Here is a 72,089-nt window from a genome sequence, read left to right as displayed (position 1 = left end):
AGTGTTTAGCTGCTGAACTAATGTTTGAGGTAAGCTCGTGACTATTTTTAGATCCGCATATTCACAATTTATAATTTAAGATTATTAGTTGGCCCAAAGTCCCAATATTGATTGGCCTCTTCTCTCACGCCGTCTGTTTTAACCTTTCCCTTGTTCATATTCTAAAAATTGTTCTTTACAGATTGTAAAAAGAAAAAAATTTAAAAAAAAAGAAAAGCTCTAAATATTAACAATTGATAATTTTATTATATCATGATTTAATGATTAATGACGTATGTACATAATATAATTATATATTATTATTACGTATTAGTCTGTAATTTGTATCATTTAACGCATTGATATATTTTATAAATTTCTATAGGAACTTACTATAACAATATTTTGTGTTGTACCATGATGACAAATTATTATTTTGTTTTTAACATTTTCGTAGACTGTAGTGGTTTACATTTTAAAATTACCAAATAATTATTAATTTATTATAATACACATATTATTATGGACATTTGAACAATTTAATTAATACTTATTTTAATAGTTTTGCAATAATTAAATTAAATTATTTTAAGTTTAATTAATATGTTTGCGCATGTTTTTGTTAACAATTAATTAATTTAACAATTTATTTTTATTACTATATTTACAATAGGTATATTTTTTGACACTAATAAGTAATAAATTATTTTTCTATTGTCTATAATCTAAATTTATAAATATCTTAAAAATTACTACTTGTTGGTTGAAAAAAACCCATGGCAATGGTCATTGAACAATAATATAAATAATATTTTGTATCGCATATTTTGCGAGTTAATAACAATGGAATCGTCGTTTGATAATTAAATCAATCGTTCAATGCCGAAATGCTTGTGTATTGGCGAAATGTCAAGAACAGTGTCAGTGAGTCAGTTATATTATGTGTGTTTATACCTTACAGTGTGATTTTAAGTTATTCGGTAGAGAATTATCAATTTTTATTGCGTTATAGAAATACAATATAGTAAAAGTTCATCACGAATTTACTACAATCAATTCGCTATTGCTCGACAAATTACAATTCAAAATTAAACTTATATCATGTTGATATCATGGCTGAAATTGTGATCTGTGATCCATACTATTACTTAAGTCTGATAAGTAGATTTTCAGATTCGATCTTCCTACTTGCAAATTAATGATATTCTGTAATCAGATGCATACCCAAAAATACTGTTAGTTCAGGTTATTGAGTTTTTAAAATTACGATAATAATAATAACTCAGCACACGTGCTCATAAATTGGTATTATCACGCAGGCTTATATGTATTTAATTTTATTTAAATTTTCAAACAAAAACTTACTCTAAAATATTAATAAAATTTAATTATATAGTTTCAAACAAAATAAGGAATATACTTTTAGCTTTTTTAACCCCCGTAGTTTGTTAATTTCTAAAGGTGGTTCACATATGCATTTTGTTTTGAATAATGAAAATTGAATAATTTTTTGTTTAAATATTGTTACAGAAATAATTTTATTGAAGTGTATAACAAAAAGCAATATATTCATTTTTGGAGCTTATATAGGTTCAAAAATTATTCGAAAGATATTTACTTAAGTTTCAGAGATTGTTCATTAAGATCTCAGAAAATTTTAGAGTGTAGTTTTCACCACACGTTCAAAAATATACTAAATGCTAATTGTTATATCCAATCTGCTACGGGCAGATTATCTATCTCGGTTGAATTAGTTCACAAAACAAGGTACATCGATATCAATTTTCTCACAAACTGAGGAATTTACAGTAAAATACATTTATATAGCGTGGTATTTTATGTTTTTAGTTGATTTTTTTTCATGCAAAGCCGGGTTATACAGCTATAGCCTATAGCGTGTGTAAATACATAATAATATGTTATAATATTTTACTAACGTCAATTATCATTATCACTGTGGTCATATTTTTCGGTTTGCAGACCGACAAAGTGAGCATGCTCATTATGATGCCGGACGACGTTAACGGTTCCGAGTTGATGATCGAGCGGCTGTCCAAAGATAACTTCTTGGACATTCTGGACTCACTGGGCTACCAGAACACAGAGGTTCTATTGCCACAGCTAGCTGCATTCACAAATGGTCTGGATTTGGAATCGTTCTTCAAGAAGCTTGGCGTCAAGGCAGCTTTCAACCAGACGATGGGTGGCGGCGCCGACAACAAAACTTCATCGATGAGTCGCGGTCACGAGTCCAAGTCTCCCGTAGTCACTTTGGTATCGATGAAACAAAACGCGTACTTTTCAATGTCGTTTATCACAATCAATTCAGTTGGCTCGGTTGGCACAAAGTTAGGTGGGTAACAAGTATCTAATACCAGTATCTTATGTATATCCAGTGGTGTATTGGATGGAGTTGATGGGGACAAATTCTCTCCTCCCCTTGGCCCAATTAATTAGTTCTTGTGTAGAAATATATACTATATAATAGTTTTATGGCCCCCTTAAAACTAAGTAAAATATGCTATTGTATATATTTATCGTAATTTTATCAATAAAAGTAATCATTACACAATTTGATATAATTATTATTTTACAATAACTAAATAAAATGCTGTAAATTTATGAAATTGATCTATTCACAAAAGTCATTTTAGCCATTAGCTGTGATGTGAGTTGGAGTTCATAATAATAAATACAACATTATAATAAAATTAACAGTATTACTAAAAATAGGAGGGATACATTTAAAGTATATTTTAAAATGAAAAATTATAAAAATACGTAGTATTAATACATTTTATTTATAATTTTAAGTCATAAAGAATGTAAAATATTAATGTAATTTTATATAACATAATGTCATAAGGTACCTATTGAAAGAAGAAAAATTAATTTTTAATAAAACTCACATTTTGCAAAATACAAATAATATAAGTATATAAAACTGATTAAAATTATTTCTCATTTTAGGAATAACAAGTATCTATTATTGTATTATCCATGTCATAATATTTCCATGTCATAATTTTTTTAAATTTAAATATAAACAAACATACATTTTTATAATAATATGATGAATTTTAACTATCTATTTAGTCCATAGTGTTAGTAGCGTGTAGATGTAAATATTATAGTATAAATTATGTAAACATCTAGATATTTTACATAGTTCACTTAATTAATCACAAATTTATCGGTATTGCTAATAATGCTTGACATACCTACTATTAATTATTACTATTTTATATCTCAAATAATCTAATATTAAATTTTTAATGATAAAATGTATTTTTGTTTAATTTATTGTATCCTACGTAATAACTAGTCACTTGTCAGTTGTCGGTATATCGTTTTCATCTATTGCGATATTATTGGTATTTCTGACTATAACTCGTTATTTTAATGTCGTATAACATCGGATTTTATAATGTAATTTAAAATTCCTACATTCTATTACAGTCCTTGAAAAAAATATTAATTTATACATAATAGATCTAATCGTAGCAGCCTAACTTAGCAAATTTTTGAAAGCATAACAAATATTGGATAACTAAACGCGCTATGTGTTGATTACACGCAAACCGCCTCAGCTATCTGCTTCATGGAAACCGTTTTTAATGAGTTTCATTATAATGATTCTTGATCACTGATCAATAATTGTTGTAGATAAATTTGATACAAACCTAACCTAACCGAAAGCCACCTCGTACCTCACTTTTTGTCATAGTACATAACCTAGGAATTAATTTTATTTATTTATTTATTTATATGAAGGCTGTAGATTATAGGTATATTGAATATATTAGCTCTCAGCATCTCATTTATACCATTGTGCATGCATACATGTTTAAAGGTTGTTGTTTATTTTTATGCGTTGAATGTAGGTATGCTGTACGATATATTTATGTATATGTACATAGGTATATACATAAATTTTAATAATTAATTTAAAATTAAAATTACGTATACAAGTTAAGTTATATTCGATTTCGTTAAAAATACCTTCCTAAATACTCAAATAAATAAATACGATTAATCCTTAAGTTATATGATGATTAATATTCAGGGCAACTGAGTGAGGAGGCTGTGGAATCATAAAATATATATAGTATTACAGGACTACGGACTACCTATGAATAAAAAAATCACCTAAAAAATGAACAATATTTTTAACGAGCATTGCTTTTGTTGAAAAGAATGCTGATAAAGCTTGAATAAATATAAGTAATTTTATTGAAACCTTGCTACGGCGACATGTAATACTTTTTGCGGTGACTGTTACCTTACCTAGAATAGAATATTTTAAATCCTAGATTTATATCAGATAATTATAAATCTTTTCATATGTATTTTCACATAGATGTATTTATTTTTGTATATTAAATTAACATATATCATAAAAAGAAAAATATTTATTTTAAAGTTTAAGTGTTAAATTATATAAATAATATGCTTGTATTACTTACATGGAATACACTTAAATTTATCTAGTTTTATTTTAATTTGTTTCAGGTATCCGTCCGTCTGCTTCGAGACAAAGACGAGGCATTGCTACTAAAGCAGTATTTGACAGACCGTTTGTATTTTTTGTTTATAACAAATTAACTGGACTAATTATGTTGGCAGGTAAAATAACAAATCCTACACAAGTGCCTACCACAAGTTAGCAATTCACAAATAATAGTAATTATTCTTCTATGTTTAATAATAAGTGGGTATTTATAATTTATATAATTATTATTTATTACCTAGTTATAAATTATACATACTAATTTAAATTTAATTTAGAATTAAAATGTTTTAATTTAAATTGTATATGAAACATTTATTTGTAAATAAATCTTTATTTTTGTATAATTGTATGTATACTTTAATTTTGTTTTGTTTTTTAAATTTTTATATGACCAGGTATACGGTTTAATGATGGATATAGCCATGTATAGATATGTTATAAAGACTAGTTGTATAATAATATTTAATCCATATGTTATATGTACTATGGAAGTATTAATTTAAAAAATATTTAAGTACCCACTACTTCATTCATTCATTCAATCATCACTATTTAGTGTTCAAATAATTTAGTGCTATTTCGTGTTTTTGTACACATATAAGTATATAACCATTGATTATAAATATTAGTATTTATAATCAATTATATAACTAATATCACACTTTAAAATAATATATACACATTAACACTTCCACCTAAATATTAATATGATGATGGATATTTAAAAATACCATTAAATTAATTATATCTATTAAATGTAGGACACATTTTATTAGAATTTCAAAATATTATAAATAAGATATGTACGAGTATTATACGTGTACATAATTCAATTTTTAATTTATATCAGTATCACGTATTTCTACTTGTATGTGCTTAAAATGTTTAAGGAAATTTAAAGACTAACAATAGGATTTTAATTAATACTAATAATAAGTATACTATTTGTTAAGTTATTGCGTCCCGATGACAACGCCGATTCATATATCAACGCAGAAATTAAAATACTTGATATATTTAATATAAAGTAAATCTTTATTTGATTTAGACATAGACATAAAAATACATTATTGTAAGTTCAAGACGTTGGTGAGCGGTGTTACGACCTGACTCCAAAAATACTGCTAAACAAGATTGTGAGTGGTGTTACAACCAGCCTCTGAGCGTCTTGGATATCCTAACCGTCTGCCGAGCTTTTGCCCAGGTCTTCCTTATAAATGGTTGATTTACAAAGAATTGATTGTGGTGGTGACGACTTCCGATGATACGAGAGTTCTTGCATTTCAGCATTTGATCATTATTCTCGTCAACTCTTGCACTCTGAGAGTTTGGACTTTTCTAAGAAGTGAGCGACGTGTGATTATATCTAAATTGTCTTAATTAAATAATGCAATGCTCACACTATCCGCCCTGATCTTATACATTAGTAATATTGTCTTGTCTTATTAAATAATTGGAATATATGCTACCACACCGTACAATATACATGTTTTAAAATAAATTAAATATTATATGGTTCGTAACAAATTACTACATTTTAGATATTTTAGTATTTAGTATATATAATTATATAAATGTGTGTCTAAAATAGGTAGACAAGTAAGTATTAAAATATTAATAAACTGGAACCCAATTTTATTGAAATAGTTTTAGTTTAATTAACGAAAATAAAAGAGGAAAAATATATAATATAATTAGTCATTACTGGTTAATATCTTATTTTTACTTTCTTATAGCGATTAACAAAATATAATGTATTGCTATAAGTTGAAATGGCACCAATTATATCAATACATTTATAATCAATAAACTTACATATGTTTGTTTGAAAATGAGTGTTATATCACTAAATGTTAACATGCGTAATTAAATGACATACAAATATAATCTCGATTATCGATTGAATAAATTAGATTTCATTTTAACAATCTTAGGATCAAAATAAACAAAATTCAAGTCCGTTAAAGATTTTTCACTTGTAAAACTTTAATATAAATAAAAATAATTTAATCCAACACTTAACTGTAAGCTAATTTAAAAGATATTAGTAAAAACATCTAAAAAAATTCATGCATATGCAATACATTATAAAAAATGTTTCACAGTCTGATGTTCAATTTATAATTTAAGACATTAAACAAAACCTTTACTAACTAAATTTTGCAGGGCCCCCGAGCATAATTTTAATAAAATCACTTTATTATATAGTTATAAGATTCACCATTCAATAGAACAGATTATTAAAAATGAAATATGCTTAAAATTTATAATTTAAGTACATTTAAGGTTTAGCATGACTCTTGGTTGCAATATTATGGCTTGTAAATCAAATGCTTATAATTTATAATAATTATTAAAATGTAATATTTACAAATTTAATATTTATTATTTATATATAATATGCATGATATGAATTTTCAATATACAATAAATGAAGATTATTGAATTTGGAGGTAGTTTCGTTTAATCTATAATAGATTAAATAGGAATTGGCATTTTTAAGTTAAAAAAAAATATATTAAAAAACTGATTAAATCAAGTTTAAACTTTTTAAGGTTTAGGTATCTACTTAGCGTGGGTACGATAATTGATTAACTTAATCTGGTTAAACCTTACCAAAAACAGAAAAAAATATTTTTTATAAGATAGCTAATCTAATATTGTTAAGCTTGATTTATACATATCTGTAGAAAAGAAATAGAATATATAGCCTATCTCTGAAAATAATAATTTAAATATTATAGTTTTATTGAAAGTCAAAGTAATAATGGCGTTTGACAACTTTGTCAGGCTGAGTTTACTTAGTTATTAGATCTTACTAATAAGTTATTTTTTTTTTTTAATAAAAAATGACCTGTCTTATCATCATTTTAGTTTTGATTGATGTTTTACCGTTTGTGATTCATAAAAATGACTGTAATTTAAATATTCAAATATATATATATAACTAGTTTGAGTACAAAAAACACAATGGTGTATGCAGTGTTTTTCAATGAAGGAGGGGGGGGGTTGAAAATAAATAATTACTCAGTTGTCACAGGATTATAGGCTTGAAAAATAAAGTAGGCACTTTTATTTTTCTTATTTATATGAAGCATAAAATATAGAAATTAATATGTGAAAATAACTAACAAAAATAATGGGCAATAAAATACATTTTTATTTTGTCTAGTCTAATAACTGTAATTGTTTTTATGATGTTTTTAAAAATTGTTGTTGAACTTCCAACTTGGTCAAATCTTATTTTTGTTTATATTAGCTACAGCTAATTCATTAAGACTTTTCTTTATCATCATTGTTCTTAAGTACGATTTTAAACATTTCAATGTTGAAAAGGTTCTTTCTGGTGTAGCTGGGGTAATCGGCAATATGAAAAACAGTCTTATCATCACTTGAAATAAATTTGTACATTGAGGTAGTGTATCAATGATTGATTGTGGCTTGTTATTCTTATTATACTACTGACATCTCAACATATGTAGTTCAGCTCTAAGACATGAACTATCACTATATGACGTAAGATCTTTATTTTTTGACATAAATCATAGCTGTCTTAAAAATCAAGTCGTATTTGTAAGAACTAAAATTTGAGAGAATTAGTCCTTTCAGTGGCATAAACTCAGATACTCTGTCATTGAATCGCATTTGCAAAGTTTGTATTATATAATTAAGAAATGACAAATACACAAACATTTTAAAATATGTTTTTTGATCTGTAACATTTATGTTGATTCGATGAGTTTGTCGTTCACAAATTCGTGGCATACTTATTTCAAAATCAACTGAATAATAATAATAATATTTATTTACCTTTATAAATGGACAGAGCCCTCTAGGTATACAAACATTTAATACATATTAAAATTGCAATAATGGTAGTAATTATAACTATTAGAAATCTAAATTTATTTATCTTAATGAGTAGAGTGCTCTTGTTAATTAATTTTATAGTACGGTTTATTTGGTTAAATTAATTATATCTATCATGATTAGTAGGATAAAAGATATTAGAGTTAATAAGAGTTGCTTATTATTTATTCTATATAATAGTATAATAGTATACTATTTCAGTTGATCACTATAATACTCGTACGTTAAATTATTGAACAATGTATTTTTGTGGAATGAAAAAATTGGTTTCAGTTTTTTTTTTTTTAATTCTTACGTTCAAAACCTCATTTTGATTAGATAACGATGTATTAAATACATATTAATTTTTATTACAAAGGTTTAACATTAAATTTTAATGAAGTATGAATAATAAAAAAAAGATTATAAACATAATGTTATTTCATTTTTATTTATAATTAAAATATCACCTTAGATTGAATGTATGTATTCTAAGTTGTTTTACGAGTATTTAATTTATATTTACCAAACCAAAATAAATACTGCCATATTATTATCGATAGGGGGTTTCAAATCTGTCATGATGGAGAGTATCAGAACATTTCGAATGAAATTCCACCTGTACTCAGAAGAGAAAAATTACTTTTGTTATATTAATAGTAAGTGTAAGTGTGTAATAAACATATGTATATGTACAAGAAGCCGAGAAAAAAAAATAAAAACCGTATATAAAACATTATTATTACTATACTTTATTGATTTTTCTTCTTAATATTATACTTTATTGAGTTAATTAACAAATTAGAATCAAATATATCATATTATTATTATAATATTTAATGTGGGTGATACTATCATATTGTGTAATAGCACTGATAAAAAAAATTATAACACTTTGATGCCGTAATTGACTGTATTTATAACGACCCCATCTTAATAATTTAATATAAAAATGCAAAAAAATTTTTTATAAAAATACATTTTTAAATTATTTTATACGTCCAAAATAAATAAATTACTATACCTAAGTTCGATAATGGATAAAAAAAGAATTATTAAATATTGGAAATAAAATATTTTTCTTAATTTTAAACATGAACCAATAAAAATAGTATAAATGTTTGATCAATAAACGAGACAAATAATAAATAATTAATTTTCTAAAACAAAAATTATTATGAAATTTAATTTTACCTTTAAAAAACAGTGAGTATTTTAAATATTAAAAGAGTTGAATTGAAAAGAGTTCTACTTGTAATTTATTAGCATAGCAACAACATTTAAAAAAATTTTGATATCATATCACTATTGCACTATTAATAAAGTAAATCTTCAAGTTCAGACATTTATAAATTTTAAATATTTTTGAATTCGTTAGATTTAAAATAATATTTAGCTCACTTACAAAAATTTTGTTTGTAATAAACTTTACATAACTATTTTATTTGCTTATGCTTAAATCGTCATAGTAATAAATCGTTATTTTACTTTGTAGATTATCTTTCTCATTTCTTACATAATTTATTTAACTAAAAGTTTATAACTTTATATAATATAATACATGAGTTTTTTTATAAGTTGATATCATAACATTTTGTTTTTTTATTTTTTGAAGTAAACATTTAAAAGTTACGTAATTGTAATGGGAAGATATGGAGGGAGTGTGTTTTGTGGTTGGTATGACGCCTAAGCTGTAATGGTAATTATAAAAATTTATTGATATTATTATTTAGTTATTATGTGACACATAATGAAGTCAATATTCATTTGTTTAATACTAGATGAGAGATTTTACATAACAAATTAAGATCTGTTATCCTTAATGTAATACTATATGTATACTATATTATATGAATTGTTATTATTTTTAAAAATACGATAAGCATTATTTAGTGTTATAATAATTTACGAAGAAAAAAATAATGTAATATATTTGAATGTAAATAAATACTTTTACGATAACTCGGATCAGAGATTTATATCATAACTACATAATCTAAGAGTTAATGAGATCTGAACCAGTATTACCAATTCGTCCTATTTTATAGTTTAAAAAACGATTAGGCGGTTTCGGAAGCGCTGATTGATTTTATTATGTATATTTATTTTAATCGAACGCATATAAGGTAGTATTTAAAAATGTGTTATTATAACTTATAGACTGTTGTATAAGTTAATATATATACATAAATTATGCAATAGCTATTACCATATGTATTACATACTAGTATACTAGATGTATGAAATATGTATTTAATTATTATACAATCTCTAAATAAGTTGAAATTTTTGTCAAATTCATCGTTAACATTTAAATATATTACATATTATTTTTATTATAGTTTTAATATTTTAGAACAATAATTTAATATATTATTATATAACTATAATAAATATTATTGGTTTTTTTTTCAGGTGTAGAAGAAGTTATTTCGGCAGGAAATATGCTTATCAATGTTGTTATAAATTTGATGTCTCTCATATTTCTGTTTTGAAAAGGGTCCAAGATACTCCGAGTGTTATTCTAAAATAAATAGATCAGACAAGCATTCCAGTGTACTTATATGACATGGTAACTGAACGAGTAGCATCACGGAAGTTTAAACGGTTTTAACAAGTCCGAGACCACGAAAAAAAAATTGCGAAGATTGTGTATATAACGGACTGTATTATTAATTGTTATAATTTTCGTTATTATTACGATTAATGTAGTTTTTATGGTTTTATTTATCGGAGTATACGCGAGGAAAATATAAATTATCATAGTATGTTCGTTTGTTGCAGGTCAAAGCTTGGAGGTGCAGCTTCGACTAACTCTACCTTACATGCCAAAAGGGGATTGGTCACTGCGATCACATAAAAAAATAACCCATGTTACGCAGGGGGTTCAGATGTTCAGAATGTAAATTCCCAACACACGAGTCTTTAAAAATGACTATAAATAGAATTCTACTGTATTGAGACTACATATCATTGTCGCTTAAATCAAAAAAGGAAAATAGCAATAATAATATTTTAATAGCAACTCGTGGAAATAACCTCAGGGACATAATTAAGTATTTAGACAGTGAGTGTGGCAATATTATTTTTGTCGATCTTGACTATTCGATCAAGTGAATGATTTTTTCATTCTCGCGATGATTTATATGTCATAATTAGTATTATGTGTTAATACCAATATTATGTACATTGTCTGATATTTTTTACTATGCATTTTTTGACTACAGTAGAAACTCGTTTAACCGTCACTTGATTTACCGTCACTCTCTGTTATCCGTCATCGGTCACCGTCGAAAAACGGTCTTAAAACTGCCAACTAGCCACTCAGGAGTAGAAGCAATGTTATCAAAATGTATTTATTGGTTTAAAGCGCAAGAGAAGACAAATGCAACTCAGGTCTTACTTCGTAAAACACGATACGTCATGTCAGCTCAAAAAGTTAAAAAAAATTACATGTTATATATTATTACTATTTATTATTTATTGCATATTATTTTTGTCTACGATTCACATTGCAAAATATATACGTTTATTGAAAAATGTTTGTTAACCGTCTATTCGATTAACAGCCATTGTTCCGAACACGACACTGATGGTTAAACGAGTTTCTACTGTACTTTAAATCTTAAATTTATTTTTTTCATTTTTAAGGAACATTAAAATCTGGTTTTTAATTTTAACATTTTTGAATAAAAAATTAACTTTGTAATAATTTTTCGTAGGGATTCATACGACATAAACATCTAGATTCTAGATCATGGTATACTAAATGAGAATAATTATTTTTCAGATTAAAAGTCCATGTAAAAAACCTGAAATGATGCATTCCGACAAACTTTTTTTTTATTTTAATAAAAATATTTTTAGTCAAAATTTATTTAAAATAAAAAAATATTTGGAATTTTAAGCCCATTATTTTGAACTTTGAAAACATAAAAGCAATTTTTTGGAGTTGTTATTTAGTGCAATACTTCCAGCCCTATCTATTATTAAAAATATTGATATTTTTTAAATTATTTAAATTATTTTATAAATATATTTATATATTTATCTTTAGAATTCAGGCTGGCTACTTATACCAACTATAGACTACATTTTTTTCTATTCCAATAGGTTACTTCCGAAAACTAAAAACATAATTTTAGATTATTAACGAATAATAGAACTCATGTAGAAGCATAAATAAGTAATTAAGAAATGCGTTATATTATTTTTCAAACATTAGGAACGAAAGAATTATGGGATTGAACTTACTAACATAATACCATTCGAATATACACTAGACAAGAATTTAAAACCCCGGGTTGTCGTATTATCTGTATTTAAGTAAACGTACGCTATATATTTTAACTTTGTAGCTAAAAATATGTTATACAGCGCTTTGAATTTTTATTTTAAAATGTAGGATAAAAAATTTAATACAAACATAAAAAACTTTCTAATAAGTTTCTCTTAGTGAAGTAAAAAAATAAAAATAGTCACATAATTATTTAATTTTTTTTTTTATCAAAAATTGTAACCCTATCATATCTTATATTGGTACAATTGTAGAAACGAATAAATAATGTAATATTATAATAATTGAATTATATACCTGTAGAATAGCTATTCAAGGGTAGAAACTAACCAAATTTACCAATTTCTTTTCGCATAAAACAATTCTTTATTATATTAAATAAAATGTATTTTGTGGCGAAGATACAATATAGGTTATATTATAATGTGTAAAACATAATATTTGACTAATATAATAATCACTAACAAAATATAAAATAATAAAAACTATCATTAAAGGTTTCGATGATGTTTTTCCAAATTGTTTAGATTTGTATAACTCTATATATTATACAATACAATTGATATATTAAACTGTATTGTCTATTTCGATCTGGATATGCAATTAATGGAAGACTTGACGGCATATTCAACTTTAATCTGGTAACACTAATTTAGTGGGCGCTACCTGTAACAGTAACTGTATAATGATTGTCCACCGATCTATATAAAATAAAAAAAATATATATTAAATTAATGAGGAAGCGAATATGGAAATTATAACTGATGTGTCTGAGCTACCACTGCCAGTGCACATTAAGTATAAAGCTCACCGATTATACGGAATTTATATCCCAGACGAACGAATGGCACGTAAAATATCATCCCAGCTATCATGAATATCACCGAATATAGATATTCGATCTGAGGTTTATCTATTATAGGCGCTACTACCAAATAAAGGGAAATAACAAATATGATTAACGGAATGATTATGGGGACCTGAAAAAGTAAAACATATGCTCAGTGTTTTGTTCATATTATGTAATATTATACTTTTTACTCAATGGTACATTTTTTAATTTTATGTGGTTAACTATTTTACAGCAACGGGGAAGTAGGATTTTATTAAAAAAAATAGTTAATTAATCCGAAAAAAATTATAATTTATCACTCATAAATCATAATGCTAGCCATTTGGATCCATTGTTATTCGTTTTGAAATCCGTATTTAAACATATTTATTGAAAATATATAAAAAAACATAGATACAAAGAATATACGTATTATTATTAAAGAGGTGACTGAGAATATCTTTTGTTTGATTTTTATGAAGCGTCTTATGTTTTTAGAAGTCATTTGATGTCCATTGGTAAATTATTGTATAATATTTATTATTTATACAGAGTAAAATACCTATTAAATATTAATTTGTAACCTTTTTTTGTTGATATAATAACTATTATTTTTTCATTCTTTTTCAGTTTTTCAGATATGGTAAGCAGACAATATCGTTGCGTTGTTACTATAGACAACACGTTATCATGCATATATTATATTAAGCAAATTCTATTGTGTTACAGTCAGTAAGTAGTTTTTTATTTTCATTATTATAATAATTAAATACTATGTGCGCTCACTTTATATGGTCTTGGTACATCGGGTCTCGTATAGCGCATCACTAGTAACGCTAACATGGCACTTCCATAAAATATCCACGCCGTGAAACTAAAGAAGTCGATTAAGGAGTTAATCGTACCTGAGGCCACCATGACAATAGTTATGATCGACTGAAATCAAATAATGGACAGCATTGCAGTTGGTAGCTCGATGCCGAGTAAGGGAATAGTAAGATAAATAGTATAAAATTATAAAGCCAAAAGGACAAAATGCAATATAGGTACGAACGAGCAATGTTAATTTAATATTACATGCAATCTCGGATTTATTCGAAGAAAGCCTTGGGAATTTTGACGGAAAGAGTGAATAAGAAAATAAGTCGACTGTCGCAAACGTGATTTATGCACATGGTATTAGTGCAAATGTCGTTTGAGATTCGGCGCGTTCTACTTTTGGTGATGCACACTTTATTTTTACGCAGATACTTAGTTACTATAGTAACTAGTGAAGGTTAACAATTTAATTTCAAATATTGTTAAATTCTCACCAAATCATTATAATAATTTAAAAAATGTTTTTCTCATATTCTATAATAAAGAATGATATCAAAATAAATACGATATTGTTAGTTATCACAATAAATATTACTTTAGTAAGTTGCGCAACAATAATATCAAAAACGGCCTCCTCGCAAAATTGGATGCGTGCAGATCCAAAAATCTGCGCCATCATTCACTCACTCACTCACGTGAAATATGATGCTTGGCATGGGCGTGAGCTTTTTTATGTGAATATACGACAGAACGTGCATCAAGTGTCCTTCGCGACTGGCGGCGAAACACAGTCTTCCAGCGGCGAACAGTGTGCCGTTGGCCGACCCGAATGTGGATATCGTGATTGACAGCGGTATCACCCAGGCAATGGACCCCAGCGCTCGGATTCCAAAAGTCTAATAATAAGACAACACATTTTGATGTGTTACAATATTAAATAATTATAAATGTATGGCAAACAGAAGGCAGCTGTTCAACTAAAATAGGCATCAATAGTAATGATATAATAAGGTAGGTATATCGAGTATTTTTTACATCAATCAAGTAAACGCTTGATATGTCTGTACGTATAAATAAACGTGTACAATTTATTATTTTTAAAAATTGTCCTGTAAAATATGGAAAAAGTGTCTTTCAAACAAATGTTCTAAAAATATTTATTATGTAATGTCAGTTTCTGATTATAAAACTAACGCATCGCTTGAGTAGTAAATATTCTCAGTGTTGGTGATATTTTTTTTACTTTAGCTACTTTTTTCATAGACTTTAAAGATAAAGTTGTTTAATAAACGGTACGAATTAAAACAACGCAAACACTTTCTTATTTCACACAAATAGTTTTCATCATAATATTGTACTATGTACGAGTGTCTATGTATGTTTATATTATACTGACCACGGCAACAGCTTCGTTTCGCACTATTTCGTCTGGCGACATGATAGTAAGGTACGCCACATTCACCAACAGGTAACACATCGTCACCAACGGTATGCTAATGTATATCGCTTTTGGAATGTTCCTTTAAAATTACAAAATGGATGAAGTAAATATGTTATATAGTACGCGTTTACAATTAACATAGTGATTATAAGTTTATCGAACTCAAGAACTTCCAAAATAAACATTTATTATAACATAAAATTAATCGACAACAATAATGAAATCGTTACTGCGGCCATTTTCCCCAAACTGCATAAAATGTGAGTCTGATCATTATAATGATAACTAATAAAATATGCTAAACGTTAAATTGGTCAAAATAAAATAGCCTATCTATAAATATGTATTACAACTATTAACTATACATTCAAATCGCTACTCATAGACGTTCAGAAGAGTATTTAGTGGATATCGATATTAATTGTTATTCAAAATCATAAAAGTATAGTTCAGTTACATAAAATAATGTATTATCATTATAATATATGTATTTATAATTTCTAGATCTCAATGTTTTAAGTTTAATTAATATTTAACTATAATTTATTACGCATTTCACTGAAATAAATTGTAATTTAATTAACCCTCTACCTATTATTTTTGTTTATTACACGACCATACATACTCGTAGACTTATAAAAACTTAAAATTTAACGTTGCTTAATCTATAAGTTATTTATCAAGTATCAAAATCTTACTTAAAAAAATACGAAAAAACATATTTTATATTATATGTTATTAATAGCGTCTATTTTTTGTTTCAACAAAAATATTTATAACATCAACTTCATGAACGTAAAATTGTATCTACCTGTAGATATGGTTATATTTATCAACTTTTTTATTTATTATATTGAACCTCTCAGATCATCTGGTCCACTCATACTACATATAGGTACCTACTATTAAAATTATTAACTAATAACTATTTTTATGTAACTATGTTGGTTTATATGTTATATTATATTATGATAGTATAATACGATGTTTATATAATATGTAGAGCATACGGAAATTATGTTATTTTATTTGACCGGTATCAACATGTAAAGGTTAGAAATAATCTTAAACCAATAACCTTTATTGTTAAAAATATTATTATTACTTCGAAGGGTTTTTTATTTCTTCAGTGACGTAATTGAGATTGTTCCAACCATCGTACGCCCACAGTCCCGAGTAAAACGCCGTTGCCACGTCACCTATACTTGTGGTCGTGTTTTCAAAATAATTCCGAAAGTGTTCGGTTCGTCCCTGAATAATCTTGTATACACCTCCGGCGACTACCACGAAAACGGCTACCAGTTTCGCAGCTGTAAACGCATTTTGTACTCCAGTGGCCAAGTTTACGCTGTAGCAATTTATGTACGTAATGATTACTGCACAAAAAAAAAAAATAATAATAATATGAATAGTTTTTTTTTTATTTGTATGACAAGTTTTTTATTTTGTTCTTTTTAAAACATAATATTATAGGATAAGGAAAGTTAACGTTTAAATGATACGCCTCGAAATCAATGAATAATATTTTGAAACATCGTAGGACGATATAATACGTACATCATTAACCATACGTACCTATGTCATCACGCTAAGCACCAAAACTTGAACAGTACCTAATCACCTACAGAATTGTATTATAGATTATTTTAATCAATTATCAAGAGTGTATAATTATTTATAGAAGTTAAACTAGAGTATAATTTCCGAAATGGAAACTTAAAATATATATAACTATAGTATTAACATTATACCATAATAATTTGTAAAATACCATTGGTAAAAACGGCAATATTATATTGTAGAACTTTAAAACTTTTATATAGATATGGTTAGAAAAAATTCAAAAACTTTGATAAGTGGTATTAATAATGCACAGAAATTTTTTTAAATTGCGAAGTAATTTAAATTTATTAAGAATCTAAAATTCTAAAATATAAAGTTAGGAATGTTACGAATTTAATGTAATTCTTTGTACTCGTGTATTTTTCTATATTGTCCTAAATGCGTATCATGCTGTTTTATTTAAAAATAGGCTCGTGAAAAATAATAATGTAATTGTGGACGAAAGACTTGTGTCGAAAAAGTCTAATATATTTCCATAGAAACAAACTAATTAGTAAAAAAACGAGGATAGATTACATTTGGCTTGAACTCACAAATAGACAGTACTGCGACGATTTTCACTATATATTCAGAAGAACCGCATTCGTCGACAAATGCTTCGACAGCATATTTGGCGAAACTCAGACATATTATAGCCACCTGTGACGGTTTGAGTATTAATGTGGATATCCAAGAAAACAGAAACGCAGGCATTGGTCCAAAGGCATCCATCAGGTAGGCGTATTCAGCCCCAGAACTTGGATTCATCGTACCAAGTTCTGCATACGCTAAAGCTCCTGTAAGTGAATAAAATTCAAAAAATAATAAAAACATAATATAATAAATTTAAATTATTTAGTTTTATCGTGGACACTAAAAGTTAAAACAATCGTATTCTTTGGCATCGATCGCATACCTTCAGTTTCAATTATTGTAGGTCTAATTATTATTATATTGCCGAAAATAGTGTTACGAATGACGAACGTGTTCGGGTAAAAATACTTGTTGAAATATTTAGTTTTAAAAATAGATAATAAGTGACATTTTTTTTTTTTTTTTGTTACTCAGGCAGGGAAACTTATTTTAGATAATATAAACGTACCCAACAGTGACATGACACCACATGTTGCCCATATGACAAAACTCAGGCCTATTGACCCAGTTCTGATCAGCAGTCCAGTAGGTGAAACGAATATTCCTGAACCTGTGTATTAATGACAACATATTGATAGTAAATACTAAATATTATGTTGGGTTAAACATAATCGAGACCTAATAATAATAAAAACCGTTGTTTATTATTTTGAGATATTCTCATACATTTACATTTGTTTAATTTAACTATAGTTTGTTAACTTTTTGTAAGTACACAGTACATACTATATACATCAATACACGAAAAATATATTTTATAAATGGATCAAAAAATAATTATATTTATTATTTATAAATTTGTAATAAAAAAAATGTTTTGTATTTCTAAGATAGCATAGAACAAAATTATTGTGTATAGTATATACTATATAATATGTATTAATTACAGTTATATTATACACGTAGAAAATAAATTTATAAGTATTAAAAAGTTTTTAATGAAATTACTTGAGATTGTCTATATGATAAATTATAATATGTTTACTCATTTCCTGCTGTATACTCGTATTTTAATTTTTCATTCGATAATGTTTTACGAGATTTGACTCGTATTATTTTGCTGTTTAATAATCTAATTAATTCCAGGAAGTGTTCCAGGAAAACGGATTCAAGAGATTTTCTTTCTACTTCTTAATTATATTATTTGTCTATATATATAAATAATATACATAATAATTATATTACGAATATTATTATTTATTCGGTAAAATATTTTCGTACAAAATTAATAATACATTAAGTGCAAAAGGGGTATATAAAATCAATTAAAATACTATTAATACTTAAACTAACAGCCAATTTTGGTTGATTGTTAACACAATAACATGTGTGTAGTCAATGTAACCTGTAAGTAATTAAAAACTTATAATAGACATGTCAGCTAAAGCCACATAGAATTTCAATTTAAAACTTAAAGTGATTATTAAATTGTATATAATTATTATGTAGGTAATCAAAAATCAGAAGCTCTTGTAATAGTATAATCTATACATCACACTTCATACCTAGTCTATGTCATGGCATCAAATTTATTTCACGGTATAATAATGTGCAGTACTACAGCACGGCGTATAAAAAATACTTATAAATTTTAACTGTCTGAACAAAATGAAATTTAATTTTCTAGTAAATTTTATAATTGAATCAATGATTGCAAAAATTATATGAGTCACATTTTTTGTGAAACATCACGAGTCAGAAAACTTTGAAAGTCAATAATAAAAAAAACATCATATTATTTATATACACAAATTATGTATAATCAGTGCATAATATATTTCTATAAGTATTCATTTTTAAATAAGAATTTTTTTCAGAATTATTTAAATTATACACGTTTTATCAATTATCCAAAAGTTTTAAAAAATTGACTCATATCGTTTTTGCAATCATCGATTCAATTATGTCTGGTTTAATCTATTACTTACACAATAGGTATACATATTAAATTCATAAATTGATTTATACGCCTTCAATACCACACATAATGTTATATTAAATCCAGAAAAAAATATTATCAACATTGGAATCGTCTATTGCAATACTAATTATATACGTTTGACTATTAAGTACTTATAATTATAGTATATATGTATTATTATTGTAGATTTTAAATCTTCGTTCATTATAGATGATAGTATAAAATAATAATAGGCATTCCTATAACAAGGGATTTATAAGCTTTTACAAAGATTTAGTAACAGATGATCTAATGTTGACTTAATATTGAAATCTTATTATTATATAGGGTAATTCACTAAGCATGCTTACATCTATTTTTCTATTAATAAATTCTTATTTTCGGTATTTTTAAAAATACTTAAAGATTATATATACAAATGTTTAACATTTTTTTTTTTTTTTTTGTTCTACTTAGAAATGTTCTGAAACGATATAAACTTATATTTTTCAATTGAAAATTTTTATTTTTTTCTGTGAATTATTATAAGTGGATAATTTATTTTGAACATTTTGATACACCTAAAAAAAAATTTGAACAAGTAGTTTATCAGTTATTTTATTGTTTATATAGAAACAGTTGTCCTTAAAAATTATTTTAAAAATATAAAATATACATGTAATATATATTTATATGTAATATTCAATTATACTTGAATCATTTTTATAAGCTAAGATTAATATTAATTGTTAATATCATAAAATCGCTACTATAACTTCTATATATTTAAAATCCATTAAGGATACTTAGTACACACACACACACACACACACAAAATAGAAGTTTGTAAATATGAATGATACTCATTACGTCAAAAAATCTCAATAATATGAAAATATGATCTTCAAATATATTCTAAATAACAGTACTATTGAATAAAATGAAATTAATATACTTGGTGAATTACTCTGTATATTCTATACTACAATAAAATCTGTCCTGTGTGGAATTGCACGGTATTAATTAAAATTTCCGATTTAAGCAGGTTTCTGTGTAACTGAATAAAAAGGAAAATTTCATACTATAGAGTTACAATATTTTGAATTATTAAGATTTAAGTTAAGGTTATAACATTTTCTGGCTAATAATAAAAATTAAAATGTTGAAAATTAATAAATATCATAGGCTATAATAAATTTTAATTTTTAGTAAAAAATCATATATTATGTATTAATTAGATTTTTCAAAATTATGATAAATTTCAATTCAAAAATTTGAAGAACATAATATTTAGTAGATATTAATTAAATAATGATATAATTAAGTATACAAATTAAAATAGAATTAAAAAATTCCAAAGTTGGTGTAAAGTTTTTGTCTAGTTTTTCTTTAATAATTAACAACTTTCTTCTATAACTTTCATTTTTTCATATAAACTTAAACAAATCTTTGAAGGAATTGTGATAACAACTAAGACGAGATTAAAGACAAGAAAACTACGACTATACGGCGTGATAATAATGAGCACTGATAATATAGATTCAAGATAAAACGTAGTTATCTATTGACACGTATTAATATTGCTAACCTTAATATTTGTTCGATAACAAAATAAATGTGGGTATCAAAAATATTTTAGTTAATTTTATGATATGTTTTCCGTTTGTTTAAGGTATATATTATAATTTACGGGACTAAAAAAAGCTTTCCTTTTTATATTAAACAGGTACCGTTGTATCAAGGGTTTAATCCTATGTTAAATTATAGAAATCTGTCTGGACCATAATAAATTTCTGCACAGAATAGGATTCCGTCTTAACAAGAGTCCGTATAACACAGGTTTTACTGTATTTATTTATACACATTATTTTGTTAGTACAATAATATGTAGTGTATTTAATTGAAATTATACGAATATACGATATATGTAAATAAAGTGTGACTAAGAGTAAGTGTTAAAAAAAAAAAAATTGGCAAGTTTAAAAAAAATAAATAGTTCATCTATCGGTCATATAACAACATTCGTGAGCCACCCATTTGGTGGTCTTTAGTAAATAGATTAGTTAACTATAACAAAGTTATTTCTATGAATTACTAATGGATTGCCAAAAAATAAATAAATAAATAAATAAAAATATTGTATAGGTTTTATTATAGTATTCCTTACCGATCATTGTACCCACGATTAGAGCCACCCCACTGAAGAGTCCCACCCGTCTCTCGAGGTAAAGAGTGTCACCCTTAGTTGATAGCTTCCGCGCCAACATGTTTTTTCCGTTATCAGCATTTTCGCCATCTCCGTCGCTGCCGTCATCGCCGATTGTGTCGTTGTTGTTATTGTACCCTAAAACATAATAATTTATACACTTGTATAATACGAATAAGACCGCTTGTGAATTTGCCAGTCGGAATTATCTTGTCGTCTGCGGATTGCCACATGCAAGTAGTGTTGCAGACATTTTTGTTTATTTGAATACGATTTGTAATATTATTATAACATCCATGGTGAGCATTTAGATCGAAGACATAACAGACAAAAATAATAATCAAGTTTGTACTTATAATAATGTAGGTATGTGATGGGAAATGGCGAATGTATAACGCAAAGTGCTTCATTGCGTTGAATGTTTTTTTCTTTCACTTGTAGTTCAATCGCGATGATCGCGCGGATATTGAATATCGACGCGGAATATAAAGGTTGGGGTTCCTGCTCAGAATGATAAATTTAAACGATTCTTTCAAATATTTCCATTAATGTAAATAACGTCCGGGTACGGATATCGTCAGTATACATAGTTTATTGTGAAACGATACTTGGCGTACAACGTACTCGGAAACGTATTTATATAATAGATATTTAGGTACCAGTTGCAAGTAACCTTATTTAACCCCCCCCCCCCTGTATTCCAAAAGTTTAATAATACGAATATTGAATGAATAAAAAAAAAAAAAATGGGAGGTAGTACAACTACACAATAGTACTATGTATAATGAGTTGGTGGTTATTTTTCTTCTTTTGCAATGTAACATCAAGCGATTGTATTTTTGAGGTATCTGATGAAATGTCAACGACTTGTGCTGCACTATTTGTAACGTTCTTGAATTACGATGGTTAATAATATTTATATATAGCTACTATAGGCATTTAAGATAGTGTTTTATACATATTCTACGTTCGTACTTGGAAATAATGGAAACGATGAAGTGATATACCTCAGTGTTATTTCTTGGTATTCAATACACCTTCGAGAGAAATATTATAATAATAAAATACTATATAAATGATTGATTTATAATTTTCAACTTTAACGGTATGCCTTATTGTTTTGTTACAATACATTTCTCCAAAAATGATTTTTAACTACAAAACGAAATGTGTACAAAATGACGGATTACTAATTCAAAATATATATAAAATAGTATTACACGTTTAAATAAAAATGTGCAAAAAATCCAAGTATTAAAATTTAAATTAAACATATTATTATGAATATACTTATGTTTTTTAACTTTATCCACGTCAAAAATTGTTTTTAACTTGTTGACCGAAAAGAAGTCAAATATCATAAATAAAACTTAAGTTTTTTAAGTTTTCTGTAAAATATATTATTCTATAAATACGTATTGTTAGAAATGTATTACAAAACATTGGTAAAAATGTTTTACATAAGAAAAAAAAAACCAGCGACAACAAAGGATAATTATTGTGTTGTGTAATTAAAACGCAAATACTGGGAAGTATGTGGATTAAAATAATAATAATAGGTACACGTTTGGCTTGATGAATTTTAATTAAGGCGATCCAACTTTATTTTATAATGGGTACCTAGTAATAGTGTTAAATTTGTGTATAATACAATATGGTCCGGTTATTCTTGTTCGTTCGAGCGATAAAATGTTCATCGTCGGTTATCGGCGTGCATATTTATAGTGGTTTAAACTATTATAAAAATATAAATAATAATTATGATTAAATATTAAGTGGCACAGTGATTGTGTAGATGGCGAGTCTTGGCGGTGTTACAAAGTATCGAATACTTGAAATATTGAAAACCACCGGGGCGAGCATTTTATTCGCAAAACGTCCAACACTCATCAATATTATTGCTTCATATTAATTATGTGATATAGCTTTTGCGTGCATTGACATTTAGTTTGAGTTTGATTTAGTATACACGACTTCTCAAAATCTCGGTACCAAATGTTATTTATATACTATACTCGTGTATGGTAGTGGCATATATACCTGCCACTGCAGCTAGTTCTACGCACGTATACCGTAGTTATTAAAAAAAGCCTTCTATAGTCTGTGTAAAATTAATGGAATACAATAATATACGAGTATAATATGATCTATATAACAATATTATAATATACTATAAACATTAAAAGATTAAATGAAAACATATCAATAGATTTTAGAATTTATTAATATTCTTATTAACTATTTATTTTTTTTTATATTAAGTACATAATAATGTTACGATAATAATATAAATTATATTTTACTAAGAAATATAGGGCATAAGAAACAAGTTTAATGCAATTTTATAACCATAATAGTTTACAGGGTGATTTTTAAATTTTTGGGATCGTTAACCCACTGAAAACATCCAAACGTTATTTTATTTAATTTTTAAGAATGTTGTATGTATTTTTTTTATCATGATTAAAATGTTTTATACGCTTTAAAATGAACTAAAATCGTGTAATAGCTAGGTACACTAACAAATAAAGATGAAAAAAAATAATCCTTTGTTCTACATCTCTTCGTTGCATTAGAAAAAAAAGTAAAAAACTTTTACATCGTTAATAAAAATATTAAAACACAGAATGATTCATCAAGCGTGCTCATCCCCATTATTCATTTAATAGCAAATTTATTTAATTTCTGAAATTTGAATTTTAAATTATATTTAAAGACAATAAAGACCATTATATATTTTCAAATGTTTGGTTATTTTTTACACCACTTAATGAGTATTCCATGAATGTAAACTTCTGTTTTTTCAAATATGGAAAATTCATTTTTACTGCATATTTTTTAGTGGATAATATTTTTGAAAATGTTGATATACTTATTTTAAAATTTTAACTAGCAGTTTTTTAGTTATCAAAATGTTTATTTTTTAATGTGTTCTTATTTGAAAAATATAAGTTTGTATATTCATGAACATTCCTTAAGAAGAATAACAGTTTTAAATTTTAAAATAAGGCGTTAGATGTATAATATTAAGAAATTTCAAAAACTTGATTTAAAATAACTATTTTATTGAAGAAAAAATAGGGCCAGTATGGTTGGTGAATCACTCTGTATAGTTTATTATGTTGCTTGATACCAGAAGGGATATTTATTAGTTTTATTAAATAGTTAAATTAATGCTACTACCACTATTACTATTAAACTATTATATTTCCACTAGAATATTTTTTTTATGCTTCAGTATATAACATAAAAAATTAAAAAGGTATTTGGGTACATCATCGATTGAGCTACATGGCAAAAATATAAAGAAACAATTAATTTATTCGAAATCGGAACATTCATTGCAATTGATTTCCATCGATAGAACTATCACCATTATATATACGGTAACAGCTTATATAGTTATATCTTATATCATTATAATATTTATAATAAAGTAAATAAATACCTTCAAAATATATCTAATATGCGTAAATATATACGATAAGTATGTGAAAATATCGCTTATACGGGTGAATTAGCACACACTACTGTAAATTATTATTTATTTTTATATTTTTTATTTATTTGAGCGCCATACACGATTTGTAATTATTAATAAACCTCATGTGGTGATACTTTAATTTAATGTAAATGCGTATTCGTGTATTTTCTTTTCGAAATAGCACTTACTCAAGTTGTAGTCACCGTTGAATTAGTTTATGTTAAGATGTAGTCATGTCCACTTAAATTATAATATTGTGAGTTGTTTAAAAATTTTAAGTAAAAAAGTAAAGTTTCTAGTATTATATTAAATAAATTTGAATTTAACAGTGTTACCACTGTTACCTAAAAATAGGTAAAATATTTTGGAGTGAAAATAATAAAAATTGCATTGAAAATTGTATTATACCTAGGCTATAATCGGAGATGACATGTTTTCGAGAATAAAAAATTATTATACAATTTTGTGAAAATATTGCTAATTTATTGATATTCTGATTTAATAAAAATATCCTTACAATGTAGGGGTGGGCAGGGTAGATTACACGTTAGTCAGTAATTTCAAAACTTCAGACCATCTTTTACCTAAAATTAATGAATATAATAAAATATTTATTTATTTTTTTATCAAAATACAATTATGTCATTTATTAGATAACCAGTTAAAATAACCGTTGACATTGCCCAAACAACACGAAATTATTTTACTTAATTACAAATTATTAAAAATTATTTTATTTATTAGTTTTCGATATAAATATTGTGTATTATCCAATGTTTACAATTCGTCATATTTTAAAATGTATTTTTATCTGTTTTCATTTATTTATAAATATAATGTCGAGCCAAATTATATAATAAAGGTGACGGGCCGTTCCACGTTCGCCAATTAGCTGACCTGACTAGTCCCCTCCGAGGGATCAAATATTAGTAAAAATTATCAGAGGTTATGTAAAAATTGATTAATATCAGGATAAATTAGATATGTAATAAAAATAATTTAACGTGATTATTTTGTAATTATAAAGGAAGATTTTAAAAATTTGTTGATGGTTGATGTAGTATGTAGGTAGTAATTAATAATATTATAAAAGATTAAAATCAAGAAATCCTATATGGACGGTAAAAAAAAATAGTACAATCACAGAAGGGGACTTATGGAATTCACATTGGAAGGACGTAGTAGCACCAAATAACCACCTCATAAGTGATCCAACCCAATTAGTTCCAGGTTTCAAATTCCCTCGTGTAACATGGACTGCCCTAAACCGGGTAAGAACTGGACAGGGAAAGTGCAATTATTTGATGCACAAATGGGGAATGGTGGACTCTCCACTCTGTAACTGTGGCCAGATCCAAACTATTAGGCACATTGTTGAGGAATGCCCGGAAACCAAGTTCAGTGGAGGAACATCAGGTCTACATAATGGCGACAAGGAAGCGCTAGATTGGCTGTGTAATCTTTCCATACGCTTATAGCATTTAATAGTTGTCACTTTGTAGCTAGTTTAGTTAATTTATCTAGTTTATTTTAGTTATTTATTTATATTTACCTGTTATCACTTTTATTTTATTTTATTTATTTACTTTATCCCGTTATTACTTTTTGTTGTACACCAATACCATGCCATATGCAATAAAAAATAATATTATGTTTCATATGATAAAATACAGATCATGTCTTAGCAAATATTAAATATCTTAATGATAACAATAATTTTAACATTTTTAGTAATAACTATAATAAAATTAACTATATTAATAATTAATTTCATATTATGCAACACATTATAATAATTTTTAATTAATACATTTAACATATAGACATATTTTCGGGTCAAATTTATAAAACAGGTGACAGGCCAGACCCGTTCACCGATTAGCTGTTCAAGCCAAGTCCATCCCTGCCTTATATTATAAAGTATTTGTATTGTATAATAAATAATTTCAAGTACTAGAAAATTTCAAAAAAAAATATATAAGTAACATTAATCACGTATTTGCATAAAATTGATTTATATAGCCATTTAAATAAATAAATTAGTTAATAAAAATATGCAAATTAAATATTGTTTTCAAGTATTAATTATTATATTGTAAATAATACATTCTTGTTATTTTTTTCAATTTTTTTTTTACCACTTTTATTTGGAAACATTATTAGAATACATATATAAACAGTAACTTACTGACCACAACTAGAATTTTTGTTTTACATTCCGACCGCAATTGGGTATCAACGTAATATTTTTATATACTCGTAGGTTTATGTAAATTGTAAAACGTGCAGAACTTAGATATATAATTTTGATTTACACAAACTTTGAAAACGTTTTTTGGTCAACACAAACGCGTGGGTGTGGGTGATTGGGCTGCTAACATCGCGCGGCATTGTTTTATCGTTAAAAAAGTGTCGGGTTTCGATTTTTAAGTTATTTTTAATTTTTTTTTACTAACCATGTGATGTTTGCAGGTTTCGTAGCATTTCAAGTCGGACGTACAAGCGACTGTGGTCGACTCAGCGTTTATCTCGCGACCAGACATGACACACTGGGCAGCAGACTGAAAGGCGACCCAGCGCGTGTAATATTATTATTATTATAGCCGTAACCGCCGCCGCCCGAAGCGTGGCGAGCGCAACTCTCCTGTGCGAAAACAGCGTAACGTCGGTGGAAGTGTTTCTCTCTCAGGATTTCCTCTCACTCGTTTTTCCATTTGGGCGGCAAAATGCCGTTTTATTGACACATGCGCCGCACTCGGCGGCCGCTAGACATCGCGCATTTGCGCACGTTCTTCAGCCGCGCACCGTATAATCCTGCAACGACCGAGTGCGACTCGACTGCAGCCTATAACAAATTACAATATATTATATTTATACGATTTCATTATTATTATTATTATCAACATCGTTATCATTTTAATACCGCGTGTGGTAAAATAAAAAAATTAAAATACTCATTTCTTCAGAATAACGCATCATTCATCTGGCTGACACAGTGCAGCATGATGGTGGTCACTGCTTGTATCGAGTTAATAACAAATATATTATCGTATAGCAGTGGAAAAACGAAAGGGAGCGAGGTGGGTGATACGCGACACCCCTCCCTCTCATAAGTTATTTTTAAAAAAATATAGGTACATGTTTTTCTTTGTGTTAATAGATATTTTTGATCTGTTTGTTTTACTTGTTTTTTAGTTTACAAATTTATGATATTAATAAGAAACTTAATTAGGACACGTTGCATAAAAACTTTGGAAGTAAACATATTGCACCCTAATAAATATTTTATTACCTTAAGATTCTTCTGTTTGAGATTACCCAGTAAATTCTGTTATTATAAAACTTAATGTTATATATATATTATTTTTTTTTAATTCTTGTGGTGAATACAAATTAAGCATATCACTTCTTACACATTTATTCTAAATGTTTATTCTGATTTTGCCATTGTCGTATAGTACCATCTCGTATAATATATAGTAGTGGTTATAATTAGTTTTTGCTCATGCGCGTCATTACTGCTTTAAAAATCCAAGTATTGATTGGTATTGTGGATTGAAATGTAACCGATGATTCAATGGTTGGTGTTGTCATACAATATACATATATTGATGGTATTCTGCCAGATATCAATTTTAATGCATTTATGTACCTATTTTACCTAGTTCTGAAATTCTGATTGCAGTACTCACAATTATCAAGACATACTTTCATCAACTCGGGCTGAGTTATTGGTTATAAGTGCCGTTCTGGAGCAATATATTATTTCCTTACTATCTCAGATTAATATAAAGAAATTTAAAACTATTATATTATAATATATACAATTTATTATTTTTTTTTTTTTATCTACAACTTATATTATTGCATAATACATTTAAATTTTAAAAGTACATTAAATGTAGTATTCGCGTTTTATTTTATACGATTTTCCCGAATATTAATGCAAACATCTTATTTAGTTTTATATTACTATCCGTGTAATTATTTTTTTTTTAAATTTCAATATTAGAACGTACAAAAATAATACCATGTACATAACATGAAAACTAATGGAATCTTTGTAGGATGTTAATAGATTCCATTTATTTTCATGTAATTTTGTTGAATATAGATATTTAAAGGTGGTACTCGAAACGTGAAATATCTATGGCTAGACGAGCCATAAAGTAATCGATGGACGTCTATTTTTTCTATCACACTTGCTCCAATCGTCTATCGTGATGTCTGCTGAACCATCACGTAGGGGCTGATTGACTTCCAAACAACTATTGTTGTTATTTACGGATTTCTACGGGTCTTCCATAAAATATTTTTTCAACTACCCTTAATAATTTAGCTTTGATAGAATTCTATAATTTAGATTTATAGGTGCTTAAATACCTTTCACAAGACATTTTATAACAGTAAGACTCGAACATCAAAGTTATAAGAAATATACGGCTAATTACGTATTAATATGAAATTTAAATTCAAAAATGAAACTTTTAAAGGGTTCTTCTCCTACTCTCCTGCTATAAACGTATAGGATTTACATGTCATTTGACACATTCATAGAGCATAATATTTACTTACCTGATTTCTATATCATAGTTAAAATACGGATTTTTCAAACTATAAAATTTGTATAAAATATTTGAAATTTTTTAAATTTACCGGCATGTGACAACAGATTCCAAACCTAACAATTATAAAATCTCTTCGAACGAGTTACATAAATTGTAAAAGCCCTATTCATGAAATGTAAAATCCATTTTTTAATATAATTGATTACTCTTATTAGTCTTATTGTTGATTCCTTTGTCACTTCAATGTATATAGTATGAATGACTGAATAAAAGTATAGAAGTGTCCATTCAGTAGAAAGGTAATAAGTGGAAATTGGCTGGTTTAAACAACGGTGATGCGAAATAACTCATCGATCGTGGGAGACGTGTAGTGATGTGTTTAAAAGATCTTTGTCGAACCTATATAAGTATCTACGCATAATTTATATTTTTACATACATAGTTGATAGTATGACGTTTCAGTGAAGCAAAACTTTTACCGTCCTTTTAACAAATAATAAATATTAGTATCTTTCAGGGTTTATACTTTTTAAAATACGAGAAGTTATTCTCCTCTACTTCCGATAAGCCTGTTCCATTGAATTGGGACAGTAGCGATTATCGTTATTTCATATTTTTCAATCGTAACCTGTATAATGGGTAGTAAGTAAAAAACCATAATGCAAAAATAAACTTATATCTAAAAAATAACATTATAAACACTTGAAGGGGGGAGTAAGTATAACCGCTCTGTTATATATAATATAGGTGTTGAGTGTTCCTCGTCATTGAGGAATAAGTCACTATAAATTATAATGTATATTACCTATGTTAAATTTGAATTCAATAATAATGTTGATAAATCATTGCATTACTACGAAAAACGATTCTGACAGCTTGTTATATTATTAAGTATATTTTATATTTATGTTGCAATTAATATAATTTATTTTAATATTAGTCATACGGTAGATTGAATTCAATTTTGTTGAAAGTATTTAATTTTAAAATGTCATAGTGTATAAAATGTAATGATATAAGTTAAATATTTAAAGTGTCCATAAATAATATTTTTAGTGTATTAGAAAATCGTTATTTTTAACTATAATAATTGAATATTTTATATAATTTTAACCATAAAATGACATGCAAATTTTGGCGATTTTCACAGATTTTGTTAAAATTTGAACTTCTAATACTTATAAAAAAAAAAAAATTCGTGCCTATAATATATATATATATAATATTTTTCATACATTTAAATGGCTGAAAAAAAACTGATGAGAAATCTTCTATTAAATTTAATCAACATTCATGGAAAAAATCTAAAAAAATTAGAAATGTCAATTATGCACATATTTGTGTATAGAACTGTAGAAATATAGAATAGAAATAAAAATACGAAGAGTGCCGAGATAATCAACAATGGAAATATAGAATAGAGCTGGTTGTACTTCTCTAGAAAATAATACAGTAATTTTGACACTTTTAAGTACTCTGCAGCAGTCAACAAGTATTTATAAATAGATATTGGCGCACATTTAGGAAAAATAAATAAAATAATTTCGTTAAACAATATTCGTCAGTATCAGTGTGTTATAAGATTACAGAGTTGTAAGGTAATATATATTACAGTATTGTATGGAATGATTAAGAGAATTTAGAATTATTATTATAAAATAAATGTGAAATATAATATTTTACGTCTTTGTGTATAGTTATTAAGTCATTTCCCCAAAGAGCCAAGCCGAAACGTATAATACCAGATAAATATCCTTTATTTTTAAACATTACTTCATTTGAATATTTACAATCTGTTTATGTATAATAAGATAATTTATTAAATAATTACAGTGGAATCGATAATAATAAAATAGCTCAAAAGGGAAGTCTTAGCGGAGAGAAAAATTTAATTGAATAAATTTAATTATTTATATGAACGTGTCTCCCGATAAAATCCGGTTTCGATGTTTATTGGGTCAGTAACTATTCAAAAATAAAAGCGTGAACATTTAGAGTAATAAATTATAATATGAATGTTAATTTAATGTCTGTTTTATTATCAAACATGAAATAAAAACTATAAGCTTGTAGTTTGTAGAGAAAAGGAACATCATAAAGTAAAGTTAAAATAGTATATGTGTTACGGGTAATGTTAACATTTGGATAATGTCGACATTATCTGGCTAATGAGACATTAGCCAACTGTCATCATAAGCCGCCATGAATATTGGCTAATGTTAACATTAACCGGGTAATATTACAATAGCCAAGAACTTTTGGATAATATCTTAACAACCATAAAAATTTATCATACATGAGATGCAATAATTTAAATTATTAACAATATTAATTATATTTAAGACAACAACCATAAAATACATAATATTAATTATATGAGTTTAATATAATTTTAATTTTTAACAGCGTAACCTACTAATGATACATAATGTGTTATCCTTTATTATTGCACGGCATGCTTCCGTAACATTTTGAATTGCACAAAATGCTAGATGCTTTACATTTACATCGATTGGTATCACATTTCCCCTTACATGAACACCTTTTATTTCCTTGACCACCACCATCTGACATTTGACTCGTAATTTCCCTCAATGATTTTTCTACATGTACCACCTCATCATGCGGTATTAAAACCAACGGACAAACACTAAACTAATTTCTGGTGTATAATTGTGGCAAAGTACCATATTTATTGCTAAGTTTACAATATTGTCCATCCTCAATAGACACAACTGCAAATATAACATTTCTCGGGTCTGCTCGTCCTCTGTCGACATCCGGTAAAGAGATTCTCACACATATATATTGTTCACTTTATCGGTAAGATAAAGCACTGCTGCACTATATTATAGCAGGTATACCTACGATTAGCTTTAAACTCGTAATTCAAATAATCTACAGATAGACGGATATAAATGTGTAATCGATAAAATATAAAATTTATTATACGTGTAGATTACACTTGGCCCCACTTGGTTAAAGAAATAGAATTCAGTTTTCACTTTTAACATTATCCACTGTTGACTGAGTAATGTTGACATTATCCGGATAATGTTAATATTTCATTAATATAAACGAAAAATTACACATTAACCAAAACGCATGGCTAATGTCGACATTATCCAAATTTTAACATTACCCGTAACATATGTATTTTATTTTGTTTATAAACCACTAATACATATCACTACCTATGTAATAAGTATAAATTGATCAATTAAAAAAAAAAAATTACTAAAAATATGTTTATTTGTAATTCTTAAAACATCTATTACGATTTCCAGAAAGTTATTTTCTATTTTGAGGAAGCGTATGTTTCTATGACAATTGATAGAATATATTTAAATTAAATTTTTATCAAGTTATTCTTAAATTTTAGTTACGCTCATATATATTATATACTATAAAAATTACAAAATATACATTTTACAATTATTTAATATAAAATACTTACAAGCTACTGTATACGTGAAAAATATTGAAATTATAATGTTATATCTTTTTGAAGAAAAAAAAATAATGTGGTTTTATTTTAAAGAGATTTAAACTCTTGATTTTTGAATATCGTTATTTTTGACATTGGTTTTTTAAACAGATTACAATTTAAAGCTTATTATTTTAAACAAATATATTATAAATTTTAATAGTAAAATTAATACATTTCAAAAAAAAATATTTTGAATTTAATTTTACAGAAAGAAGAGTACTTCATAATCGCCATGTTTTATTATTACTACGGGCTTTCTTCATTTATAATTTATATTATAGTTGGTATATAATATATAGTTTACAGGGATATTATAATTCATTAAAAATTAAGAAAAATGTCTTATTTCATTCATTTTAGTGTTTATATAAATGTGCTTATTGCAACGTGTCTCAATTTTCAAGCTGAAGTTATTGGTAATATAAATATTTTTAAAATTTATTATAATTTCTATTGGCTATGAGACAATTTTAATTTAATTCAAGGTAAATTTAAGGAAGAAATATTTTATTGTTAGGTATAAATAATAATATATAATAATAATACGAGTATGTTGACTGCTATTGAGATTATTGCTTTTTCTTAAACAATAGATTTTTAAAGCTTTTTTTATGATAATATATATTTTTATACGTAAAATCTACTTATAAACAGAAGAAAAAATATTATATAATTGTTCATTTGTCTCTAGTTTTCTTATGAATTAATTTTTCTTCGAGTTTTCTTTATATTATTATATATTTTTTTTAGTGCTTGTTAAATATGATGATTACTGGTAGAAACGAAGTACTTATTTTTATCATTACAAGTTAAAATTTACAATGCAATAACATAAATTTATAAATATTTTTTAATAATCTGATATATATGTACAGTGAATAATTTATTGTAGAATGACTAATAATTATAACATTTATAACTAATATTAGCTGTCACATATTGACAACGAAATTTCAAATGGTATTTTATGAAGTTAATTCCGAAAAATATAATTTTATTATTATTTTTTTTTTTTACTTAATTTTATAATTAAATAGATTTATAATCTTTAAATAATGATTATATTTATTTATAACTTTACCTTTTACTAAAAACATTTAAAAAGAAAGATACTCGAAAGACTTGTTTGAATGATAAAATATTTTTTTATTTAATGGAAACAAACAGATAAAGAGCTAAATTTTTAATTAATTGTGTATAATATACTCGTGTCTTGTGAAAACTATTGTTAAGAGCTTGACAATTTAAATCATACAGTTTAAAATTTAATGTGATTTGTTTGTATAATGGTAATAAATTACTTATTATTATAATATTGATACCTAGATGTATCTAAAATAAATTTAAGAAAAAATGTAATATTAAAAGTTTATGTTTAGAATGACTTGTGTTAAGGTATTTTTAATCTCGGCTTTATTCAATAACAGCACAATTATACAAGCCAGGAGCATAGAATAATAATACGCGTTCCCTGATACCAAAACTTAACTTTGCGCATTAGCACCTATAACTTAAAAATATAGGAGCTAGGTGAATTGGGTCCGCGATAATTTGGGTTCGTTTTGAAAGCGGTAAGTTGAGACCCGGGTATAAAATGGTAGTAGGTAAGTTGGGTCCCGGCTATAAAAAGATAATAGGTAAGTTGGGTCCTATATATTGTAAAATTTGACGTACTATATTACTTAGCGTATTGACATTTTTTCCCGGGACACATTTTTAATATTATTTATACCACATATTGTAAAATTTGACGTACTATATTATTTAGCGTATTGACATTTTTTTCCCAGTACACAATTTTTTAATCATTTATACCATATATTATTTATTGAGAACATAATATTATAAAAACCACATACATTTTAATTTATATACTTTTTTCCGGGACTTAACTTACTTAATACCTTTTTTTATCCGGGACTCAATTTACCTACAACCTTTTTTTTCCGGGACCCAATTTACCGAGATAAGGTCATTTGGGACCCAATTTACCAATCCCGAAAATATGAAGGAATAGCTGGTTGTGTAGTGTTGTAATAGTTCAAACAGCAGTGGTCGAGATTGTCGGGCAAATACTATCGAGCATTATCTATGCTTGTTGTATAATATGTGTCTTGCATATAAGTGTGTATGTACATTGTACCTATGTATGTGCGTAAACTTGAAACTAGTGACAGATAGATAAATCGAATGAAAAAAAGGTAACTCAATGTTAAATATAGTATAAATAATTACGGCCTTTTTAGCCCAACAGAGTACCTACAAATATACTATATAAAGATATCGATATGTAATAATTAATAAATAAAAATAATAATAATAACTCATGATTTATGGATCACAGACGGGCCAACTACTACCTTTGTCTAAATAACAATATAAAATATTCAAAGGGTAAAATAGATAAGTCCTTAAGACAACAATATATAATAAAAATGGATATATTATGCAAAAATGTGGCGATTCGCGCACATATGATATACAAACAAATAGTGGCGATTAGCGCCTATACAATAAAACAAAAACTGTAGCATACGGTATTAAATATAAAAATATGTTATAAAAAAGTGGCGATTCGTACCAATAAAAAAAATATAATAAAATTTATGTGGCGATTAGCACACACACAAACATGAAAAGCAAAATACGATCGGCGCACTCGTTGAATAAAAAAAGGATCAATATTGTATTATTGTATACTATTAATGTGCAAACAACCGTCACAGAAGACGGTTCGACAACGCCGAGATTTGTGGACTAGATAAGGAAACTTGTACGATAATAATAATAATAATATTATAAGGACAAAGGAAAATAAATTACGGCGGTCGTGTTAAACATTTATACCGCGCACTTAATGTGCGGGCGATGGACAATAATGCGTCGTTATGTAATCAACAATGACAATAATTATTATTATATAAAAATAAATAAACAAATATAACGGAATGCAAATGTGTGTGTATGAGTTACCATTTGTTCTTCGGGTTCGGTGTACGTAATCTACTTATATTATTTTCAATTATTTACATATATAGGCATATTATAATTGCGAAATTACAACATAAAATAAATTTTTATAATTTATTATTGTTTTATTTCAAATATGAACGCTATAAAACCAATGAAAATATATTATAGGTTTATTAAATTATTTAGGTTTGCGCTGTTTTAGTAGTATGTTGTATTTAAATACTTTTAAAATGTCAAGACACTACAATAGTACCTACCCATAACAACATATTGTATGATACACTATAATAGTATAATACTATTAAATATTTTATAACTCTCGTCATATTACTCATATTTCTGTAACATTGAATCATATTAACGTAAGAACCCAACTGTCGACGTAATTGTTCTTTAAACTTAAAATAATATTTTGTTTCGTTTAAATAAACTGATACCTTAAAAGTATACTATAATAACATTCATTAAAAAAATTAAACAAATTCCGTGCACAAACAGTTTATTGTTTAAATGTATTGTTTTCAGTATATTGAATATACCTTACGCGTAATTCAAATAGTGTACAGTTGAAAGATATAGTTAAAAAGTAATTATAATATTGAAATTTCGTATTTAATGAAATGTCAAACTGAAACAAACTCTCTTTAAAAACTAATCTAAGTTGTATGAAACATGTGGTCGTGGTATTCAAATATTTTCTCGATAATTCAAAGAAAAAAAGTGCAGTTGTATACCTATTTTAAACAAAGATATATGAATTCATCAAAACTTTAAATTAAAATATGTAATAGAAACTCTGTTGATAGACATATACTTCTGAAGTCAGCACTCAGCATATATGTAAATTGTTTTAATTTGTTTACCTCTTGACTCTTGAGTATTTTTTGCTGTTATTTTTGTCATCGTTTCCATTTTTGTAATCTTTTGGTCTCAATTGTATTTATTAAAAAATTTTTTAGGTTTTTTCTCTATTGATTTTATTAATAGAATCCATAAGAGAATTTGTAGTAAATCCTACTTATTAACTATAATTATAGTAATATAACATTACGTCGCTATCGAAAACGCATTCATTTTATATTCTATGCCCATCAATTTTATATATGTCATATATTTATCTCTAAATCTATTAATATAATATAGGATACAAGATACAAATGGGTTAAACAATGGCGGGAATATATAAAATTTAAAAATTTAATATTACCTATCCTGCACCTACAATGCAGATAGTTAACAATTAACATTATATATATTATTAAAAATGTGCACAGTTAATGTTAAAACATTATCTGGTGTATTAAACATTATCATCTAATTTTTAACATATATTATTATTATACATCATACACTGAGCTGACTCCAAATCATTAGATTTTAGAATTTTCAGCTATGATTAAGAAAGATAGCTGGTATAAAATAAAATATTTGAATTGAATCGAACGTTTTAAATTAAACTTCTAAAATTATATTTATATAGATAAAATATTTTAGAAAATATTTTAAATGTATTCCAAATACTTTTAATAAAAAGTATAAATATCTATTAAGTTGTTAATTGTTTAAAATGGGGAGGGAGGAGAGCTATCATTTGATAAACAAAAGTTTGTATTTCTAAAAGACAATCCTTAAGTGGTACAAGAAATCTCAAACATTTGAAAATTTGGTTTCTAAGTATATTTAAAATTATTACTTATTATTGAAGAAAAAATGGATTGAACATATAAGTATTATATATATTGTATAATATATAATGTATATATTAAACAAGTTAGAATATATGTGTTATTATCTATTTCAATTCGTTTATATCGAGTATTTTATGGACCAGGACCGAAAAAACCTATTTTATTAAATTGGTGATTCAAAAGAAAACGCCATAAAAAATTGTTCTCTGTCGCTATAAAACGCCTCGTTTCGGTTGTGGGGCGGTCTTTTTTTATTATTTGCCGCAAAAAAAAAAAACATTATTCGATGCGGGATCTGAATCGTATACAACACTAATAATACGTTACAATAAAAATCAAAAAAAACAACAAAAACACCATCACGATGACTATGACAAAGACAATGTTTTTAGGTCACGTTAAAAGCCTGACCGTTGCAGTATTATGCATGGCGAGTACAAGTCTATTTGAATATTACTGATTTTAGATATTATTTCAAAATATTTTATTATTATGATATGCATTTGTACTTTCAAAACGACTTGGTATTACTTGGTAATCCGTTTAGAGCTGGGTTACATTATATTGATTATTATTCAATTATTGAGTTGTTTTTTTTTCAATTGTGCTTACCTAATTTTAAGTTTTTATCTCTGAAATACTATTAATATTTACAATATACTACCGCATATTATAGTTTATATTACATATATTATTATTTATGATCACAGTGATTTTTAAGGTATTTACAATTTATTAATTACAGTACATGCATATCTTTTCACTCGGAACATTTTTCTACAATAATTGTTGATTTTTAAAATAATGTATCAAATAGATTTTAGAGTCTCATTGGACCTCTATACTCTTGTGCGAGATATTCTTTGCATTTTATCTCATTTATTGACACTTGATTTACGTATTAATAAAATAAAAATACCATAACATTAAATTATACAGAATATTTTATCTGTTATACATTATCGTTTTTTGAAAATATTTTTCTCCAGTTTTAAGATTAAAACATACAACTTGCGCAATTATTAAAAATAAAAATAATATAAATAACTAGGTTATTTTTCTATAAGTCAACCATATATTGTTATGTAGGTAGGAATATATAGTTTTCCTAATAAATAAAAAAAAAATGACAATTGTGGTCTTTAGTATGAATAGCCTTACAATATACAATGCGTAAGTGCGAGTATGCTGTGCTCCAATGGAATCAATTTGTATGATGTACTTAACGCTTATCATGTCACATAAAATAATATTACATTTTTGAACATGTGTAAACATTTTTAAAATTTTTATCTATCCGATGAATATTACATTTTCAACTGCTCTAATAATCTTTTAATAATAATTGGAGGTAGTAAATTTTATTTTGATTACCCTTAAATATTCATCGAAATTTATATGGAATATTTAAATACCTATTGTAGAACCTTGGTACTTTCAATATTTTCTATGTATTTTTGTTTTTGTTTAAATTGTATAATATGAATTGCACACTATACTGTACAGTTATGATTAATTATCTCTATACGATATAAAGAAGATGTTGGCATGACTAACTAGTTAACGTACAGCTAAAACTGTTTAAAACGTTCATGGTATACCTTGTACCAAAGTGTAGGGGTGCAATAATAAATGATTTTTAAGAAAAAGTGTCTCTTAAAAATAAGCTCACACATGTATTTTGCTTCTTCAAACGGAAATCGAATAATTTTTTTTTTTTTTTTTGTAGGTATTTATTATGGTTGACATTGATCATGGAAAATAAGAAAATAGTCATCACGATTGAATATAATTAACTAATACCTACACTGCACCAGTTATATATACGAACAGACGACAATCAGAAAACCCTGGCACACGGACTTCGCGATGATAGGAAATGCGGCGACAATATAATTACAGTATCTCTACACTAATATTATTATTATAATAATTATACGGCATTTATTGTGACAGTTAATTATTATTATTATTTTTATCATTTTTTTTTTTTTTTTGTGATTCGTGCGCGTGCGTGTTACGACCACACGCACACAAAACGTGTCGTACGATTGGACGTTGGCGACGACGTACCACACTACACGCGCAATTAACGCTCTGCGCGCGGAGTTAAAGCGATTCACTATAGCTGCAGGTAACTCGCAACGGCCGGACGAACCGCGCGCGTGCACCATGAAACTTCACCGGCCGCTGCACGTCTGCGCCTACCTGTTCGGCGTATTTCCGGTCGCCCGGACCCCAGGCCCGCCGCCCCGGCGGTTCCGTGTCCACTGGCCCGGCGTGGCGCTCAAGGCGTTCCACACGGCGCTCTACTGGCTGGTGTCGCTGATCGTGTGCGTGGTGTCCATGCGGAACCTGGACAACTACCGGAAGATGGCCAAGAAGCTGCTGGACACCCGGGTGCTGGACATCGACGAGCTGTTCGTTTACATGATGTTCGCCGGGATCGCGGCCACCGCCACGTGCCAGGCCCACATGCTGTGGCCGCCCGTCCTCCGCGCCACCAACGAGTGCTTCTTCGATCTGTGCCGGCTGGACCACGTCACCGGCGTCTGGCAGCACGTCTCCGCGTACGCCGTCGTCTTGTTCGTCGCCTACGAATTCGCCATGTACTTCGTCATGATCACGTACAAGTAAGTTTGTCCGCTGCCCAGAGATGGTCGTCGGCCGTCACACGTCTCGTGCAAACACTGCAGAGTTTTCCGCGAAAACGGAAAATTTTGAATGTATAGTGTTGGCAGACTATACAGCTGTAGATTTTGAATGGGTGAACGGTGGTATTTTCGTTAACTCGATCAACTGCCATTTATAGAGTTATCGTGGACCGGCGTGGTCGGTTCATATTAAAATGTGTGCCATTGAGTATTCGGTCATAAGAGTGAGAGCAAAAAAAGCGAAATAAAATGAGCAAAAACGTCATAATAATAGTGATTTACACAAAAAAAAGCTAATGCCAAATAGCGAAAAATGTATTTCTACCTTTAAATAAAAATATGGTCAGTTGAGTAGTACAATTTTTATTATTAACATTTAACATTGAAATTGTAAGCTGCGCCACAAATATAATGCATGTTATATATCGTTAAGATCATAACTTAATATATTTTTTTCAAATTTATATATACACGTATTCATATAATTTATAAATATACCTACATAAAACAAACAAAATAGGTAGACAATCATTCGGTTGTATGGTATCGAAAATTTTTAATTGAATTTATGCTGCATTTAATATGGATGCACAGTTATTGATAATAATGGAACGACTAATTTGAAAAATAATAATACATTTTTCGAACTATATAAATTAAAATATAAATGGTAAGTTTTACTCTGAGTTCTAATGCAACACCCGAAATGTTATAAAAAAATGTTATTTTCGATATTTTGGTATTTGATTTTTTGCAAATGTCATAATTAACTTTATCGTTATCATTAATTCGCTTTACTAGTTATCGCAGATTTTATTTCATTTTTTTTTTTTTTTTTTTTACCTGGAATCGTACATTTGCTGTTGAGGCATTTTACAAAAAAGTAATTACGTTTAATTAGATTAGTTTAATGTATACGAACAGACACCATCTTATAGACATTAGATTTTCAACTTTTGGGATCTTAATAAATTATAATACAGTTCTTGTTTTCATTAAAACCATTTGTAAATACATTTTTTTTTTATTTGTTTGAGAGCTATTTATATTTTTCTGTTTTACTGGAATACCCTGTATTTGCTATAGAATTATTCTTAAATATTTTATGTTTTTAACATTATTTACATAATATAATCATATAACCAGCGGTCGAAAAGGCACAAAACAAGTGTGATGGATATTAAAACTTTGTAAATGCAGCTATAAACATAGATGAATTTCTTCCTTAAAAAAATTACTTATATGACCGTATCATATTTTTTGTTTATTGCTATTTTTTTACGAAAATTGCCGCAGTAATAATATTTTAATATATTATCAAAATGAGATATGTCAGCGAGCTATGCGCTAATTCGAAACAAAAGTAGATTATTTAAATAATGGGTCTAGCGAGGTGATATACCCCTCGCCTACTTCAACCATTAGGTAGAGGCGTAAACCCAATACGTGTCAAGTAACAATATACGCAAATATAACGATATGAATAATGTTTAATAACAACAATAATAAGACATGAAACAATACGTATGTAAATATATCTGTATATGTGTAATATCATTTTGCCTTCAGGCACTAACAATAATTCTTGGTTTTGTTTAAACTGTATTTGTACTCGGTTTAAATTCACTGCAGCGAAAATTACTTTATCTTAGTCTTTATAACTTTATAATAACGTGCGCCCCAGTACGCCTGGTCTTGAAATATCCGAATACACATTAATTATTGTATTATGAAATCCACATAACATATTAATAAAAGTTATGTTTTGGCGCGCGTACAACGTAAATGTTTGTATTTTACTGATTACCTACCTATATGTGTTAAAAAATGTTCATCTGTCGCACGATTATTATTTTCTTGTTCTTATTTCTCTGCAACACAGTCCTCGCTAGCTGATAAAAAAAGCACAAAAGTCCAATCAGAATGTCGTATCCATTTCAATATTTTGGAAACGAACAAGACGTCTAAAGTCTAGTCGGATTTCAAATTTAAAAAAAATGTCCTCTCGCCAAATTATTCATCACACACAGTTCCTTATCCGCGTTTCGAGTCTCATAAACATCGGTTCGAATATTTATTTTATTTTTTTTTTTTACGCGCGTATATTTTTTCGTGTTGCATTGCAACAACGAATTCGCGGTCGTCTTATCTGTGTTTGTAACGCACTGCTATACAGGTTCACGTTCAGCTCGGCCAAGCTGATCTGTCTGTTCCCGCCGCTGTCGAACATCACGTGCGTCGTCGTCGAGCAGTTCTTCTACCTGATGTGCGTGTCGCTGTACCTCCGGCTCCGCGCGCTGCACGACGACATCGAGACCCTCGTGCACAAGGCCGAGCACCCCCGGTGGAGGTGCTGCTGGGCGTCCGTGGCCGGCGGCGACAGACCGGCGGCCGGCCGGCTGGCGGGGATACCGGCGTTCAGCGCGGCCGACATACGCGACCTGCGGGCCGTGCACCGCGCGTGCATGGAACTGTTCGCCCGCATCAACCGGCTGTTCCAGTTGCCGCTGTCGCTGTGCATGTTCGACTGCGTGTTCCGCATCGTCGTCTACATGTACGGTATCGCGTTCGACGTGACCATCGTCATATGGGAGAAGAAGAAACACGTGAATTACTCGAACACCGCCATGTGGTCGGGTTACTGCGTCATCCGGATCGTCCGGCTCTGGTACCTGTACCTGTGCGAACATTACGTGACCAAAAAGGTGTGTGTGTGTGTGTGTGTGTGTGGTAGGGCGAGTGGTTAAATTTAACGAATATATACTGTCCGGACGAACGAGCATGATTTACAGGGTTTATTACAGATAAGTTCGTTATTCGTGTATTGTACCTATAGGTACACTTATACAGTTGTATAATGTGTTACCGGAAAAGTATTGGATTTAGGCACTCGATAAATTCCCTAGGAATTCTGCAGGATTCTTTTTGAACTATTTGCCAATGTAGGTAATAAATTCGAATGGTAATAATTAATATTATGCCTAGGTATTTTATACGATTCCTAGGATTCTATAAAACGCCTATACTATGTCAGGTTAATGTGTTAAATCAAAATATGTTTATTATATTTATTTTTATTTATTTACTGCAGCATATAGTTGATGCACGACATTTATGACTACATAAAATATTATTTTTTACACATAAGCATTTTTTTTTATTTATTGACATTTTCAATTTATCATTCGATAAATCAACAGTAACTTTCGACTCTTTTCATCTTTTCTTTAGTTCAACATAACGAAGTTGAGACATTTTAATGTATCTTTACAAAAGCGAAAAGAAATAATATTTTTAAAGGCGTACATTGAATTTTTCCGTATACACGAATAGCATTGATAATATGATTAGCTAATAATAACGATAATCGATAATACATCGCACACGTGTTGTATGCGATGACATAATAATATTGTTGATTACAGAGGTACACCACTATATAGGTACAAATCTAAGTTTTATATTAATTATTATATACACTTTTCCTGCTTGAGGTTAGGCGATTTATAGAATACCTAGTCATTGTATTACATTCTATACTTTTCCTGCTCATTTTTAGTATTCTATAGAATACCTAGGATTTCTATATAATACCGGATTCAACACATTGCCGGTAACATATACACTGTACTTCGCAAATAAAAAATGTTCTCTAAATAAATTCGATAACGCGTGGACGAATAATTAGAGAACACAAAAACCAAAATTCCGACGTAAACCTTAAGAAAAAATAATCGAACTAAAGTAAATTTAAAATGCGTGAATAAACTAATTACGCGCACGTCAGACATAATATGTTATATTACAAGTATTAAAGTAATATTAGGTACACGTACCTACACTTTCCCAGTTACTGTCATACTGTTGTATATCATATGGTATAATATATAAATTTGGTATTGCATGCATTTAACATATTTTTTTTGTTTATTTTTTGCTCTGTTCAGATTTTACCAATACGTTTGTCACTTAGCTGACTTTCATTGATTTTGAATCCAGTTACAAGCCGGAAACTGATGCCTGAGGTAAACAAAAAAAAAAAAAAAATAACAATAACAATAATAATATAATAATAAAGTCAAACGTCGGGTAAAATAAAAACCATGTTTTCTAAAAAATTAATTCAATTGTATGCGTTTTTAGATTTCACATATAATTATATTATACGTATTGATTAAATCATAAATAAAGGTTATCTACTTCAATATTGAAAAAATATATGCTTACCATCAATTAAATACTAACAGTTTATTTATTTATTTTTTTACTGTTGTATTTAAATCAATATTAACCCATTTAATGCGTAATGTTTATTACTATTGTCTATATGATATATACCAAAAATAATTACAGATAATTACTTTAAGTAATACCCTTTATTGATCATATATTATGTTTTTCATTTAAACATTAAACTTGTAATTTCACCTTTATAATTTTAATTTACTTTCAAAAATAAAAGTAAAAATATATGTATACAAATTGAATATGAAACTAAGTAGGTACTCTAAACCATATTTTTAAATTAGATAGCAGAAATATAAATTAAAAAATATAAATTGAATAGAAAAAAAATATATGTCATATGTGAAAAGATGAAAAGTGACTTGAACAACAATATAGTTATGATTATGCATTTTAATTAAACTTGAGGATTGAGGAAACAGTTTTATAGTATTGAATATTGTCAGACGGCTCTGCGGTAGAAGGATAATAATATTAAAAGTTCTCGAAAAACTTTAATAATTTTATATAAATTAGCCAACGGAGTTTATGTGAACAGACTTATTTTAAGTAAAGGTTATGCATATATTACTGTGTTAGATTTATAATAAATGTGAAAATTAGAAGTGAGAACAGAACAGATTTAAAAAAAAAAAAAATCATAGATATAACAAATTTTAACAATTTTTTTTTCATTAATTTTGCTTATACCTATAAGATATGATGTCAATTATTAATGTTTTTTAAATAAAAATATAATTTCAGATAATTCTATTTCAACACCAACTTGATACAATAAAATCCAAGTTTGAATTATTTGGTGTTTTAAACATCAATATGTCACTATTTTATGCTGTAAGTATTTGTTTTTGATAATTAGCGTTTATCTACAACTTAATATAAATATTGCTATGATCACGTTTATTCTGCAGGGATTTGTTACTACTCTGGCGTATCTAGCGCTTTTACTACAGTTTTTTGCGTTTAATCAGATTTCAATGGCATCTATTTCCATAAACAATGCAACACATACAGATAGATAATTTATTACTATTGAACTGCGACAATTATACGATTAAAAACCATACATTTTACGTAATCGCGTAAAAATATACATTAATGTTGTTAATTGTTATGTATAATTTAATCATCCGCTTTATAGTACATGTTACATATATATAACCATGTAATACAACACAACTATTTTACGCACAACGAAACGTGTACTTTTAATTTATTTAATTTAAACATGCATTTAACGAAGGAACATACAAGTATATTATAATGCACGATAAAAGGGAAAAATAATGACAACACAAAATTAATTCAACTTAACAGTTTTAATGGAGAATCATTAAGTAAATAAGGGGGGGGGGGGTTATTATAAAACATTTATTTATTAAACTATTTGATAATACTAAATGTATTGATAATAATATAAAATTTAAATGAAATAATTTATAATTAGCGTATTATTAATATTTTTGCTATTGTAGTTAAACTCCTTATTCTTATTATAATCTTATAGTTACGCTTAGATATAATTTTGTAAACGTATATTAAAAGTTTAATTATTTATTGTTTATAATTTTATAAAATTTAAATTTATAAATAATGATAATAACTTATGGTGTGTTTATAAACTGGTAAATAAATATTATATTTTCACTTCAATTATTTTTATATGTTTTATATCTGATATATTATTATTTAATGATAAATATGAATTAATATTAGTATAAAGATTGCCGTCTATCGAAATCGTATATTGCTCCTAAGGTAGGGAACGGCTTATATACTGAGTGTGAGGAATTGCAAGAGGGATTGACTGCTGACTTAAGGTTTTCTAGCACGTGTCGTTATACATAATAATGACCAATGCGTACTTAGCGAGAGTGTGCGATACGAATAGAAATACTTCAGTGGAGAACACTCCACGATGATCAGCACAACCGTCAGCGAACATCCACACTTACGGCATGTCAGCACATCATACTTAGATCGGTAACCCTCATAATCAGTTACATTAGTGAAAATTATATTTTAAAAGTATTAAACTACAACTAGAACTTACTTAAATTATATCGATTTATAGCTTGGAAGTAATAAAAATTAAATTAAGTAAGATGTACATGCAAATATATGTATGCCCGAAAAAATTATGAAATATGCATGAAAATTGTTAAATGTGCAAAAAAATTAAAAAGAATTCCAAAAAAAAAATGTTTTATGTTGTTAATAATATGCCCGAAAACAAATGTAAAAATAACGAAAAATAAATTTACAATTTTTCATGTATGGCAGACAATTGATTGGTATTTTGATAATCTTAGTGAAATGAAAAATTAGCTAAAAAAATTACTATAAGATACTAAAATGGCAATCGTGTACAATTAAATTTACTAGGTAATGGATAAAAAATAGATTTACCATAAGTTAAATCGATAACTTATCAATGATAAGATAGTTATTTTGGCATATATTAATATGATATATAGGTTTAATGCAAATTAAACCGGTGTCGTCAAATTAATATTCCACTGCGATGATGAAAATAAATGTTTACATGAAGTTATATTGAATTTTATGTTTAATATTATCTAGAATACATAGGTTAAGAAAAATAAAAAACGATTCATTTATTTTTTTTTTAGTTAATATTAAATATGCTTAATATATGTGTATACAACTATACAAGTCAATAAACTACGTATTTTTTTCTTAAAATTGATGAAATATAAAAAATAAACATTAATATTTTTGATTTTTAAAACTTCAGAACAGTGTACAAATCCTATAATTTCCGTGCCCAAATATTATATACATAACTAATCACTTTCCAATTAAATATTACACCTCATTATAAGTTGAAAATCATTTGTTAATAAATATACGAATGAAATTTTATTTTATAATGGTTTTAAGCATATTTGAATAAAAATTGGCAAAAATTATTGGATTTTGATGCAGTAAATAAAATAAATGTTTATATATTTGTTTTATTTACTATGTTTTAACATTAAAATATGTATTTTTTCAATTTTAAACTATACTACATTAAACTAGGTATTTTTTCAATTTTAAACTATATTATAATAACTACTGGCTGTTGATTTTATTCAAAAATATATTCATAATCACATAATACATATTTTAACAAATTATGGAAAAAACTGATAGGTACTAAAGTTGGATGTGCCAATTAAAATATTGAGTAAAAATGATAAATATCCTCGTCGATATTTATTTTTTTCATCACAATATTGATATTCTCGATACTCAATCGAGCTACTGAGAAATTCTTAGCATGACCTCTTGTAAATTGTACTATCTGTGTTAAATTCCCAATGAATTGATGTACTGCATAAAACATTTTGTGACTACTAGGGAAAAAATAAGATGTATCGTTATAGTATATATTATATAGTATATATATATATATATATATACATCTTGTATGTTAACAACAATTTTGTTGCTTCATTTTTAACCCAAAGGTATGTGTATATTTTATATTGTATGTACCTATAATTTAAACATGCATATACAACAATAAGAAGAGTTTTTTTTAAGTAAGTACAATAATTTCAATAATGACCATGAACTATGAAGATATGCGCGATTGAAATACAATATTATCTACATAGACAGTCAAATCCACAAGCATATATAGTATACACTTTAACCAGTTTAACCATAATTTGTATTCTATATATAAATAATAACGTTGATTATATAACTAACACAAATAGGAGTTCTATAGATTGATTAAATATCTCAACTAAAAAATATTTCACTATGTACGCATTTATTTTTAATTAACTGAGGTTTGTCAATGAAATAGAATTAAAAAATCAAATTCATAAATGTTACATATAATAATTATTATTTATTTAATTTGGTTCCTAACAAATAATTACCGAATCTCACTGAAAAAGTTTGTGTAGAGGATCAGTGTATGTTTTTGTTACAGAATTATGAATAAATAACTAAAACGTATCGTATACATTATGAAAATATTTAAATGATATTGTAATTTATGAATAAACAATACTGAGTAAAATAAAAAGAAAAAAAAAGGTTTTGATCTCGATGACCGTATATAACATTGTAAATTCTATGACCAAAATCGAATGAATATTCATTAATAATTATTACAATTATTAATATATTAAAAAAAAAAATAATAATATTTTTATAATTTGATCCATATACCTACCTACTTTCTTTATTTATTTTATTGAAAAATATCACATGTTATCAAATTCCAAAATGTAAGTTAATAAGTTTTCTTTTGACAGTATTAATAATTATAAATAAAGTCTTATAATATGACATATTATAATTTATTTAATATACACATGTATCATATATATTGCAGTATATTATACATGTTATGGTATTTTTTTATATTATATTATTATGTGACGTGTAAATAAGCTTAAAACAATAAACTTATTAATATTGATCATAATAATCAATATAATATATAACAGACAGTATCTTGTATATTAACTTATAATGCAGGGTTTTCATGTTTTCGCAAGTGTATTGAACTTCCCATAACAACCACGAAAAGTCCTAATTCCAAGGATTAGACTATATATATTGTCTATTGTGTATTTGTATCCCAACCTGACAAAATGTCATTGTAAAAATAAAATAAAACACTTGAAAAACTCTATTATATTTATTAAAACACTTACAATTCATAATAGAATGCACGTATATATATATATATATATTATATATAGCTGATTTGTATACATAAAAATAAAAAAATAAAATACGTTTAAAAGGTATTTGAAAGTACTCTTAAATTGTTAAATATTATTATAGACTATAATAAATACTAAACGAGACAATAGTTGTAACTTGTAATATCTATTGAGTTTCTTTCAATTGTACACAATGTTATGAATATTACGATATCATAAAACACTTTGTTTGAAAATAATATTTTATTTAACAATTTGAAAACGTATTCAACACGTCAATATATTATATAACATATCCATTAACTGTTGACATAGTTAAATATCAAAATGCCTACAGTAAATTGCAGTAGATTTTTGTCGTTTCTCGTCATATTATTATGTGCGGTTTTTATTCATCAGTTAATGTTTAAAAGCATTTTAAAACGTATAAACCAATGGCGAGACAAAAGTTAATAGGTCAGAAAAACGTTAAATAAAAAAATGATGTTATATCTCCTCTCTTATTTTACTTTAAATGTTATTACAAAAATATATGTTTTAAAACTAGAAACAGAATGAAATATATTACAACTTTTAAAAATAATTGTACAAGAGATATTTAAAAAACAAAATGAAATGTGACATTCATGTTTTATATGCAAACCACATTAATATGTGGACATGTCATAAAATAATTTAAGAATAAATACTTTTGTATTAATTGATACGTAAAATTGATTTCTCTATTTTTTATTTGTAAAAATAAGTCGATGACTTTGTCAATAAATGTTGCGTCAATAGCTAATTCGTTAGAAAAACATGTATTTCTCAATGGTTATAGAAACAAATTTGAGAATCAATTTTTCGTCAGCTAATGTTAAATATAGTAAAGGGCATGGTCTTTTATTTTTTATTTCATATTTTTCTCATATGTGTAGCTAGCTTACTATTTAGTATTCCATCATTCAAAATTGAATTTATTAAATCGTTGGAAATAATAACAAATAACAATAGTACAATATTTTATTATTATATATTTATTAAAAATTAACGGGCTATGTCCTTTGAACACAAATAAGTAAATGCATACGAATATGCAAGTAATTAGACATAGGTAACTATCACACCATTAATAAATAAACCGTAAAATAAAGTCTAAGCATAGTAACTACTACAATAAGTTCGCGGTAGACAATAATATGCCATGGGAAATGTCAACAATTTATTAATAATGTATTATAAAATGAAATAATATTAAAATGAGCCGCGAGACAAGTCCACAGCACAATCCTTAACCTAACCTATTTCTCTTGCATACTGTGCTTAGATAAACAAAACGCAACGCGACATCTCATTATTTTTATACTGTATTTTGGATGTTTAAAAAATTACCCACTGATCACTATGTCACGACAGACGACAGCATGCTATACGTTTCGCAACAATCTATTTTAAGAATACTTTAACGATATGGCACAAAAAAAAAAAATTATTATGACAAATATTAAAATATATATTATACAAAATATAATAACGAGTTATGATATAAAATTTAAAAAATAAAAATTTATTTTATTCAATTAAACATAATAAAACCAAATTATTTATCCACATTTTAAGTGTGTATAGACGTAGTCTCATTATTTTCTATGAAACTTCGCCACTGTTACACTGTAAATGTATGTAATATTATTGTTGACGTGTTCATAAATTTTGTATCTAGGTATACATAATTGAATATGTATATGTGCCCATATAATGTATGAAAAGTGTATATTGAACGACAATCAAATTATGTCACATTTTGGAAGATTGTATAAGTATAGTATATTGTATAAGATTATTTTATAGAAACCAATATTCTTTTATTGTTTTTGGTATTTATTAAACTTTAAATTTGAGTTTGATACATCTGCAGACAATGTTAGTGCAAACCTGTCTAGACATAAAAAATTATAATATGAATACTTATCTTTAATCATAAGTTCACTATACATTTCGTAAGGACTATAATATATTTATAGTTTATACCATTGTACCTAAATAAAGAATTATATTCATTAGTTATTTAATCGAAAACTATGAAACCATTATGAAGACTCACGTCTCATGATATGCTATTAAAAAATTTAAATTTAAATAAAAAATATATAAAAACTAATATGAGTTGTCATTGTGCAGTAGTTATCGCAAATTTAACCGGCTTTCAAACAGGTTGACACGTTATAATTAATATAATGCAGTTTGGAGCTTTCGTGAAAATGATAATAGGTACCTATTTTACAATAGTAGTAACGTGAGTGTTCTTTTTTTTCAAATGTTGAACAACGATGGGCGTCATTGAGCATACCAATTTTTTAATTATCCGTTCAAATAATATATAGTCCATTATGGATACTATTATGATTAATGTACAATAATAAAACATAACCTCACAATACACAGTACTACACCCACAATACGAAATCGACAATAACAATAAATTAGATATTCAAACATGTCACGATAAATTCAAATCGTATTAATATTATGTTAAAGACGTCTGCAAAACTAAGCAACCGTTATAATATTGTCCAGTTTGATAAACACCTTCGTCGTGCTGTCTAGTTCATCTAGACGACGAAGGCCAATATAATTGTATAATATAGGTAGTAATATGCATTATATAAGCAAGATTGCATTTGGTGAACTATATAATATTGTAATATATTGTCACTATGTAGAGTATAGAATAAAATGCACAAAATAATTCAAGCGCTTCCATCATATATCGGCGAAGTTTGCGATAAATCACATGTTATTTTTCATTCGAAATGTGACGAAGTTGTATAACATTTTCTAATTTTCACGTTTTATGGGAAATGTTACAGAGCTGGTGTTACATATTGATGGATGTGGAAAATCCGACGTTATCCGATTGTGTCCAATTTCGATTTTCAACCTTTTATAATTATATACCTTTCCTATGTTTCAATTGCGTCCTTAAAACAGGTAAATTAAAAATATCTAATGTATCCGTAATTTCAGTGTATCTAAACTACTTACATGCTAAAAAAAATATATATATATATTAATTTGGATTTTTACGAATTAATTGTGCGTTGTTTATATCATTATTTACACGAATTTAGAAGATTTTATATCTACAACCAACATAATAACAGTATATGATATTTCAATCGTTTTAAAATTAAAACATTAATAAATTGAGTATGAAATATTAGTTGTGCAGTAACATTTTTAACATTTTCGGCACAATAATACAAAGTTGCTATTGCCAATCCTAAGCCTGTCAAAACGAAAAATATTACATAATTTCAATTAAATAATTGGTTTAACTTTCAACTTTGAAAACAAAAAAATTAAATTGAGATAAGTAAAATTGTACATGACATGCATTCGGACAGGCCCTTTATTTAAACTTTGAGTAAAATGTCTATATATTTTATAATTTATAAGTATATATACAATTAGATAATAATCGATCATAAATTATACACACATAATAAATAGTTATTCAATATCAATTTAAAAAAATGCTAAATGTATTTTAAAAAAATTTTTATTATTGTTATTATTGTTATACTGTATATTACTGTATAATATATCAATAGTGATGTTTTTTAAAGGCGTCTTTCTTATTTTTCCAGGACATCAATATCCACGCTCCAATAATAATATCCATAAAATACATCGAAGGGACGACCGACAGTATTACCGTTTCGGATTGTATTGATGACTGATGCAGCACCGCTCTACGGACCGCTTCGGGTATGCAGCTACGCTCTGGGAGTGTTCCCGTACACGGTGTCGCGGTCTGCGCCGCACAGGTTCCGCCTGCACTGGTTCGGTGTGGCGCTGAAGGCCGTGCACTTGTTGCTGTTCTGGTCGTCCGCCACGACCGTCATCAAGATGCTGTTCCTGATGTACCCGACCGACACCGAACAGCGGAACAGACAGGCGCTTGACAAGAAGCTGGCCAGCACGTCGCCGATGAAAGTCTACGAGCTGTACGTGTACATGTCGTTCATCACGTCAGCGACAGCCGCCCTGTGCCAGCTGCACATGATGCTGCCGTCGGTCGTGGCTCTGATCGGCGAGTGTCTGCTCCGGCCGCACGTCCACCGCGGCCACGTCTGGCCACCGTTTAGGGCGTTCACAATGATCGCGTTCGTCGTCTACGAGTTTGGCATTTACTACGTTCTCAGCATTTCGAGGTTAGGTTGACATATGATTATTAATTCAATATAATGTTATTAGGACCAAACGATTTATATCATAATACGTATTAGCATATGATTTTGTTCCTTTTGTCCGAGTGCGTAGTTCGAATAGTGGATTATTCGAACACATTTTTATTTAAATAATCATATTGAGAAAATTTGATTCAAATTCATTTTTTTTTTCAAATCGTTTTAAACAAATTTGATCAAATAAATAAAAAGTATTCAAAAAATCTTGAAAAAACAATAATTATGTTCGAAAATTGTTCAAATAATCCGTTTGAAAATTCTTTAAATAATGTTTTACTCGAATGATAATTGTAAAAAAAAAAATCATTTGAATAATTATTTAAATAAAATATTCTAATATAATGTTCATGATTTTGCTCGTACTTAATCATAACCTATGAATTATTGTTTTTCGTACACCAAATAAAAATATATCGGTAATAATATAATAATTGCATATTTTAATTTTTTAAGATTTTATTTAAAAAACAAATATAAAATCAAATTTATATATCTTACAAAAATTTGTTATTATTGTTTTATATTTTAAACACTTTTACAGTTTTACATAATATTAAACAGGTACTTTGAACATTTAATAGATTGACATAGTCGGTTATATCGAATCAAGTATAAGATTATATTTAATTATTGACTTATGAACTGTGGTTATTCACCTCTGGTTTGATCTATATCTAGCTATTTAGTTGTTCAGAAGTTTATTTAATAACTATTTGTACATTTTATATTTTTGCGTGACATTTATTTTATAGGCACCCTTTACTACGGTGATCACGAGTATCTCATCTCATGTGTATGTCTTATTATACCTAAGCATAGTTAATAATAAGACCTGTTAACACAAGTAACTATTGATTATAATAATTTTTTTTCAAATTTTTTAAGAAATATATAATATGTTAAATAAGAAAATATGATTGTACAAAATTTGATTATTCGAAATGTTAATTATTTTATTGTATATAGATATTTTTTTTTTTTTTGGATTACTGTCGAAAAATTCGCATTTAAATGATCCACTAATATTATGGACGACATAGGACTTTAGGGGGAGGGGAAATATAGCCGATGTATGTTGTATAATATGTACTTAATATAGTGACGAATAAAAAAAGTTAAAGAAACAAAAAAACTCTTGAAGTAAACATTATATTTTATTTGGACGTTTTTTCTCGAAACCTGCAGGTTCAATCGCCAGTATTTCATAACTCTGTTTTCGTTTCTATCAAACATCGACTGCATCGTGGTCGAACAGTTTTTCTACATCACGTGCTTAACACTGTGCGTTCGGCTGAAACGGATCCACATGGACGTACAGGATCTAGTGCACAAGGCCGAGCACCCGCGGTGGAGATGTTGGGCGAACCCCGCGGTCGGACATCCGGTCCCCCTGGGCATACCGGCGTTTGAGGCGGCGGACATCCGGCACCTGAGATCCACCCACTTGAGGGTGATTGAGCTGTTTTTGCGCGTCAACCACGCGTTCCAACTGCCGCTGCTACTGAACATGATCGACAGTGTGACTCGCATCCTATTCTACACGTCTGAGGTGACGTACCATTTGACTTACGTCATATGGGACAAACGCACGACGATTACTTACGAGAGCACCGTCCTGTACTCAGGCTATTGGGGAATGAGAATCGTCCGGTTGTGGTACTTGCATTCGTGTGAATATTACATCACAAAAATGGTGAGATCTAAGCGCAACACCTATACATTATTTATAGCATGCGTAATAATGTATATTATTAACTATATGTAGATAAGTGAGTCGATATGGAATTCAATTCAATGTCTAAATACAAAAATATTTAAAATATTTTTATTTGTAATCAAAATGAAATGAGTATTTGAAAGATTTGTTATAAAAACCAGATGAATCTATTTTTTTCGAAAATGTAATTTTTCATGAATTAAATAAAACAAAGAAAATATATCCCTACAAATAGGTGTAACAACTTTCAAATTATTAGTTCGTTATAAACGAGATAATCCATTTAAATTTTGAATATAATAAGACACTAATTATTTCAGAAAAAATTAACGTTTAAAAAACTTTTGTTTTAAATAATTTTAGTCATTCTAAAACAACGTTTGAGAAAAAATATTTTTTAACGTTATAATTGTTTACTCTTCAATATCAACATACATTTTTACGAGCAGAATATTATTTAGAATATTTCTACTATTAAAATTTTTGATGAATGGAGAAGTGAACCAATATTTTGTGAATTGTGAGGTACCACTATGGCCCCGAGTAATATCTGTCATTTAAACTTTAAAATTAATTTAACTACAGTACAATCTTGATATTCCGGCATTGTGCCAGTCAAACATTCTCAGTAATCCAGTATTTATTTTTTACCACATTCAGCAATTATTTTATTTTTTGGATTATTACTTTAATAAGGTAATTGAATCTTCTGATAATATCGTTAAAATGTTAACAATTAAAATAAATAACCTGGCTTGTTTATAGTTTTTATAGTAAATGGACTTATATTTTTTTATGAGAAAATAAGATAAGTTAATACTTACCTGACGTTTTGTTAAAAAAAAAGTTAAATTAATAAGTAAATATAAGTATCTGTGTGCATATATTGTGTATATTATCCCAGATCTTGGTTAAAGTCAAATTACCTATAGTTTTGAATAATACCATGCATTTTTTTCGTAGAAAAAAAATATGTTGTACACTTTAAATAAAAAAAAAAAAAAAAATGGATACTACAATTAAGTGTACCGGAGCGTACAAACAGCAACAGAAATTTGTTTTTTAAATAAAACAAAGGCTTTTATATTTCAAATTCAACTTTTATTATTACGCCTATTGTATTACGACACGTCAGCAGTCACAACTACACTAAAAATTAGTTTAATTCGCTCGATACCATGCCAATCGCTCGATCCATGCTTTATCAACGGTCATAACTCATAATTTCGTTATCTAGTCGGGTGGACGGCGGATACGTGACAAATATACTGAGTATAATATAATAATAATAATTCAGTCAATTACCACAAATATATCAAAGCATAAGTGCTTTTTTTTTTTATCCTAGAAATATTTTAAAAAGTGGACTTGTTAGTTTTTATAGCAAATCTTCATTTACTATAAAACCCTTTAGAAAAATCTTATACCTAATACACTAAACGTCATTTGGTGTGCACTAATATCATTTTAGTACCAGAGCGATGCAATAATTCATTTTTAATTTTTAGCAATATGTTTTTCTTATTATTTAATTTTAACTTTTTTTAATAGTGATCTTTTACTGTTCATCAATAGTATATAATTTCTTTGATATTATCTTTTTATACTCAGTAAATAATACGTAAGAAAATGTAGTGAAATATTATTTTAACTATGAATAACATTGTGACTCAATCGTGTAATTGGTTTTTATTCTTTACGCATTGGTATTGTCATTATTTAAAAAGTGTCTATTGATACCCCAATATCCTTGAAGTTCCCATAGATTGTTTATAATATCGATTAATAATACATAAATATAATAAGATAACTATCTACATTTTACGCTAAAAAAAAAAAAAATATATATGTTTTTTTTCTTTTTTCTTTTTTATTTAAACTTTTTAATTACAATTAGTTTCAACAATTAAATGTTAACAAACAAGATTAAAACACGAGTAATATAATGTATGAATTATTAAAAAATAATAAAAGAGAAAAAAAGAGAAAAAAAAGAACAAGAAAAACTTAAATTAAAAAACCTGTATGGTTAAAAAAAAAGTATTTTATTAATGATGGTTTTTTGTTGACAAGAGAGAATATATTTGATGTTAAAAGGAATATTGGAGGTGTTGAAAAGAGATACTAGTTGTTATGTTGGAGTGAAAGGCTGAGGCAGTTGAAGATGAGGTGGGTTATGTCACAAATCATTGGGTCATTGTAAAGTGTACAGAGAGGAGAATAATTTAATGGAAGTTAGAAGAAATGAGAAGGAAGTAGGGTGTGGCCAAAGCGGAGACGGGAGAAGGATACTATACTTCTCCTAGAGAGATTGAGAAAAATGATTACTTTAAACCATAGTATTGATTAAATATATTTCGCAATGACCAAATTATTATCAGAGTTGGGATTTTATAGCATTTAAAAATTGCTAAGCATGCAATAAAAAATACAAAAAATAGTAGACATTTTTTCATTACATAATATTATCAATTTAAAAACATTATTTATTTAATAATTACTTATATTACACACAAATAGTATAAAATGTATAATATATAAAAATAAAAATAGAAATATTTTATTAAAGACTCACACAATTTTCAGTCAAGTAGGTACGAATATTAACATAATAAAACCGACCCCCGAGAGTGGAAAATTATTAAATCCGAAAATGCAATCATTGTCCACAAAATCGTTAAACAAATATTTTATTTTATCTTGTGTTACAATAAATATGATTTTATTATAAAAATTGTAATTATATTTTTAATTCATAAAATTATATAACCGATATTGTTAAAATAACCAGGTTAAAATTCAAAAATATCTTACTATACTTACTTTGATATTATTTAAGCTTTTTTAGATGCTAATGCTTCAAAATCCCAACCTTATTTATAAGTACGTTCATAAGTTTATATTTTTGTACTTACTAAGTTATTAATAGTTAAGTAAATACCCGTTGTATTCAATCTTTATGGTTTGTATGAATGTATGTTTATTTAATAATAAAAACAAAATAAAATAATATTAATAATTAATATTTTAAAGCTTAATAGGTTGACATACTGTAGAAATGTGTAACCTAATTATGTTAGAATTTAAGTTTGTATTTAATTTAATTTAATTTTACAGAGTACATTTACTTAATATTAAAATTTACAATGATTAATAAACATAATAATTTAAATATTATATAGATTATGCCTATACGGATTTCATTGAGCTGGCTTACATTAACATTAAATCCAGTCACTAGCAGGAGATTAATGCCCGAGGTATTCAATTTTAAGTTTTTAAAGAAAAATAATTAAATCGTAATTTTCTTAAGTTTAATAAAAGTTAATTAAGTTTACATCTCTAGATACAAGTTATAACATTACCTACATTAATACACTATACTAAAAATTAATTACCTTTACTTCAAAGCTCATTAATTCATTAATGATATAATTGAATCGTATAATAGTATAAAATTAAAGCAGAATGTAGATATGTGATATAATATTATTGACTCGGTATAAAAAAAAAATGGAAGGCAAATTATCGAAAAATAGATTTGTCAAAAAAATAATTAAAAAATTATAATTATTGTCAGCAGTAATAATACAGCGAACACTTTCTTTTTATAAAATTTAAACTCTTTTAATTTTTGATTTCTTTACATATGTGACATGTCTTCTTAATAAGTTTAATAATTATATGAACACATTTTAATTTAAGTTTTTTTGATGATAATAAGAGACCTTTAAAAATATATTGTTAATTTATTGTGTAGGAATAAATTATTATCACTAGTAAAACAATAATCAATAGATAAAAATATTTAATCATGATTATAAACGTTTAATACCAAAAAATATTTGATTTTACTTTTATATAAAACTATTTTAGTATTTTGATAATTATTTACTAATCACAATTTTCTTAACCGTAAATGTATTTTAGATCATTCTATTTCAAAATCAATTAGACGCAGTAACTTCAAAATTTCAAATATACGGAATGATAAATATTAATATAGCATTCTTTTATGCAGTAAGTACCTAACTAAATATAATAATAATTTATAAATTAATATAATATCTATGTTATAATAATATATATAGGTAATATAGGATATCAATAAATGTGTAACACTATATTTATCTATTTTTTTTTTCTTAGGGTTTTGGATTACTGATGGCATACATAATCTTTTTAATACAGTTTTTTGGATCTTCTTTGCAACCTTCATTAGTTTTCAATAATATCACAACAACCCCAATTGTTAATAGTGTTATGGAAATCAAAAATAATATAAACGTCACAACATGAGTGGATAATAGCTAAATGGAAACTAAACTTTTTAAGTGTAACAGAATACGTATAGTTTAAAAAAAATATATATCATATACTCATATAACATTATGCATGTTAATGAATGAACCATATTGAAATGTTATTATATTTAAACAAATATGTTAAAAAATGATCAGTGTATACACGTCTGTATCTATCATTTACACACTTGTCACTCACGTTATTTTAATAATTTATAACGTTTATGTGGATGCGTAAGGCATCTCTAAATACCTGCTGTAAACGGTACCTATACCGCGATCGAAGAGTTTACTAGTTACCATAATGCTAATATGGAAATTAGAGTTGTAGATGCAGTATATTATAATAAAAAAATATTTATCCATACGTTATCTGCCAAATTTTAAATACAATAAATTTGAAAAAACATAAAATTCCCCAGCTGTGATTTATTTTTTTATTAGTAGTATGCAGTAAATTGAATTAGTTTTTTCCAAAAACAAATCTTATACATTATACTATCTAATAATATTAGATTATTATATTATGGTTATTATTCTGTCCAATATAAAATAATGTAATTAGCTATTGTTTAATATTAAGTCAATGCATATAACAATATAACAATATTTATAGACATGTCTGTATTTGTGGTAGGTATAAATAGTATTTTAGCTTAAAACTAATCTAATTATTATTATAAAAACTAAATAGTAATGTAGCCAACTAGATATTTCACTTTGAAAGTTTGAATTAACATAAAAATATATGAACAATTATCTGATTTGATATGTGTAAGTACAACATTTTTTATAAATAAATTACCTAGTTTAGTATTTAAAAAACAAAAATTAAACTATCAATTAGGTAGTACCTAAAAAAGATAAATAATTACTTCCTGTTCATTTTAATTAATGGGCAGATAATAACAAACGAATTATTATCCGTGTATAGGTCTCCGTTAAAATATGGTACGAAGTCTAGCGAAATAGCTTTAACGCATCCACCCAACGCGAAGTGAACTGCCAGAGGGCGCGAGCTATTTCGGAGTTCGTTTATTGTGCAAATAAAACAACTAATACCCGTGTTATTAATCATGGGTCGACGGGAAATTAGTTAAAGAGCTGGAATTTTTTTTAGGGTTTTGTCAGTTATGTATAAATTTTGTACTATCATTATACATTTCCATTCTTGTATTTAATGGAAAATCAATAATGCCAATAATTACTAAAAAAATTTTAGTTTTCATTTTTTTCAATCCCAGTGAAATTAATTTCATCAAGGCTCAAAAATCAATATTATGTAAAGTTGATATTTTTTTTTTTTTAATTTTAGATGTTAAAGCCCAAAAAATAAGGAAAACAACGCAATTTTTTCAAAAATGGCTCACTGTTGCTTTTTGCAAGATTTTTTTTTTTTAAATCAAGTAGGTATTAAGATTTTTTAATTAATAAGACGTTAGAAAGGTCGTTAGAAATAGGCTAAAATGTTTGATGCACTGTCGCTTTACCTATTTATGTAATAATTTATATGATTTTCGAAAAATTTAACCCAATAGATTCCGAAAAACCGTATTTTTAAGAAAACCACGTTGCATGCGATATCTATTTGAAAGAATAAGTTTTGAATTTCGAAACTTTATATACACCATAAGATGTATTGGACGAAAACTATGAGCATAAAAAATAGTAAAAATATAAATTTTTTTTTCTTTTATGGCCCTCAGCCGTAATTTTTACTTTGGTAAAAAACTAGTATTACCTCTTTTTTAGAGTGTAAGGTGTTGGTAAATGTATGATTCGTGTAATTACGTTTATCGTTTAATTCTTATTACAGGAATTAGACAATTTACAATGTTATAAGCAGAGTTTTAATAAAAAATATAAAGTTAATATTGAAATGATTTAAACTTATTTTTAAAATTTTCTTATATATTTGACTAAAAAAAAAATATTTATAAAAAATCATTGTTACATTGTATTTTTTTAAATAGTTGGTTTAAATTTTTTGCCGCCAGGAACAAATGCTCCTTTTGCACCTGGGTTAACGCGGCCTTGCTTATAATGAACTTATCTACACACACACATACAATCAATATATTGTTATATTTATCTTACAATGATTAAGTTTGTTATGTATTATCTTTGACCTTTGTGATGACAGATTTGATGTTAAGTAATTTTATTCAGTTATAACTACTCAGCGGGAAGTAATTACTCAAGCGTTCAAAAACATCGAAAACAAATACTATTAAACTTATACGTTTTTAAAAAAAAAACTTAAGAACAACAATATACTTACTGATTTTAGTTACTTTCAATACAATATATTTTGAAGAAGTATTAAATATTAAGTAAGTTTATTCAATGATAAGTTATAATATTGTATGATAAAATATTTGTCTATAAAGTCAAAATTAAATAAAAACTATATACTATCAGTAATATTTGGTTAAATAATTATTTTAATTAAAACAGAACATTTTGAAGAATTAAAATCAATTTTACATGATTAACTGCAATTTAATTTGTAAATATATTTTCTATCTATCTGTAAATATTTATTTTGAGTTTACTATACTTAATATATTATTAAATATTTATCATAGATTTGATTCATTAAGCATTTTAAATTATTATGATTGATGCTTGTAGTCCATATACTGATTGATGCTAAGTAGCTAAATATGATTGAAAATGTTACGTATTGTAAGATATCGTTAATCATCATTATTGCTAATAGCCAACCAGAAATCAGCTATAATCATGTTTTTAATGAATAATGATAAGCATTTAATTCCCATTTTAAAGAAATAGCTCATGGATCTGTAGTAAATGCGGTATAAGTGAGTTAGTTCCCGAGATCTACTTTATGTACGAGTTGATTTTCGGGCCATTAAGAGGTATGTATGAGTTGATTCTCTGATCATTAAAAGATATGTACTAGTTGATTTCCTATTGTTATATATCAATATAAAATGCAGGAGCAATGAAACTATGAAATCTAAGAAAAACGAAGAAAAAACAATTTTCTTAAGAGAAGTGATGTTGCGGTATATTGATAATCTTATTGCTAGATACAAATTTTTAAAAACAATGTGTTATACATTTTTTACCAAATTACTAATTTCTTTTAAATTTTTTATCTAATTACTAAATTTTTTTAATAAATAATAAACATAATATAATACAATAAATAATTAATAAATAAAAAACTGAAAACACTAAAAAGAACAACATTTTTGAGAAACTTTTCAGCCAACCTCCTCGTAGTGTTTCTTGGGTTATGCTAAAGGCTGAATATGTGAATAAATATTGAAAATAATATATAATGACTCGTGGATCAACTCCTACGTATCTCTTAATGACCTGGAAATCAATTCAATGGTATAAATGCAAGTAATCAAGTACCCGGGAATCAACTCGTACACAGCTAATAAATAATAATCATTATATAATGTTTGAATATCCAGTGACCTATTTAATAACTACGTCCTACTATGTTATAATTAGTTATACCAAATACTGTATTTTATTTTATTTTTTTTTTTTGTAAAATACCGTATTATATCGTATATACCCTTGTAGTATCTTAAATTATCGGAAATTTAACACAGGTTATAAAACCATTGCTAATCATGAAATATGAATAATTTTAAAATTAATTAATTAAAAAATGGCTAAAAGGTCAGAAAACATTAAAAAATACATAATACTAGAATTTTTTTTGACCTAATTCACCAAATAAATATTTAGTCATGCTATCAATCATGATATACTATGTAATATACATTATTATACCTATAGTAACTAGAAATGATTTGAATTTAAAATATTTAAATTACAATTCATATTTTATAGTAAATTGTATTCTTAAAATATCAAATCAATTTTCTTAATACATTTCAAATTAAATTAAAATTTGTTTTTTTACAATTATAGTCCGTATCATCTATAACAACAGTCAAGTGACCGTAAAACATACGTTAGAAAATAAGAGACTTTCGTTATGTTAGTGATGATTACACAAATACATTTCTTGAGTATTTAGCTAATATTGTTATTTAAAGTATCAATTTTATAAAATAAAGTATTTTTGTATTTTATCTATTTGTATATGGTTTAAGAAAATTACACATATTTTATTGACGGTAAGTAATTATTATATATCCTATTTATATTGTAAATTCATAATATTATATAGGTACCAATTACCAATAGATACAATAAATGTTTAAAGTTAAATTAGTTTTGTTGAGTTTATGTACTTGTGATGTTAAATTTAGAATAAAATAAAACAATATAAGGATTAAGGGGGGTGGGGAGCTTAGCCCCCCACAAGTTTATACAACCTAGAAACTGATTGCAACCCTAACAATTTAGCCTAATTCGCGCCACTAATAATAACTGTATGAAGGTACCCTATCTATTAGGTAATCACACCAATAATAATAGACAATCAATTGTGAAAATAATAATATATAGTCGTTAAATACGATTAAAATGTGTTTTGCAGCCCGATTTTTAAATCGTATTATTGTCATATCATTGTCATTAAGTCCAATGTCGTTATAACAAATTATTTTGTATGTATAAATAAACGGAATTTTGCCGGGTCCTTAAAATTAACATCGTTATACCCCATATCGTTACGACATAAGTGACACAGATTTATATTTTTCCATTTATATTTATATTATCGATAAATTTCTCAAAACAACTGATATCTACACACAGATATTATCAAATATATATTTTGATGGACAAGGTCAGATGTGTAGGTAACTGGAGATCCGCAGGCCACCACACCACATGGGTATATTTATGCAATTTACACGTTTATTTTAATTATTAATAACTATTATTTACTAATTTTATCAGTCTAAATTTATGCCTACAACATTCACATGATCATAAGAAACACAAAAAAAAAAATCCGTTCAAAATTGAACCAATAGTTATTGAGTTTGTTGTACACAAAAAAAATGCGCTTACAGCTTTATATATTAGTAAAGAAGTATATATATGTAACAGAAAATTATATTCATTTAAATTTTTAACAAAATAGAAATCGTGATCTTGATTTTATGTAATGTTATCTGTTAATAATTTTAAACATATATTAATCGTTTACAGAATTTCTTTACAACACATACTCTAATATGCGTTATATATTTCTTTCAAATTGTATAAATTAAAATTCAGGGATCACAATATACAGGGGAGGGGGGGAGAAATGTATAAGTAGACTCATAGAAGGTGTTTGTTAATCTTTGAATATATGGATTGATGATGCCTTGTTCTCTGGTAGACAACGGGGCTTATTCTCTGATAAACGGTGAGGTAGTCGGTAGCACTTGCAAATAACTGTTAACATATTACAGGGCCGTATGGAGGGTATCTTCAGACCCCGTTCACGTCTTTGATGTCGGTCATACGAGCTTCAAAACGTTGTCGCTTAGGATATTCGTCGCTCGAAGATAAACTAGTAGATTATAAATCATAAATCACAATGTATAACGGTGTTTAAATACCATCTAACACTTATAACTTAAAACCCATAAGATGAATTATATTTGTCTTTCTGAAGGACCAAATTTGTTGAGCCTTTGAAAGACTCTTCCAAAGTTTGGTATTATCATATATATTATACCGGTAGTGTACTTTATACTGTATACTAATGAAATTGATAACATTTTATAATCGATAATACTTTATATTTTTTTATTATCGATAGTTTATAACGATTATTTAGTTCTAACGCTACGATTTACTACCTACGTGTAGTGCTAGTGCTTCATAACAGTAGCGCTAGTGTTTCATAACGTTACTACGTTAAGCAGTAAACGTTTATCAATAATCAATATCGTTTCGAGTTTCTACCGAAGTAGTCTTGTTCGTATCGTTCATTTTTTCTGCATTTAAACGAGATCAAGTCACCGGAGCTATATTATATGCAGTCTTCGCTGTTTAGAATCGTCGTTAATTTAAAGGTTATGTATTTGTTACAATAACGATAGCAAAATGAATAAATGTACATTTTATTGTAAATATGGAAAAAAATATTAACTTAACAAATATAAAAAATAGTTTTCTTTTTTTTTTAATTACCACCCGAGTCAAATGAATAGGATAATGCGTAACAACTAAAAACTTTGTAAAAAATGCATTGTATTATATATTTATTTGTATTACACGATATACCAGTATTATTCTTTAAATTAATTGAAAAAATAAATAAATATTATTATGGATTCATTAACTAGCATAGTCATTATTTTATTTAAGTTTGAAACAGTTTATTAATTATAAAATTGCTAAAAATTCTTTTATAATAAAAATTATTATTTTAAATAAACCTTAAATGTGCACATTCATTGCAATACACAATTTAATTAATCTCATGTTGATAAATTAATTTTTTATTTTACAGATTAAAAATGTCCATTAACTTTACCAAAAAAGAAATTAATCAGCGTATATTTAAGGCTATTTATCAAAAATTGGAGGTGTCGTGTGTAAAATTATCTGAAGAAGACATAAAAGATTATAAATTGTAAGTATATTTTTACATTTTTTAAAATAGCTTTAAGTGGTACCTCCTTAATGAAGATTACCCAAATCTAAGTTAATTATTTTCATACTAAGTAACTTCATACAAATTTGATATTAAGTTTTTTTGTTGCAAACTGAACCGAACAATTCAATTTTATATTACTATAATTTAAACTTCTAAAAACTATGAATACATTCAAATATAATAATATATGATTAATTATAAAAATAAATTTTTTACATTCATTCTATTAAGTTCAAAATTATTACAGAGTTTCACAATTAACTATTTTATTGAAATATTATTATCATATATTTTATTCAATAAAAAAATATATATATATTTAATAGTAACAATTCAATCGATTTATACGATTTATTTATTTATTTGTATATTTAAATTATTATATAACAGCAATTCTCTATTATTTAAATAATAGTATACTTAATAGTTAAGTAATTAAATATAGAAATATGTTTTTTATGATAATTTATTTTTAACAATGTAAATAAAAAAAAAAATAATAATAATAATGTAATAATTTTATAACCTAAAGAGAGAGAGAGAGAGAGAGAGAGAGAACTGTCGTTGATCAATAATTAGGGAGAGAGTATTGAGTATCATCAGTCATTACTCATCAATGTATGGTTTTAAAATGATGAAAGCATAGTGGCCGGTGTCCTGCAGCGGAAATCGGTTGGGATATCATTTGGCATTTGTTTTAGTTCAATATTAAACAATTTATAACATCACTGATCAGTTAGATTTATATTTAAATTATACCTTAAATACATAATTCTATAAAAACCCCTTTATAATCTGTGATAAAATACAAATATTAAAATATTATTATTATTATTATTATTATTACGAGTTTATTCGGTTTTTAAATATTGTACATAGATGTTATATTATACTAGAGCCACTTTAAGAACGCTACTCGTTCGCGCATCCAAATGACCGAGCTCCGCAATATCGTGCCCAAATTTCTCCCACTCTACCATCTGGTCACCCCCCGTAAATTCCTCCACACGCTATATAATAGTAGTAGCGACAGTAGCGGTGGTGGCAACCAGAATTGACGGCGGCCAGCGTTCGAGAAGGTTTAGTGGTGGGAATGCGCTAGATCGGAAAAATTTTAGGCGTTACCCAGTAGCGTTCTTAAAATGGCTCTAGTATAAATAATATTTAATAATAAATTATAAGACAAAATTTTTTTCATAGTAGAATTTATCCCAGTAAATTTATTAAAGTTAATAATTAATATTCATTTCAGGAAATTAATTAAAAATAAGGATAATACATGTAAAGATGTCAAACCTGCTAAAAAAAAAACTGAAGATGAATACATACGAAATAAATGTAATTATTGAAATTAAATTAAATTGAATCAATAAATAATGCTACTTTTATAACAGTTTAAAGACCCGATGGATTTAACTGTGAAACAATTCAAGGACAAAACACCAGTTATAGAAACTATTCAAAGCCCTATAAACCCTGAGGAAACTATTCAAAACCAGGTGATAAATATACGTCCTGAAAGAATTTTGCAGTAAGTTATATTTTTATTTTATTATTATTGCGGGCCGTTAATAGTCAATAGTTCGTTATGATTATTTTCACATAGTTAAGTTCTATCGCATAACCTTTGGCTTTCAGAAGTACAATTGATTTTTCTGATTAACAACCAGTTGCTGATTCTAAAAGAGATAAATAATTTAGTTTTGAAAGGAATTATTTTGAATTCATATAAATATTTCAAATATCTATTTTAAGTATTTAAAGTGTATAAATAAAATAAATTTAATTATTTACAAAAAAATTTGCACATTATATTTTTATATTGATTTTTATATTCTAAATATTGTTTTTAATAAAATAATTTTAACTTCACACTAGTGTGATTACTTATGCTTATAATTTTAATTTATTTTAGGAGCTCTAAAAATAAGCAAAATACATCTAAAAATAACGTTCATGCTAAAAAAAAAGCTTAAGATAAATAAAAAAACACATATGAAATCAAAAATATCTAAAAGAAGAGAATCTGATAAAATTACAACACAACAAAAATTGTCATTAAAACCCACCAAGAAAATTGCTTCTACTAGTACTAAAGATGAATCTGTAAACATTTCGGCTAATCAAATACTTAATTATAGAATCATGGTCATTCATCCTAAACAAATGATGTATGAGGACATGTATTATAGATACAGAACCAAATTTTTGGATGAAACATTTAAACAATTTTTAAATGGCATGGAAAAGCCAGTAGATACTGTTAAACTCTATTCAAATGAAATAGATGCATTGGAATTAACTAAGGAGGCTAAATCTGATAACATTGAATCACAATTCAAGTCTTTATTGAAACCCACTAAAGATATTACATCTACTAGTACTGTAAAAGAACTCATGGAAATTGATTGTCAAGAATCTACTAAATCTGAAAAGATCCGTAACACCGATATTCAGAAACAAAAAGATGAAAAAAAAAATAACTTTATGAACACATATTTAAAAAGTATTGGAGTAAATAAATGTAATCAATCTATAAATAGTAAAACATATTTAAGAAGTAATTTACAAGAATCCGAATTTGAAGAATTATGTAAAAAGTATTTTTGCGGATCCCTAATAAATTCTATTGTGATTATTGTTCATTTACTCGACATAATTTTAATATCAGAAGAATATTGTAAAGAAAAAATAAATTCGATTGAAATTTCAAAGAAAATATCTAATGAAGCGGAATTTAAAAAACAAAGGTATAATGCAGTTCAACCATATAAAAGGCGTATGGAAATTCTAAGAATAAATTTTGAAAAACAATTTATAGACGTCACGTCATCTTTAAACAATCAGCCTGAATGTATAATAGTACTTAAAACGTTTATTTTACTTATATTAATGGCATGTAAGCAATTTAAAACAAAAAAAATCGAAAAATGTCCTCATACTATTTTAAGAAAGTTAAAATTATTAGTATTGAAAAATTATAAAAAAGATATTATGTCTTCACTCAATTTATTAGAATTGGTACTGTCAATGGAGTTTAATTCTTCTTCCATTGATATTATACAGGAGAGTTGGGAAAGTGACATTGGTTTCAACGAACTCTTATCATTGTATAGTATATCATTCGAGAACTGCCGTATGTATTTTAAAGAAGTTATTAATAATATAACCACTGATTATAAAAAAAAAACTGGCTACTTAAAACCATTAGTTGAAAATGCTGTTAAACTATGTAAAAATTATCCAATGTCTGTAAATCTCCCCTATTCATCTACACCAAAATCATCAACTCAAATTCATGTCAACTCTGATGAAAAAACTCAACACCAGGCGATAACTAAAAATTTAAATGGAACTTTACCGTAAGTTTTATTTTTGTTTAATAACCGTAAAGGACCTTTAATTACCATAAAAATACGATTTGGACCCGATTTCTGCATGTTTTGATCCTTAGAAATGATAATATATCCTTACTATTCTCATTTATATTCTCACTTTTTTCATCAAAAATGTTGTTGGTTTTGGGAAAGCTATGACAATACATAATTGTATGAGAATTAAAGCCCTGTTTATTACTTGTATCTATACTATACTTATCTTTTCTAATGATAGCAGATAATGGTCAAAATTAGTAATTTACTATTTTTTTTTATTACAATGATTTTTGCACGGTTAAGTAATTCCGTTTTATTTAGAAAAACTAATTCTGGCTTCAGATTGGATGCACACCAGTTTGTCTTGTATTGTTTTTGCAATTTTATTGAGTATATATCCTCTTTTCTTGTACTATTTTTAGCAGCTACTTCTAGAACTGTAATTGGTTTTTCTACATGACAACTAGTTGCTCATTCTAAGACAATATCCATAGATTTATTTTGAATATACACATGCTTCATTTATTTTTAGTGGTTAAAATTTATGCATAGTATAAATTTAATTATTAACGAAAAATATTTCCACATTATATTTTTTTAATATGGTGTTTTGAATTTCAAGCTTGTGGTGGCCAATCTACTTTTTTTGAATAATTACGATATTAAAATGATGGAATTATTAAAAATTTTGAGATTATAAAAATAATATTTTATGTCTCTATGTAAATGGAGAATTTTGATTGGAAAATTTACGATCAGTAGAATTTTATAAGACATTAATTTTACCAAACTGATCTTATCTTACGATGTTTTTATTTTGAGGAAGTTGTAAAAATATCTTTATTGTATTATTTTATATATTCACTTAAATTTGTTTGAATATTTAAACACAATTAAAGTCCAATGTGCAAACATAGATAATGTTCATATATTTGAAAATACATAAAATCACTAATAAAATTGGTTTTACTTGACTGTGCAATGCTATATATGATATGTTCGACGGAGATAAACGTACATGTGCTATCTTCTAAATTAAATAAATAGAAAGCTATAGTACATTAACTTATTATTTTTTTTTTTTTTTTACTTGAGACATGGTTACAATAGAAATCATCAAAAACATAACCTTAAAAATACCAAAATATTGTTAAATGTTAACAAAACCTTTCATTTCTAATGTTTTTATAGATATACACTCACCAAAAGTATTAAATTTTAGAATTTAGGCAGAGAGATGAATACATTGGTTCTACAATGAACAATTAAGGGGATTGGAGCAGTGATTTTCTGTATTTGGCTAATACACGCCCAACATAAGATTATGGACGTGTTCTATTTCCAACTTACTGATTGATATAGTGAAGTGATAAAAATTCTGAAAATAGATTTGAAGTTGGTGTCCAGTCTTCTTGTGATCGACTTACCAACATTTTTGATTTTAACATCTCCAAAATATGAAATAAGCCAATTTGTTAATTTTTCTTATTTTAATTTAGGGTATTTAGGATTTTTTGGTATATAATCAAAAATGTAAACCAATCTCAAGTAGATTTAAAGACAAATTCAAATCTATTTTTAAAATTCTTATTGCTTCATTATATCAATAAATGTATTTAGAAATATAACACATCTCTAAACCTATGTTCCACGTGTATTAGACAAAGACAGAAAATTACCACTTCCAATCTGCTTGATACAATTTAGTGATATTAATAATGAAATAATAATAATCAAATAACGTAATATTTAATTTATTTCTACCTTATTAATAGTTCTTTGGCGCAATCAACAGTACCACAGTTAATGACTGAAACAGTAATTCCATTAACAACAACAGCTAGACATTTTGAAACGTCTAATCCATCAATACGGGATTACGAATACGCAGAAATCAGGCTTCATTTTAAAGCTAAGCCATTAGATCAATAAAACCAGAAGTGAATGAAACTATTAAATTATTTTTGTAGTTAAATCATCGGAAACAATTTATTGTTTGTAAAGTATTTATA

The 72,089-nt window shown here is 26.7% G+C and overlaps 4 protein-coding genes across 5 annotated transcripts in view; 3 read left to right on the top strand and 1 right to left on the bottom strand.

Annotated features, from left to right (window-relative positions):
- Positions 1-4,725, top strand: part of LOC112597725 (leukocyte elastase inhibitor-like) — a 7,355-nt gene extending 2,630 nt beyond the window's left edge. The window contains exons 5-7 of one of the 2 annotated variants that reach the window (XM_025343901.1): positions 1-29; positions 1,960-2,332; positions 4,492-4,725. The exon at positions 1-29 is cut by the window's left edge and continues 189 nt beyond it. In XM_025343901.1, the coding sequence (XP_025199686.1) occupies positions 1-29; positions 1,960-2,332; positions 4,492-4,646 (557 nt within the window). In that variant the 3' untranslated portion in view covers positions 4,647-4,725. The remainder of the gene's footprint in view (positions 30-1,959; positions 2,333-4,491) is intronic. The other variant, XM_025343900.1, reaches the window with a different exon arrangement.
- An 8,350-nt stretch (positions 4,726-13,075) lies between these two features.
- LOC112597698 (b(0,+)-type amino acid transporter 1) lies at positions 13,076-28,145 on the bottom strand. Its single transcript, XM_025343867.1, has 10 exons — positions 28,033-28,145; positions 22,054-22,230; positions 18,435-18,536; positions 17,887-18,129; positions 16,836-17,106; positions 15,686-15,809; positions 14,985-15,185; positions 14,257-14,406; positions 13,450-13,618; positions 13,076-13,339 (listed from the first exon to the last, which is right to left on the bottom strand). Exons 1-10 carry the CDS (start codon positions 28,058-28,060, stop codon positions 13,272-13,274), a joined length of 1,533 nt encoding a protein of 510 aa, XP_025199652.1. The 5' UTR covers positions 28,061-28,145; the 3' UTR covers positions 13,076-13,271.
- A 12,304-nt stretch (positions 28,146-40,449) lies between these two features.
- On the top strand, positions 40,450-46,023 carry LOC112597807. Its single transcript, XM_025344028.1, has 4 exons — positions 40,450-40,928; positions 43,126-43,654; positions 44,897-44,974; positions 45,939-46,023. The coding sequence occupies exons 1-3, from the start codon at positions 40,468-40,470 to the stop codon at positions 44,924-44,926; spliced, it is 1,020 nt and encodes a 339-aa protein (XP_025199813.1). The 5' UTR covers positions 40,450-40,467; the 3' UTR covers positions 44,927-44,974; positions 45,939-46,023.
- A 7,582-nt stretch (positions 46,024-53,605) lies between these two features.
- Positions 53,606-60,139, top strand: LOC112597856. The gene is made up of 5 exons (XM_025344092.1): positions 53,606-54,087; positions 55,309-55,816; positions 59,023-59,100; positions 59,771-59,860; positions 59,990-60,139. Exons 1-5 carry the CDS (start codon positions 53,606-53,608, stop codon positions 60,137-60,139), a joined length of 1,308 nt encoding a protein of 435 aa, XP_025199877.1.
- Positions 60,140-72,089: the final 11,950 nt, after the last annotated feature.

This window comes from Melanaphis sacchari, unplaced genomic scaffold (genome assembly GCF_002803265.2).
Source record: "Melanaphis sacchari strain LSU unplaced genomic scaffold, SCAv2.0 Contig43_pilon_pilon, whole genome shotgun sequence".
NCBI lineage: Eukaryota > Metazoa > Arthropoda > Insecta > Hemiptera > Aphididae > Melanaphis > Melanaphis sacchari.
Note: the sequence above shows the minus strand (reverse complement) of the source record. Positions and strands in the feature narration are given on the sequence as shown.

Bases quoted from the DNA above. Each gene is read 5' to 3' on its own strand.
- LOC112597698 (XM_025343867.1), bottom strand. From the start codon at position 28,060: ATGCTACGAAACCTGCAAACATCACATG. The intron at 22,231-28,032 runs GTTAGTAAAAAA...ATTATGTTTTAG, and splicing joins AAACCTGCAAACATCACATG to GGTACAATAACAACAACGAC. The intron at 14,407-14,984 runs GTGAGTGAGTGA...ATTTGATTTCAG, and splicing joins TGCCAAGCATCATATTTCAC to TCGATCATAACTATTGTCAT.
- LOC112597807 (XM_025344028.1), top strand. From the start codon at position 40,468: ATGAAACTTCACCGGCCGCTGCACGTCTGCGCCTACCTGTTCGGCGTA. The intron at 40,929-43,125 runs GTAAGTTTGTCC...ACTGCTATACAG, and splicing joins TTCGTCATGATCACGTACAA to GTTCACGTTCAGCTCGGCCA. The intron at 43,655-44,896 runs GTGTGTGTGTGT...TGCTCTGTTCAG, and splicing joins AACATTACGTGACCAAAAAG to ATTTTACCAATACGTTTGTC.
- LOC112597856 (XM_025344092.1), top strand. From the start codon at position 53,606: ATGACTGATGCAGCACCGCTCTACGGACCGCTTCGGGTATGCAGCTAC. The intron at 54,088-55,308 runs GTTAGGTTGACA...CGAAACCTGCAG, and splicing joins TACGTTCTCAGCATTTCGAG to GTTCAATCGCCAGTATTTCA. The intron at 59,861-59,989 runs GTAAGTACCTAA...TTTTTTTCTTAG, and splicing joins ATATAGCATTCTTTTATGCA to GGTTTTGGATTACTGATGGC.